The sequence below is a fragment of the Diplotaxodon limnothrissa genome, linkage group LG6 (genome assembly GCF_057381915.1).
Source record: "Diplotaxodon limnothrissa isolate DT_005_m linkage group LG6, D_limnothrissa_male_GT1.1, whole genome shotgun sequence".
Lineage (NCBI taxonomy): Eukaryota > Metazoa > Chordata > Actinopteri > Cichliformes > Cichlidae > Diplotaxodon > Diplotaxodon limnothrissa.
Window position 1 is genome coordinate 38,547,190 of NC_140601.1, and position 71,600 is coordinate 38,618,789.

Below are 71,600 nucleotides of genomic sequence, written 5' to 3' on the forward strand. Positions count from 1 at the left end.
GCTGCTAGTTAACTTTATTGCTCTGCGCACAAGGTAATAACTGAACGTGATTCAGATGGATGAATTCATCAGCTCATCTCTTCTTTCTTCTGCCATGTCAGAATATATTTAAAAGGGTTTCTGTAAGAAAAATGACCTGAAACTTACCTGGCTGAAATTATACCTTTGCACAGAGCTCTAACATCTCGTTGAGCAGTATGTTATATATTCAAACTGACTGAACCTTCAGAAAGTCTTGTACAAGAAGTATGTTTTTATGGAATTATTTCAAAGGTGAGTATTACGGTATACATTTTTACTTATTCCTTGACATATCTCAGTATCTACTGGACAGAATGGTAAAAAGCCATTCTTGGTTATAAGATGCTGTATTTTTTTTTTTCTTTTGAGGTTTTGAGAGAAATGTTTCAATAATTGGAGTCTAGCTTGGCATTCAATCTGTCAAACACATTGAAGCCCCTCTAAGAATACATCACTTTTAATGTCCTCTGAATAGTTCCATTCATTATCAAATACCAGCAAAACTAATACAATTCCAGTGAATTTTGGCCAGGTTTTGTGTTTAGAGTTGAATAGAAAGCATAAGCATTGCAACATGCCTACTACGATGCTGAACCATATATTTTCATTGAAGACAGGTTTTAAACTATACATCTTTCATTTTTAGCATTAGTAATTGATCATTTTTACCATCAGTGGAAGTATTTTAAATCTTGTAATGTTGCATGTTTAGCATTGGAAGAAACAAAAGGAAAAAAGGGATTCCTGCCCTTTTAACTGTAAATATGCTGAAATTCCCTATGTCACAAAAGTACCAGTTTCATCTTCTTGACAAGGACACAGAAAAAGTAGTTAAACATAGTTTAAAAAACTGCTGCAATGATGACAGTTGCAAACGAAGCCACTTTGCTTTGAGTGTGTGGGAGGATATGTGCCTACAGCTAAACAAGGGGAAATGACAAGTCAAAATGGCACTTTTTAAAGTCCTGGATCCTGCTATAGGCAGATTTTCAGATGCTACCAGAGTTATATTATGATTGGCTGTGAGTGGAGAAACGTGTGCAGGGGGAGCCGAGAAGGAAGGATGAGGGTCAAAGAGGTGAGAACGAGAAAACATAGGAGGTGGGGAAGAGGGAGCTGTGCAAATGAGGACAAAGAGAAAACAAGAAAGATCAAGACATAGAATATAGCATGCGGATAACATGATGAGAAAAACAAATGAAAATGGACTTTAAAGGAATAGACACGGCCAATCTGTACCACGCTGGACGCCGATGAGTATTGACAAACATCGACAAACACTGTTTGAACAGAGAATGCTTTCAAAATCAACATTAGACAATTAACAGCGCTCCAGAGAAGACAAAGAAATCTTCAATGTCCAAATTACCAGGTATGGATTAATGAAACTGCAGAACAATCCAGTGTGATGGAGGAACTCTCTGGACTTCTCAAATGTGCAAATACTGTGAACATGACAACATGACAAAATGCATTAGCAAAAAGGAACAAAGGTCAGGAAAAAACTACATAATGGTGCCAAAATTGATCCACATCATCTCTCGCAGCATTTGCACAAACTGTACTGTGCTTAATGATCATCTGATTGACAACAGAGTGGGAACATATTTTGTATCCGAACTCAGATTCAAAACTAAAATGTTCCAATGGAGGTCTGGTGCTGTATGTCTAAATATGTGACAATCAACAATCAACAGGCGATTACAGCTGCTCTATTATTATTTAGTAGTAGTAAAATGGTTGAAGTGCTTCCTCCTAAATTATCACACTGGTCACAAATATCACCTCTTCAACACCACCGAATCAAACCTCGCAAAGTGGCAGGCCTCAGCTGGTTGAACATGATTTGATTAGCTTTGCTAATATGAGCAGATTCTGGATTTTTATAACAAATGCTGTCATGATCTTTGTTACCATACAATCTTTTAAGAAGCTGAAGCAGTTAAAACATCTTTTTGCAGAGTCACAATGGTGACCTAATACACCCTTACAGACTTGATAGCTTTGATTTGGAGTCATATTTCTGTCTTTGTTACAAATAAATGCCCATTTTATCCTGTTTTAACTTCTACTAATTCCTGCAAACAAATGTTAGCCAACATTTATTAGGACAGTTTGCAAAATTCCTAGTTTGTAATAATTATTTGGAGGCTAACCACTAAAAAAAATCCCAACACTGTTAACAAAACGTTTTCCAGTTTGTTTCAGGAATTTTCGATTTCCCAGGTCTGTTTGTTGATCTTTTGCCATTTCAGTATACAGTGGAGGAAACAATCGTTTCATATCCTGTTGAATTTGTAAGTTTGGTTTGCAGATATCTCAGGAAGTATTTTGGTGCACAGAAATGCTCTAAATCCTACGTTTCTTGGCTGCTGTTCACATAATAATAATAATAATAATAATAATAATAATAATAATAATAATAATAATAATAATGGATACTTTATTGATCCCCATGGGGAAATTACTTGTTTTTCTCTGCATTTGACCCATTCACTCAGTGAAGCAGTGGGCAGCCCACTAAGCAGGCGCCCGGGGAGCAGTGTGTAGGGACGGTACCTTGCTCAGGGGTACCTCAGGGTAGCCGTTAAGTGGATTCGAACCGCCGACATTGAAGCTTCACTTTAGTTTTGGGCTGATCCGCTACCTTTCTCATAACCATCTTCACGCTATGAAGCAATTTCTTGCGTGGAGCTCTTGATCGCAGGTGATTCACAATCATTTCTTCCATTTCTGAATAATCATACCAACAGCTGTCACCTCATCACGAAGCTTCTTGCTGATGTCTTGTAGCCCATTCTACGGATTGATTGTGATCTGTGTGTCACTTGGGCACACAGCAAATCTGTAGGAGCCAGAATTTTGCCTGGGTGGTCGGGGGATCAAATACTTCTTACACTCAATGAGATGAACAAATCAATTTGTAACTTTTAAATAATGTAATTTTTTCTGGATTTTTGGTTGTTATTCTGTCTCTCTACATTAAAATGAAACTGCTGTAAAAATGTATTTATAAGTGAACAAAGTCACAAATTCAGCAGGGTGTCACATAATTATTTCCCACAATGTATAGCGGCACAATAGTGTATATGGAACTGACAATAATGGTGGCCAAACACAGAGAGTTATGCAACAGCCAACTCTGGGACCTACCCATATCTACAACAGTTTATTAGATTGCTTCTAATATATTCAGGGACAAAATTGAAATTATTACTAAGAGAAAACACTCCAGGCTCTCTGATTCATTTCAGAGACCTTGTTAACAAGGATCTTGTTGACCCTGTGCTACTCTTGTCCATGCCAAAGGTTCTCTCCTGACAAATACATAATGAATGGACATGTAAGGTGCTTAATATTACAAATGTAGTACATTGTTAGTCTTTATATAAAAGGACTATTTAGGCTTTTGGATTTATTCTTGCATAGAAACAGATTTTTCTATTATTGTGACTGTCCACTGCAGGTGCACTTACACACACAGCAAGACAGGTTATGTGATTTCAGAAGCTTTTGCCAAACTTGAAGGACAAACAAGCATCACACTGTGAGGATGGCAGGGGAAAGAGTCAAGCACAGTTATTATTACACACACAAAGAGCGATGAAAGATGTGCATGCCTGTCCATTGGCAATGACAGTGTGAACCCCACCAGTATGCACGATTCTCCATCCCTTTCTCTCTCTCTGCACACAGGTGTAGAGAAAAACAGACAAATAGAAATAAATTCCTTTTTCATAAATAACTCCCAATGTCAAGTGGCTGCTCTCATTGCTATTCACTGAGTATCAAAGAGAAATGCTTATTTGTGTCCGGTAACAGTAATCACAGTGTGTTTTATCTTACCACCAGGAGTTCTCCTGAATGTCGAAGCTCCTCAGAGCAACAGTTATTTGTCAATGAAGAGAATACTTCATCTAAAATGCAGTGAATGCTTCTTATTCGGGAACATGAAAACAAGTTCTTGAAAAAGGATCTTCTTTCAAGGATGCTTTTATGTATGCCAATCAACCACAACATAGAAACCACTGAAAGCAGAAGTGAATAATAACATTGATCAATTTCTTACAATAAAATGCTCGTCATTCATTTGGATGTTATTCTGTCCAGTACCGCCCACGCTGTTGCAGATCAGCAGTGTAGCAATGGCACTTCCCAAAGGCAGTGGCCTCCCCAGCAGGGCGAGGCGCTTCATGAAACTACTACAACTGATCCAAACTGCCAAGATCTCAATCTGACTGCACATGCATTGGATGCTTGGTGAAAAACACGATCCGCAAAGGACCTACCCCGTAACCCACTGTGCCCATAGGATTTGTTGCCAATGTTCCAGTGCCAGACTCCACAGTACATCAGTCAGTCAGAGCTATGTCGATGGCATAAGGAAGACTTACACAATATTAGGCAGGTAGTTACATAAAAATAAATGTAAAAAGTGAGAGGGCTTTTTTAATCACCGATTAAAGCTAAACACTCATGTTAGCATTCTAAAATACTTGCAGTAACAATATCATTATGCTGATGCTTTTTACACCGGTCTTTGTCACTGTGCAGCAGGCTAGCATGTAAACATTAACAGCCCCTAAACACAAAGCACAGACTAGGCTGATTGGAAAGATTCTTCTAAAAACAAAACAAAAAAAACAAAACTGAAGAGAATGAAATTTTGACCTGACAATTCACATGTTATTGCATCGTTATAGAAAAGCCCACCTGCAGAGCAAAACAAGGCTTTCCTCTGCAGCCTGACAGTTATTTCAGATTTGTTTAGCCAAAATGCTGGATAGCTGTTAAATTGGATGCACTAACAAGCCACTTGGTTTGCTCACAAGCACAGAGTACGGAAAATAGTGCACACAGCTCCCCTAGTCCTGTTATAAAATGCCATCTCACATCAATCCTCCCCTTCCGCAGCAAGACAGGTTGTCAGTGTGTTGATCTTTTAAACTGACTTCGATTAGATTTATGCCATTTAATCTTATTGAAAATATTACCGCCTTTTCACTACAGCTCCAGAACTAGCTAATATTTGCTAATTAGCACTCACCATTGATTGGACAGTGAAGAGTTTTGCGTCATTCACCTCTCACGGCAGGTAAAAAAAAAAAAAAAAAGTAGTCCCAACACCATAGCTGTACTTATTCATTCATATGAAATAAAATTAAAGAAAGGAAGCTCAAGGTCTTCAACTCCCATCTTAATAGCTTCAGTGGTCTTACAACAATGAATGTTAAGACATTAAGACAGGGTGTGTGAAGTAGGTTGAGACATTTTAGAGAAGCAGGTGGAAAAAAAGAAAAGAGAGTAAAGAGAGAAGAAATTAATAATGGATGTTACTCGTTTTAGTGTGACAGATTTAATAAAGATTAAGCTCCTTTCTGAATATTTTCATAATGAAGACGGGCTGAGCATGCTGAAAGTATTCTCTAAATGTTTCTGAATACAGAGCCTGCTCACACGACCTTAGTAGAAATAAGCTAAAGTAGTGCCGTGTTCATAGTTGCACTTACTCTTTAATACACAAAGAATAAGATCTCATGGTGTTAAACTTACTTCTAAATAGTTTTAGTGAGCATACAGGGAAGAATAAACAGAGAATAAAGGTTGGAATGAAAAACACATCATACTGCTTTTATGAAATATGAAGGTGTGATGAATAAGGCACACTAGCCTTGCAACATGACAAATCTTCCACAGTGTGCTCCTTGGCCTGGAAAGTACTGAATATAATATTGAAATGGTTTGACACAGCAGAGAAAAGTGCTTTTTTCCTTTTATTGTATAGCCATCGCTTCAGCTATGAAGACAAATTATTAGGTCCAGTCAAGCACTTCTACTGTTATTGTAACTGGGTACGAGGGGGTGACGGTTCTTTGAATATTAGGAATTTTACATGCATTCTTTCAGCATCCTTTCTTGTCAGATTCTTTCAGATTCCTTTGTCTCTCTCCCAGCGTTGGGAAGTGTTAACAGGCTCAAGGTAATGAAAGGCAGTAGCTAAAAAACACTTGACAATGCTGAATTGCATGTTACAATTAGAAACATATTAAAAACAGTGGGAGATGGAAAGGCAAGGCCAATATGAGTCTTGAATGTGAAGGAATATACTACAGGCTTCTGTGTATTTAAGCTTAAATAAAGGGCTGTCACAATAAAGTGTCATTTACTGTGGAGGAAGAATAGCTTTTCTGGAAGAGTATGAAAGGCTTCTTGCCCTATTGATTTTGTGTGATGTAGTATTTTGCTATAACCTACATCTGGTTCACTTATTTGACTAGTATGCCCTTTTCTTGAACAACTCAACAATAGCAGGTGACTACATTTTTTGACAAGTCCTCCAACTTAAATATGGCAATATACAGTTTGTTTATGCTCTCCAGTTATCATTTGTCCAAACATGTCTTAAAAGATTCACTGGGCGATCATTTCTTTGGTTCTTGAAAGCCACGAAAGGATCAGATCAGCCAAAGAGTCACAGACGAAAGGAGACATGGTGATGTGGTAATAACAAATGCAAGGACTTACAGCTTACACCAAAAAAAATAATAATAATTTTTAGGTGTTTTATACTACGGGTGAACTCACACAGCAAGAAAAACTAGGAAAAAAACATTTGCAGGCCAGGGCAAGAGAAAATATTACACAAAGGTTTAAGGTAGCTTATTATTTAGACCAAGATACCAGACACCAAGGCCATTAAAACAAAAATGGAAAATACCAAAATATTGTGCATACAGATGTGCTTGATTTTTCTATTATGCTACAGTCACACTAGGAATAACAGTGACTGGAGACAGCAGCCCAATGAAAATATTTGCCACGGGCCCTGGTCTGTGACCACTCACAGTCTGCTGTCTATCACCAGGTGACCTGCGCAGTCACATTGAGATTGAAAGTGGTTGTTCACAGGTGGAGAGTGTTGCACACTTTAAGAACCAGCTGGTTGTCACACAACTTGCAATTGTTTGCAAAGTGCAAAGAATTTCAATAAAATCCACAGTCCATCCCTGATTTTTTCTAGTTGCCATCAGTCTCGGTCCTATTTTTGCTCTAGTTTGACTGAGCTATTGATTAGTAAAAATATAAAGAAATTATTATTATTAATCTGCTTTTAGGAAGAGGAAGGTGACAAAATTAAAAGAAACAGCAGCACAGTAGCAGTGATGACTTTATTTCATCAACTTACTGCAGGCCTCGTTGTATGATTTCTTTATTTTGTTTTAAGCATTTAAAGTCAGAGGCAGAGAGCCCACATTTTTCCTTTTATAACCACCATTACAGGCCTTTGTGGGGGCGATTACAAATGTTCTATTTCTAACTACTGGACAAACAAAAATGTATTTCATGCTTGAATAAATGAAACTCTACTTAACAAAATTGGTTTAAAAATGCCTGTATTATAATTCTTGTCTTGGCTCAGAACAAAATCTCTGTGGAGGGTTGCCAAAAATTTCCTCCTCTCTTAGAGTATGTTTTCTTTTTTAAGCCAAATCAAGCTTAACAGCATCCCAGCTTGAAGTGGCTTTCTGATGTCACCAAAGAAAAAGTCAGAAAGACCAACCTGCACACAAAAAAAGCAGCTTCCTATTCTTCATAAGGCTACCAACTTAGTGAGGCTTATGATTCCCTGACAGGCCAGAAAGAGTCTCAGAAGAAAGGGAAACGTGTTCAAATCAAAGTGCAAAAGAGAGCAGGAAAGGGAAAATGAAAGTATAATTGTGGTTTGGTCTTTTTTGTATTTGCTTTTTTTTTAACCAAATAAACATCTTCAGAAAAACCGCTCCAGCGATGGAATTAAAACAAAACGATGACTCATACAAGAGTGTTTGAAATGCACAGGCAGAAGGTAAATGTTTGCGCGATGCATACAGCAATGTTTAGGTATACTGAGCACCGCACACATTAAACAGACTAGTTTCACAATCCCCCACAAACAACAAGCACTATCTATTATGCTCACTGCAGATTCAGCTAAGTAGGTATTTCTTAATTACACCTCACAGATAACTTCTCTTGTTATTGGGTTCAAACATCAAAAAGGAAAGATACCATCTGTAGACAGAAGCACTGCTTTAATCCACATTTTCTCTCTCCACACATACATGTACACAGGGAGAAAGAGATCAGCCTCTGCTAGCTTTTTCCTCACCTTGAAAATAAGATTAAAATGTTATCGGTTGTACCACCTGCACAGTGCTGCTCTGACTTCACAGATACAACACATCAAGCCTAATCCTGAGTGTAAGATATGTAACACACACAGGTCTGGGCACACAGATCAGCTAAAACGGTGCTTACAGACACTTGTTACCACGGATTGTTACTCTAATGGAGGGGTTTTCTTTGAGAGCACCTCTATATTACATTATTACATTAGAAGCAAGACAAGAGGATACGAAATCCTCAAAAAAAAAAAAAATCTCTGCCAAGGTCCTCGTTGCCACAATAAGTTTGGTGAAAGGATGACACCAAGTGTTCAATTAAGATACTGCAATATTGTTTAAAACCTTAATATCAGGGTTATTTTAAGGCGTTTTTTTTAACTTAAACAGATACGATTAATGAATATTTAAATATGAATGTAGTCATCACTTATGATAAATCGTTTTTCAAAAGAAGCACTTTTCAAGACATTGGTAAAGAAGTCTTTGCATCTTGAAATATCAGATCATCGATCATTGTACAATTTTAAAACTAAGAAAGGATGCATCTACATTAAAACTGTTTCGTTACCGGAGGGAGGGTTCTTAGATCAAATGATTTGGGCCTATATTTATTAACAAGTTTTAAAGAACAACTTGGAACCATTTATTAACTTACTCTGCAGGCAGTAAACTCTTGTATTAAAAATTATCTGCTAAAAATTAATTAAATGGATGTTCTTCTTGATTATGGCAATCGCGACTTTTCTTACTTTATGATGTAATCAAGAGGGCAGCGCTGTTAACACATTCCCTCAACATGAAAGATCCCCGGTACAAGACTGGGAGGAGGCACAAATCCCCGAGAGCAGGCACAAATCCCTGGGAGGGTTGCATCAGGAAGAGCATCCAGCTTAAAACTCAGTGCCAAATCAAATATGTGGCTCCATCTGCTGCAGCAGCTCCTTACAAATAAGAGAGCAGTCATAAGCTTTTTCTTTATGATGTAATTTTCCTCATTAAAAACAAAATCTAAGCACTGATCAATAAACTTACATTTTTTTAATGCAAAGTTGGCATAACGAGAGGTATAGCAAGAAAAGTTGCTGTTGCAGACATTAACTACTGCACCTTAACCAATTTTAGTGTCCTGTGGATATCTGTTTAAATTTGTAGTATTTTGCAAAGTATTTTTAGAGCTAGGCTTACCAGTTTGAATAAATGTTACAGCTGATAAATGTAGGCTCTGATCCATGGCTGACAAGTGCTTGTGTGCTCACAGGCACATTGCAGTTGACACAACACAATAATATGCATATTCACAGTCTTTTACTGACCAAATGTATCAACTGCCCTATCTTTGCACACGGTAAACGACACAACACATTCTTGTTTTTCATCCTTTAGTAACATTAAAACATTTTTATATGTTATTAGATTAACCTTTCTGGAATGCACAGTATTATTCAGGACAATCACTTTAAAAGATAAATATACAAAAAGAAGGCCTGCAAAGCCTCACACAGACTGTATTGCAACACAACATAGCTCTGTAGCATCTTAAAGAAATACACATATTTAAGTTGTCCTTTCATGATGTATGTTGGATCTCTATCAACATGCATCAAGGTGGATCCTCTGGTGGCGTTTGAGATTACATTTCTGGGTAAAGCGTTTGCCACAGGCCAAGCAGCAGTATGGTCTCTCTCCAGTGTGGACGCGACGGTGTGCTTTAAGGTTGCTCAGCTTGGTGAAACTCCGGCCACAGAGCGAACAGCAGAAAGGCCGCTCACCTGTGTGAGTCTGCAGGTGGGCCTTCAAGTTACTGGGGTGGGGGAAGCACTTCCCACACTGCCCACAGCGTAGGAGATGCCTTGGAGCGGCGTGAGACTGAGAGTCTGGATGGGTACCAGGACTGACGTGGTGAGAGTTTGCAGGATGGTGCTGGGACCTGTTGCTGACCCAGGAGTCTCCAGTTCGGTTAAGGGTTGATGTCTGTTTGTCACCCAGGTGAACTCGCTGGATTGAGGATACAGCAGGAGATGCTTTGGATGTGGAGGGAATTCTTTGAAGGTTATTTAAGTTTACAACTTGAGAGGGAGCTATAGACAGTGCCGCAGCGGTACTGTTCGAGAGAGTGTGAGACGGCTTTTTCATCGGTCGGTGGAGATGCTGTAAAGCGGCTTGCAATCTGAAACCTGAACCGGCTTTGGAATGTAGCTTCATAACCTCTTGCACAGCAGCTTTTTGAGAAATGTGGTTTAGTCTGTGTGCTTCTGAACTCACCTTGTGCTGCTTTACTGAACATGAAAAAGAGGACATACCTGAGTTTGTTATTTTCTTTTCTATATGCTCACCTTCCTCACATCCATCAGAATCAAGAATGACTTCCTTCTTGATAGTCAGGCCTAAAACATCACTGTTTTTTAGTCTTGCCTTAGGGGACCCTGAGGATGAAATTTTATCTCTGCCTGGGGTAACCTGAATGTCCGCTCTGACAGAATCAGACAGCTCATATTCTCCTTTAGTTTTGACTGGATCACGTTCCGTTTCAGCTCCAAGTCTGGGATTCTGCAACAACTCAGCGCCTGTGACAGTCAAGCCAGCCCAACTGGTATCTATTTCCAAAGATGAAACACGCGGTCGATCTGTAGACGGGTGTTTTTCCTGCCTGTCTTCAGGAAAGCCATAACCCGAAGCTATCTGTGGGTCTTTCTTCATGACATTTCTCAATAATTCCTCACTGTTTTCTTCAGTCTGTTTGGGTTGTACCTGAACTGTTCCACTCTCGTTGTCTGATCCAGGTCCCTCTTCATCTAGAAAATAAGGATTTTTCTTTTAAATTAAGGAAATAAAAATTAATTAATTAAAAAATGCAACAATGTTATTGTTTCTTTCGGGCCTGAATCCCTTTTAGGTGCACTGAGGTAAAGTGGACAACAAAAATTCTATCTTCATTTTGGAGATAGGGACCAGTCACTTTAATGTCATCTGCTAAATTTGAAAAGCCATTTTATTCTAATTTACTTTACTGAATTTATTATACTAACGTGTTGTATTATATCCTACTATTTGCATTATATTCTATTGTACTTTATTAAGATTTTTACCTTATATTGGCTACTTTGTTTTATCATATTAGGCTTATTGAAGAAAAAAACCTAATCTTTTGTGTTCTAGATTGTGTTTAATGTTTTGCATGGTGAAATAAAGGAATTTCCCAACTTTTCAGATGTTTAAAGTCTATTTGAGCGTATATTAGCATGCACATCATTGTAGGTACCATTAATGCTGGAAAAACACCAACTGCAATCCAGGCGACACCTTTCTGAGAAAATGTCTTGCTTAATTCAACATTCTTCATGTAAAAGAGTCTGAATGTTAAAGTGGCCTACCTGCAACACAAACCTGTCATGTACTGGGGTGGGGAGTTTGAACAACAACAAAGGATGTGGAAATTGCCTAGTGGTCACTGTTTGTCTGGCAATTAATTTTCCCCAGGAGCCACAGAGATAACAAAAAAAAATTATATAAATTTATTAATGTTGAGCAGAACTGAGTTGAGGTTAACAAGTCAAGCTCTCCTAAAGCAAAGAATAAATTATAAAACAATGTGTCAACCATAACACCTGCTTGAGGGGATAGGGAGCTATATCACGGCACACGGTAGGGTCGAGAGGGTATGTGTTTGTGCAATAAATAATGCTTAATGTTCCTTTACTATGGACAGACTGAAAGAAAGATAAGATCCTAACAATACGTACCACTACAGTTCCACCCTCCCATATGCACAGAGGAGCAAGATGGCTGACTAACTTCTTCCTCCTTCGTAGCAACAGCTGATCTCACATCCTTTTCTTCTGCTGCCTGAAGACATACAGTGCATGAAATACTGTGAATATCTACTGGTTCCATTTCACCAATTTTTAGAGCCATTATCGATACTGTTGTTTTTTTATACAACATTACAGCTCTTATAGCACTTGAAATGTGTCCAGAAGCACCCAATAAAATGCAGATACATAAAGAAGATGATGATTATTTAATGTCAGTACAACATAACTTTGCTCTGGTAGTCATTTAATCTGGCTCACCTCTGGCTCCCTTTCAGGGCTCTGTGCAGCTGTAGCACTGTCTGCCTCTGGTAGCGACTCTGATGTGTCTTCTAGTCTGCAGCTTGCTGTCCATCTTTCAAAAGAGTCACTCTCTGTCTTCACACTAACTTGTTCTTTAAAAAAAAAAAAAAAAACAGAAACACAACAGTGTTTACAATATTTAGGGCATCCCATGACCTATATAAAATTCATTTTACATCTGTTTCTTCTTACCTTCCTGATGGTTTTTAGGCCTTTTTTCTGCAGTGTCAGTGGACAGTTCCACACCATGCCTTGCACAGTGCACGCCCCTTCCAGTCTTTCCTCCTTCTTTCCCTGCTTGATCCTTGAATTTGCTCTCAATCCACTGCAGCTGCATCCTCAGGGACTCTATCTCCTGGCTCCTGCGCTTCACCTCCACCAAAAACACATCTTCCACCAACCTGGTCACCTCAAACATGGCTGTCTTCACTACAGCCTCCATCACATCTGAAAGCTGGGTCTGAAAGGTGACTATGAGGGTGTCCAGGTCCGACATGGTGCACTCTATCAGCCTCCCTTGTCTTAGCTGTTACTCACGGGGCTTATGTGCTTTAGTGAATGAATGCAAAGGAGAATGACGTTTGATGTTTTATTAAATGGTGTATTGTGAAAATCCTGCTACATGTTGTAAGCTGAAGGCCATAACCGCAGAGTAATTTCTATTCAACAATACACCAATTTTCCGCTGTCGGTATTCCTCGTGAGGAGGGATAAGCTTTTATTAATAACATTATTAATGGTAAAAAGCAGCCTAACGCGATGTTTACTGATATGAGACGTCGATTTGAACTGTCAGCTAGCCAGCTAATATTTAGCTGTAGCATTCGTGTGATATCGTGTCCGGTACGAGTGCTACAGACACTTGTAAACGGGAGTGAAATCTTAATTGTCGAGATGTTTCACGCGTGGGTTTTTGCTTTCGATTGTAACAGCTGTTAAAGGAATTAAATTGCGTTGAACGGAGCTAGCTACTCATCACTCGCCTGTGGTCCTTGTTTTTGCTCGTGGCGTCACGCACAACGCAGTACGGTGGCCTCGACTGGAGACGAGTAAAAAACGAAACGCGTTTTACTAAAGTGAAACCATCAGGCTGCACCTGGCAGTCAGTTTTAACTTGCGATTTGCGGACATTTTTTTTTTCATATTTTCTTTCCGGCCGACTGGACAGCGTTGTGAAGAAGATTGTAAATTTTGGACTTTTCATACTACATGAAAGTAATTAAGTATTAGATAATTAAATGACAGAAAATCTCCTATTTTTTTACTGTCTACTACAGAATTTATGGGCAGTTAGAACTAACAGAACTTATTCTTTTGCACATTATTTCTTTCTTTTACTAAAAAACTATTAGTTTTGTCGTAGTTTTTCTATCATGTAGAAAAACTAAGTTTTCTTCCACTTTTTTTTTTATCTTGAGAATTAAATATGTAGCTAAACTTCTTTACACAAACAGAAGAGGCAGTGGTTTTTCCCACTTGCCTGCTTTAGGCCTTTCCCTGAGTCCAGACCTTAAATTAAATCTACTTCACTGAGTTTACAGTTCTGTCTCATATCCCCACAACAAACCTTTGAGCCTCAGAAAATTAACTTCCAGCATTCTTGTGAGGATAGTATGCACCAATTTTTACCACCACAAGGTGGTGGAAATGTCTTTAAGGAAAATGCTAGTGTACATAATACTAATAATAATATTACTTCTTTTAACAGCAAAATAAAAACATTAGGTAAACAAATGAAATCGTAACTATAAAATGAATCAAAGTAATTTGATTGTACTCTTTCTATTCCTTTAAAAAAATATTTAAATGTATCAGGCCCTAGATTTCATTAGGCAATAAACAGACAACATGACTTTTAAACTATAAAAACAGTGCCTCTGAATTTGTTTTGAGAACACAGGCTCCTAATAGACATGGGACCAAGACTATTCAGCTGCTGTCTAGATCACAGTGCTGTTTGGTGTGTGTGGTAGGGATGGTTACATTTACCATAAAAGATTCATCAGTTGTATGAATTCATATTTCATGAGCAAACAAAACTGACTGTTGAAGAAAAAAGCCCCTGTTAAAAAAGTATTATTCTGACATCTCTGCTTCTTTTTTGCGCTTCATGAAGGCAACAAATGTGTGTATTTTAAATATTGGGCAGAACATCTTCTTTGAGTCTGTATCTATCAGCTGTCAATTGTTTTATTTGTATGGCTCTTTATTATATACAAACATTTACAAAAAAATCTTATTTTGTCATAAAGGATTCTCTTTAGTAGCTAACTGGAATATGTTCACCCACACAGACCTGGACCAGTACGCCTCATCTGTACTGGATTACATCTCCAAAACCACAGACAGTGTCACCACCCAGAAACGGATCACCATGTACCCCAACCAGAAGCCTTGGATGAACCGGGATGTTCGTCTCCTCCTGAAGGCCCACAACACCGCCTTAAGGTCAGGAGATGCACACGCCTACAGTACAGCCAGGGCTAATCTAAAGAAGGGCATCAAAAAAGCCAAACACCATTACAAAAAGAAGGTAGAAGAACACTTCTCCAACTCCAACCCCCGACGCATGTGGCAAGGACTCCAGACCATCACAGACTACAGGACCACCAAACCCTCCCCCGCATCCTCTGATGTCTCCTTCCTCAACGAGCTCAACAACTTTTATGCTCGTTTTGAGCGAGGGAACCCCACAACCACAACCAAAGCAGACGTGACGCCAGACCACCAACCTCTGACTCTCTCCCCCACCGATGTAGGAGCGGTGCTGAGCAGGATCAATGTCCACAAGGCTGCAGGTCCTGATGGCATCCCCGGGCGTGTTCTCAGAGCGTGTTCTGGGGAGCTTGCAGGAGTGCTGACAGACATATTCAACCTGTCCTTGGCCCACGCTGTGGTACCGGCCTGCTTCAAATCCACCTCCATCGTCCCGATACCCAAAAACTCCAACCCATCTTGCCTCAATGACTACTGCCCAGTAGCACTCACTCCCATCATCACTAAGTGCTTAGAGCAGCTGGTCCTAGCACACTTCAAATCCTGTCTCCCCCCCACCCTGGACCCCCACCAATTCGCATACCGCCAGAACAGGAGCACAGAGGATGCAGTCTCCATCGCATTGCACTCTGTCCTCGCACACCTGGACAACAACAACACCTACGCCAGAGTGCTGTTTATAGACTTCAGTTCAGCGTTCAATACAGTCCACCCCTCGCAACTCATCAGGAAACTGACAGACCTGGGCATCAGTTCCCTCATCTGCAAATGGTTACTGGACTTCCTGACCAACCGCCCCCAACATGTCCGGCTGGATAACCGCTGCTCATCTACCATCACAATGAACACCGGTGTACCACAAGGCTGTGTGATGAGCCCTTTCCTCTACTCCCTCTTCACCCACGACTGCAGACCTACTGATGGTTCCAACACCATCATTAAGTTTGCAGATGACACCACGGTGATTGGCCTTATCAGTGACAACGATGAGGCCGCCTACAGGGAGGAGGTGGATCGTCTGGCTGAGTGGTGCGACACAAACAACCTGCTGCTTAACACCGAGAAGACCAAGGAGCTCATCGTGGACTACAGGAGGAATGCTGACCCACATCCACCCATCCACATTAAGGGGACGGCTGTGGAGCGTGTGAGCAGCTTCAAGTTCCTGGGAGTCCACATCTCCGAGGATCTCACCTGGACGACCAACTGCTCCAAGGTTGTCAAGAAGGCTCACCAGCGCCTCTTCTTCTTGAGGACTCTGAGGAAGAACCACCTGTCCTCAGACATCCTGGTGAACTTCTATCGTTGCACCATCGAGAGCATCCTGACCAACTGTATAACAGTCTGGTACAGGAACTGCTCTGCCTCGGACCGGAAGGCGTTACAGAGGGTCGTGAAAACTGCCCAGCGCATCGCCGGAGCACCACTTCCTGCCATAAAAGACATCTACAGGAAGCGGTGTCTGAAAAGGGCTGGGAAAATCATCAGAGACCCCAGTCACCCATCACATGGACTCGTCACCCTCCTGCCCTCTGGGAGGCGCCACAGGAGCCTCCGGACTAAGACCACCAGGTACCGGAACAGCTTCTTCCCCACAGCTGTCAGACTCCTGAACTCTGCCTCCTGACATCTGACCCACGTTAACACATGGACTGAACATACACACACCCACAATGGACAACTGTACCCTCAAACACACAATAATAACATGGACTGAACCACCACTCACAACCACTAGCACTTTATATAGCCTCTGTAGAAACTATCTACATCCTCACTTATCTTAACTGCACTACTGTATAGCTCTGTGTAAATAATCATTCTGTACATTCGATCATTTTTAATCCTACAACTGTTTACAACTTGCATAGTTCCCATTTCTGTATAACTGTATATCTCAGATTTCTGTAAAGTTATTTATTTCATATTCTGTATAGTTTTTCATATTTATATCCTGTTCATAGCCTGTACATAGCTTGTACTCACTACAGCCTGTACATACTTATAATTATAGAATATTCACAACATACTTCATACCGTGTACATTATAACATACCATAATAGACCCATTTCTGTAATATACTCACATATCTATATTATTGCTAATATATATTGTAATATATCTATATCACTAAAGCACTTCTGGATGGATGCAAACTGCATTTCGTTGCCCTGTACCTGTGCATGTGCAATGACAATAAAGTTGAATTCTAATTCTAATTCTAATTCTAATTTAGACAAAAGTTAAAAAACACACACACACACAGTTGTTGCATCTTGTGTTTTTCCTGAGTCAACCTTTTCTCTTTACTCTTGTAAATCTAGAAGCTCTTATTGACTTTTCCAATCAATACCAGATCTTACAACATCAAATAAAGCATTTGAAGAAGCTGAGGTCAGACTTATGCTAGGCTCAGTCTACAAACTACAGATGTTTATATAATTTCTTGCTCCACACAGATGGTGAATTGACCAAGAAACACAACAAAGTACACAGATATCCATCCATCTCTTCGACTTAGCCTTTCCTGGGTCGAGCGGGGGGGCCCTATCCCAGCTGTCTAAAGGCAAGAGGCAGGGTACACCCTGGACAGGTCGCAGGGCTAGCACATAGACCAGTGGTTCTCAAAGTGTGTGGCAGGTGGGGCACAAGTTACCTGGCAGAAAAGTTATGTGGAACTAATGATTAACATCGGGATCACTTTCATGGCGGTACAAAGAAATTCGCAGCAGTTACATAAATAATATGCGCATCCGCTGAAAAGCTGCAGCCGTTTGTGTAAGTTGATAGTCGCAATAAAGAAGTGTACTGAAAACTGCGAATATGTGGTCAGGTCAAACCCAGAATTGGGGCAAAAAAAGACCTGACCGCGTTTGCACTTTTCAGTACACTTCTTTATTGTGGCTGTCAACTTACACATGCAGCTGCAGCTTTTCAGCTACAGCCTACACACATCAACAACAACAGGACCTAGTTCAAGCCGGCGAGACGTGATTGGGGATGCCGCTCAGGTGCGTCCGCCTCCCCCACAGACCATGCCCCACCACAGCTCTGCAGTCAAAAACAGGCTCACTGCAGCCACTAAGTGAATAGTACTAAACTCACACTAAATTATATATACCCTTCATTTCTGTTCACAAGTTTCTGGATTTGTTTGTTTTTTTAATAAAAAGTGTTTTAAGACTAAGACTGAACTGTATTTTTCCATGTTTGGCAATGTTCAAATTCTGTTTAACTGGTTGCTTTTTTGAAGAAGTGTTGCAGAGTAATGAAGTAGTGTAGTGACAAAAGTTACAAATAGTTGTTTGAAATGAAAGTTGTTTGTTTAAAGCAAAAATAACTGAAGGATTCATTGTGCAGCTAGGCTTTTCTTTCTTTCTTGTGTTTAGAGGGGGCGTGTCATGTGGGGAATGATGTAAAATGTTTGAGAACCACTGACATAGACAGCCATTCTGACTCACATTCACGCCATGGGCAATTTAAAGTTTCCAATTAACCTATCTCCACTATCTGCATGCCTTTGGACTATGGAAGGAAGCTAGAGTAGAACCCACGCAAACACATGCAAACTCCACACAGAAAGACCCCTGCTGATGGTGGAATTGAACTAAGTACCTTCTTGGTGGGAGGCAACAGTGAAAATCAAAACATTACTCCATTACTACCTGGGTGACGTCATTAGGAAGTATGTGCCAAGAACTAACTTCAGGAAACAAGAATATAAACAGACGATGGCATCTAAAGCCAGTTTTATTTTCAATCAGCTGAGTAATCACAAAGATATTGTTGGTCAAGTTCTTCAGTTATACTCCAAGGCAGTATATTTTTAATGAGTATAAAATATGCAGCAGTAACTGATTACAAATGAGACTTGTTTAACTGAATGTGATAGACCTTATCTATCCATCACAGGCTCATTAATATAAATATTCACTTAAACCTTCAGATAGCACAAATAATATTAAATAATTTGATACTTCTTCTCCCAAGGAATTATAGATCTGTCATGTGCTTGCGTTGATGGGATTTCAGATGATCCAGGCGTTTGAAGCTGAGACCGCAAACAGTGCAGCAGTATGGTCTTTCCCCTGTGTGGGTACGCTGGTGAACCTTCAATATGTCTGCTCTTGTGAAGCTCTTGTCACACATGGTGCACCGATGAGGTTTTTCCTGTGTGTGAATTCTCTGGTGCAACTTAAGATTCCATAGACGGCTGAACTTATTCCCACATACTGTGCAGCAATATGGCTTGTCCCCTACTTGACCACATTTGTGTGCCTTTAGGTCAGAAAATGAAGGAAAACCTTTACCACAATGGCTGCAGAGGTGAACCCCTTGCCCTAAATGAGTCCTTTGGTGGACTTTAAGGTTACAAGCTTGAGTAAAGGTCTTTCCACACTGGTTGCAGGAGTATGGGGGCACTTGTCCAGTGCCTTTGTGTGTGTGTTTGTGAGCCTTGAGGGAAGCAGAATCCGGAAAGGACATGGAGCACTGGTTACAAGTGTATCTCCTTGCTCCTCTCACTGTTGCCTGAGGTTGCATCTGTTGTCCCACGTTTAAGGTATCGCTGTACGTATCTGAAGGCTCATACATATCCTCAGTGCTGTCTAGAGAAGGGCCAATACGAATACCCTGGCCGCGGAAGCTGAATCTACTACCTGAATCACTGGACACTTGTTCAGGGTACAAGACATTTGTGTCCTGCAGATACCCCTCCTCATTAATTAGTAAACAGCTGAACTCTCCACTTACATCAATGTTAGTCCTAGAGGGGGAACCTGAGGGTGAACCTTCCTGATCCTTTCTATTCCGCTGAGTGCCTGTTTGGTAAGTTTGATGATCAGCTCCTTCTGGTGTTACCACATCCTCATCATAATGGCCCACATAACTCAGATCTTTGCCCAGGTGCGATGGTGAATGTATCCCATCAAAATTACCCATGTCTATCATTCCAGTGTCTCCATATCCAGACTTGTCAATGCCATCTAAGTCTTCCATGCCGTACCTGTTTGGGAACAGAGGTTCAGTCGGTTCACCCGAGTGTCCATCATTGTTTGATTCTGCTCTCTGCTCAAATCCAGTTTCCCAATTTACTTGGCACTTTGGGATCTTTTGGTCATTAAAACATTTACTGGGTCCTGGAAGAGCTGACACATCTGCTTCTGAAACACGAGTAGTGAGAAAAAGTTAAAATAGCCTCACTGCATTCAATATACACCATACATTGTGTTGTCTCTATTTGTACAGCACTTGAAAAATTAACGAGAAATTAATTTGTTAAATTTTCTGCATGTACTTGCACAGAGACTTACCATCTAAGCTGATGTGCCACCCTTGCGACTCATCATTTTCTGGTTGGATCTGAAGAGCTTCTTCCTTGAACAGTCCAGTGCCTTGAATACCTGATGACTGGGGAAAAAAAAGTGGAAAGGCAACATTAATCCATCAGGTTTTACCTTAGTTGCCTTAAGTAGAACCCTAACTTTGGCAAGCAGATCTAACGTAATGCTTAAGGGTTTTTCAAACAAAAAATAATTAAAATACTTAAAAATATTACATGGATGCTGTGTAATGTGCACAGTCAGTTCCCATACCCCCACAATTTTTAACAATATAAATGATTCAATTTTCATGGTGCATGGCTCACCAAGAGAACATTAGTGAACATGTCTCCCCCTCACCCCCCCCAAAAAAATAAATAAATAAATAAATAAATAAAAATCACATTTCGTCAGTTTACCCATACCACAAATGTTTCCTTGGTTTATCACACTCCCTGCAGTGGCTCTATACCCCATAATATGAGACTAAGTGGCTTAAACACACATTTTATACACTTTTGTTTTGTAAATTTATAAAGCTGTATAATGTAATAAAACTATCATACCTGCGTTGCTTTTGTGGCACTTTGGCGCTCTATTTTTTCCTCTCCTTCCTTCTCATGGCTCAGTGTACATCCATCAGCTCCCTGGGAACTATTTATTTCTTCATGAAGCACAATCTCCTGTTTCAGGCTTTTCTCTGAAAATAATAGAATTTCAAAGATTTAGAAAACAAAATAAGGCAAAGGTCAGTTGACTTATATAATGTCAAGAAGATTGCCTCTGAGCTCTAGCAATCTTCTTTAAGCAGCAAAAAAGGAAACAATTTTTGGTGATTAGTAAAAATCATAATTAACAGTGGGTGATCAGAATCTCTTTATTTTCCCCAGTATGTTTAACTTAGGGTTACAAATCCAAAAGCCAAAAGGAGAAATATGTGAATATGTGGCTATGAACATAGTCAAAAGAAACATGATTATGTTTCTCTTAAAACCCACAAGAAATAGAATTATAGATTTCTTCTTTGGGGGAAGAGATGTAGCAGTATATTACAAAGTTGTACAGACAAAGTTCAAAGTATTTTAAATTAACTTTTTTCCGCATTCTGGTGCTTGATTTGAACTTAAGCACGTTGTCTTGACCATGTCTGCATGCCTAAATGCATGGAGTTGCTGCTATGTGATTGGCTCTATATTATTTGTGTTAATGAACAGCTGAACTGGAGTAACTAATGAAGCAGCCAGAAAGTGTTTATTCATTTGTGATCAAATTCTCCAACCTGGCTTCATAAGTACTAGTTACACAAGTAAGATATGCAGAAGTCAGGCACCACAGTGTGAGTAATGCAGATTAAAGAATATGTAATGCAAGTTTATGCACTGGAAGTACCTTTATTTCCAGGCAAAATTTTAAAACAACCACAAAGTGTTTAAAATGTATTCTGTGTATGCTGCATTTATACAGCTGTGGCCTGAGGTAGTGTAGTCCAACCCCAAATACTTAAATAATCACATTTCTTAAAATATTTGCAATATTTATACACCTAGTTTTGTTTGTAATGGAATTGTTAATGTAATGTTAATTCTAATGAAAGGTTAACTCTTCATTAGCCTTAAGAAAATAAATACAGGTAAAACATGGACGACTAACCCTAGAAAGACCCACCTGAGGTTCTGGGTTGGTTCTCACTGGATATCCCGACTTTTCCACAGTCAATGCATCTCCCTCTCCAGTCTCCCTCTCGTTCTTTGCGACGAGTCTCCGACCACTTCAGTCGTCTCTTTAAGGACTCAACCTGCTCCCGGCACCGCGTTACCTCTTCCAAAAAACTGTCCTCCACCAACCGGGTGATCTCATACATAGCAGCCTTGAACACCGTCTCCATGACGCCAGAAAGCTGTGACTGAAACGTTAGTATAGTCTCCGCCATTATAACTGCGCTGTGGCTTAAAGTCTTTTTAATAAACGGAAAAGGAGGAGAAAAAATGACTGGCAATTCAAAGCCTGTTGTTGTTGACTGGCTACAGCTAAAGTCGGTGTCTCTAAGGTAGATGTGTCCGTTTCTTACACGTGCTTTTTGTGTAGTTAATGATTTATGGATTGTATCGGTTGTCCGAGTTTACAGCTTGGTTGCTTTCATGAACCCTGCTGTTTAAACAAAGTGTCATGCTAACGTTAGCTGCAACTAGCTCGCTCCATTAGTTCTGATTTATGTTTAACGGATTCTGGACACTATTTAATTTGAAAAAAACATAAGCTCGCTTGAGATTTTTGACATAAATGATCGCATTCTTTACATATCGTGTATTTAGAACTCAGGCTTAGTAGAAAAAGTAATTCCGTAGCTTAGCTTTACTCTTGCGTTATGACATTTCTCCCGATTCCGTAAACAACGACACTTCCGGTATCTAAATACGGGTCGTCGATTGGAACAATTTTCATGCTACGGAAGAAAGAAAAGAGAACTGGTTCCAGTGGGAAACGTGCTTAAAGAGCACTAAATTACAAGGGTGGAGAAGTATTGTCATATTAGGATACTGTTCCATAAATAAACAGTTTCACATCCAAATTAAACCTTTTTGTTGCTTCAGTTAAATCCCATTTTGCATCTTAAAGTTCACCTCTTTCACTTATGAGACAGGAAGTGAAACGTGTTTTCTCCGTGTAACGTGTGTGCTTTTTGTGTCATTTTTTAGACAACAAGTAGATTAAAAAGATAACTGTTTTAGCATATGAGCACGTGTTATGTGGGGCACAACCAGCCCATGAAAGGGTTCAGTTTGGCTTGATGAAAGGCAAAATTTGAAAATTGCAGTGCAGTCATTAATAAATAATTTTATTAATGTCAAAACGAGCGATAGTAACTACAGAGATGGTTCCTTAAACTAGTCAAAGAGGACATGCAGAGGCTGTGTGTGACAGAAGAGGATGCTACAGATACGATGAGATGGAGTCTAAGTAATGACTTATTTGGAAAATATTCTTTACGATTTTAAAGATCAGTTCATTCACTTTTGGAGGAAGAGGAGTAAGTAAAAGTCGGTAAATCAATAAATAAAAGTAAATAAAAAAGCACATGGAATAAATTAAAGTTATGCATGAACTAAAACAAGTTCGACACCCCGGATATCTTAAAGTTCCGATTAATCCTCCAATCCAGACGGTGGCGGTAATGCTCTTAGAAGCTGTTTACCAACTGCGGTTAAAGCAAAATCGACGAACAAGAAAGCATAATCTCAGCTGCAACGAAAAGATTGAGGTCTCTTGGTGTTGTGTGGGATTATACGACGGTAGTAATAATAATTCGGCGCCGACAGATTTCCTAGTTTATTTTTTGTTCACTGACTGAACTTCTTCAAAAAGCAAAGTTTGGCTTGAAGTGAAACACCGGATGCTTGCGTAAGTCAGTCATCCAATGTGCGTCACACAAAGCAGAGATCGCGTCCGTCCGTCCGTCCATGTGAAGAAGCCATGTTGGCGGAGCTTCTGACGGCGTGCCTTTAAAAAAAACGCCAGAGTAAAGACACTCTTTCAGGTGGGCTCGTATCTGTATCCAGGAAGTACAGTACGACAAACAAGATGTCTTCGGACGATTTTCAGACGAAGTATGCCTCTTTCATGGAGAGCATGCTGAAGAGCGCTGTTGCAGAAACCACGAAACTTTACGAAACTATGGTTGACGAGCTGAAGGCAGAAATATGCAAAATCAAGAAGGAGAATGAGGACCTCAGAACAAAATGCAGCCAGTTTGAGAACGCGAAAAGCCAATCGGGCAGTTATCAAAGAGAAAAACAGCCTCTTCCTGGGCAAAGCAACGACTTCGAGAAATGCGACACAGCCGTGCAGTGTGGTGAGTTGCACAGCATGTTAGCCACCCCGAGCTAACTAATATTAAGTTATAACTGGCTTATGATGGTATGTGTTGTGTTTAGCTAACATTTTACGTGTATTCATGTTATCTGGAACACACTGAACATCATAGTTGTTAATGCTTGCTTCTCAGCATAGTCATCTTGAGCGTGGGATCCAAAATGGGAGGGAAACCATACTAGTTTCTCCATTTTTAGAGGACAGTGAACGTTGGTCCAAACTTCAAAAAATCGTCTCTTTATGGCTACATAAAGCTCAAAAACGTTTTACATATATATATATATATTTATAAGGAACTGAACAGATGCTCCATAATTATTCAAATGAAATCGAGCATTGGTATAACTGATTTGAGCTAAATTGACTGCTCCTTTACAGCTCAGACTCACCACTTCTATCTTTATATTGGTTTTTATCTATAAAATACAATTAGGATTAGCTAAAGGAAGCCAGAACCTCTTCTAAATTGGCCAATCAGTTCTTTATGCCCCCCCGAGTATATTTCTTTTTGTTCGTTCTGCTGTAGTTTACAGACCGTTACACATTACAAATTTTTTACGTCAGCATCCTGGTCGTGGACACCCATGTCACATGCAAACCTGTTTCTTATTCTGTTTGTAACTACGTTCACACTCAATGGTACTAAGGTTTTCCCACACAGGAAGCTGGTGAGGTGCGAATGAGGGGGCTGATAACGAACTGCAGTCTTCTAATGGCACTGGCATAGTGCCAGGCAAAACCACTAAGACGTGTATTTAAAAAAAAAATTTAACTGAACTGAAATCTTATCAATGTATAGCTTTATTCCACACTTGTATTTAGATATTGATAAGTTGTGTAATAATTCTGAAACAGAAACTAGAATACAAAGGTCCATAAACTTGTATCACAGATGTTTTTGTGTACTCTAATGTAGTGTTTAAAGAGCATTCAAAACATCAGAATGTTTTTTTCCTTTAGAGGAGATGATTAAGACGAAGTATTAACCAAACAATTGTTTAAGAGAATTGCTGCCTCTCTGTTGTTGTTAGAATGTTTTGCAGAAATTAGAACCCTTTCTCACTAGTAGCTACTCAATGTGACTCGACTCTACTCGGTTACTGACATTTTCTGTTATAATTGAGTTCCACCTAGTGTGCGTGGGGTCATTATAGCAGTGCGTCTGGAAGTCCCAGATTTGAATCTGCAACAACAGTATTAAGGTCTATACATAATGACTGTGTTGCGAAAAAAATAAATGAAACTATGAATGCAAACTTGTTTAGACACTTGTGTAGAAGGGCAATACAGATTAATGAACATTTTAATAAATGTAAATATGCCAGATTATACCATTGGGCTGATTTTCATCTGCAGACCCTCTGGCAGGTTGGAGTTAAACAAAAGTTAGTAAAAACATACAGAAACACTATTTACAGATCATGTGGCAAGGACAAAAACAGTGATCACATTATATTAGAACAAACAATGACAAGAAGAGGGGACACAGAGGACAGTATAGATGACAATAACGGAAACACATCAGTTATTAGGGCTGTGCGATATGACCAAAATCTCATATTCCGATATAAGAATTCTATCGTCCCGATAACGATATAAATCACAAAAATGTAACGTTTTCTGTCAATTCTATGGATCTCGGGCAGCTCGACTTGCGGGAAGTGTTTCCAGTTGCGCGTCATGTAGCTGGAGTCGAGTGTGTTTTAACCGATGCATGAAACGATACATTTTTAGTAGAGCTGGGCGATAGAACGATAACGATATGTATCGCGATATAACTTTTACTCGATAGAGAAATTAAGCTATCGCTATAGACCTCGCCGCTCTTGTCCTCTTAAAAAAAAAAAAGGTCAGCCAATCCAAATTAAGTAGCGCAGAGCCGAACCAATCGCAGCCGCAGCGTCACGTCGCGTGACTTGTTACGTACAGCACAAGTGCCAAGCCGCACGTGTGTTTGTTTGGGAAGCAGCCAGCGGGTAATGGAGCCAGCGCATAATGGAGGAAATGAGTGTGCCGACTAGAAAAATCAACCGAGTGTGACCCGAAGAGAAAACAGATGATGGTTCCAACGCCGGAGAGATTGTCGAACGGAAGAGCCATAGAAGTTCCGTAGTGTGAAGGTATTTCGGCTATTTCAAGTCTGACAAAAAAACAGAGTAGCGTGCACTGTAAATTGTGCCGAAAGCAAGTCTGGAAATACAATAAACTGGTGCATGCATCACACTGTGCGCCACGTTATTGTTTCGGTGAAATGAATTTCTACAATACTGTTAATTCTACTTTCTGCGGTGTTTAAATGCTTACATATACACACAGTTACTGTCCGTCCACACATACGACTCTGTTCTGCTTCTATGCCCCAGCTTTGTTTACTTTTTCCCACCGAGGCTTCTAGACTTCTGATTGGCCAACATTTCTGCACGGTTAGGAATCTAGCGCCACCTGCTGCTTTGGCATGTTCATAGCAGCGTTTTCCTTCATTTCTGCCTTTATGTGTGGACGGGATTATTTTTTAAAACGAAAACGGAAAATCTCTGTTTTCAAAAATACCCGTGTACGTGTGGACGTAGCCTCAGTCTCTGACTGGAAGCGCTAATTCGTCATTGGGCTTTTGTCAGACTAAAGTAACTGTTAAAACTGTTTGAAAAGCTAAGCTATACAACAAGGAGAGATTGAGAATTTCCTTTTAGTTCTCTGTTTATTTGATATTGACAAAAGTTAGTCAGTTTTGTCTGTTCTTCTGTAAAACAAACTAAGATTTATTTTTAGAATTCATATTTTGTTTCTAAGTGGAATTGACAATTTAGTCTGTTTCGTTTGTTCTATTTTGAATCTTAAACGCTTTAGCGGCTGCCTTTTGTGTAGTTTGCAATATTTGCCTTTATTTATCTGAAAAAGTCTCATGTTCCTTAAGTACATCTACCCTGTTGAACTTATTATGGGAAATAAATATTTAAATAAAAACAAGCTGCTGATTATTTCACATTTTACTTGTGAGCAACGGCACATTTAAATCTTACAAATATAGTTATTTGGCTTATATCGTGATAGATATCGTTATCGCCTGAAATGAAAAAAACATATCGTGATATGAAAAAATCTCATATCGCCCAGCTCTAATTTTTAGACATAAGTTGTAACGGCCGCTGTTTTCTTTGTGAGCATTTATTACACGGCGTGCTGCGGGGAAAAGCCTGTTCTAACGTTTGAGTCTAAGGTTTATTTTTTAGCACCTGGCGGCTCTTTTTTTACTTTTCATCCGTAAATAATCTGCTCGTTCACGTGATTCAGTTTATTTTGAAAAGTCTCAACAGGATCTTGAGCTTTATTGTGAAAGGTTTATGTGGAGCATAAACAAGCGGACACGCGATGGTGTTACCGTCGTTGTCGCTAACCACAACGCATAAAAACAGGCGCTTGTCCGCCCGTAGTGTGGTTATATAAAATATAAGAGAAAGATAGAACTTTAAGAAATTAATATAGCCACTACAGTGACCATCAAAACAATGAAAAATATTGCCGTAAACAGCTTATTTTGCGACACCACAAAACAAACGATAGCGTAAAATAAAACGATAGACGTTTTTATACTGTCATCCGATATATATCAGTTATATTGCACAAACTCCAGTATTGCACATGGCCTGACTGTCCTGATATTGCGCTGACCCATTACACTAATAGTTGGTTCCCTTTTTTTTTTTTTTTTTTTAAATGCACTCTTTTTCGCGTCCAATATAAAGCATGATTATTAAACATGATCACATGTTTGTGTGTCCCTCATCCACCCTTTTAAGTGACTCTTAAAGATGGGGATACTTTTACTTTCCCTCACTGACAGTGGAAGGCTATTCCAGAAGCGCACTCCCTGATATGTGAAAAGGTGGTCTGTCTAAATGCCAATTCACAATCACCTCTAACAGTGGCTCGAGTCAGTCGAGACCCAGCAATACTGCTAGACTTTTGTTTAATACACTCACTCACTGGTGGAAGCGCCAGACGATGTATAACTTTGTATATTAGACAGGCAGATTTAAATAAATATAACGCGTTGCATTTTTGCAAAAGAATCATGCTCAAATAATGCACTGGTAAAAAAAAAAAAAAAAAAAGGAAAGAAAATGAAGTCGACATCAAGTTATGATGAGCTGGTCCTGATGCTTCTAAACAAGAGAAGAAAGAAATGGAGATTCTGGTTTCATCCAAATCTCAAGTAAAGGCCACATCAGGGATAATTTCATGGTTTCATTCCGGCGCTGAAGCCGTATCACGATAGCTTTCATACTGGCTCAGGAGGTCAGTGGGGCAGTTTGAGCTTGTTGGCAAACTTAGGACCACATTGACGAGGTAGGGAAATAATTTTACAGATTAACATTGACCCAATTGGCATCCCAGCATCTAGTTGTGTGTCTGAATTTTAAATGGTATTGTTCTACTATTATCATATTATTGTATATGCAGTACCAGTGCCTGTTTTTACCATCGAGTACAACATTAATGCAGTGGTTTGATTGGTCAGATCTGTTTATATGCTTCCAAAACACTGAAAGAGGTGTCACTGCCATCCTTTAGAACAAGCACAATGTAAGACTTCATATGTATTGGTGGTTGTTCATACTATTTGTCTTATAGTCCAATCGTGACTATATCTTAACTTTTTCCCATACTGTACCTTTGTCTACCTACAGAAGAGAAAGACTGTAATGTTACTTCTTTATTGTAACAAAAAAAACATGACGCAATTTAAAATAAAATAAAAAATACTGATTTAAACAGCAGATTAAAGTTATTGACTCTTGTTACCAACTCACTGGCAGTAATCATTTTTCTCAGACGGCACTTTCCCAGCTATGCACAGAACGTAGAGCGACTGTTGAGCAGCTGTGTCATACTTGGCTACCACATTGGGTTTGCGGTAAAGCCGCATAGCAGATCCATATATGAGCCTTAATTGAGATAGTACTGCACTTATTGTGCAATTTAACCTCCCCCCAAATTAATATTTTCTTGCCTTGCCATTGAGTTAATATGTCTGTTTATTAATGTTCTCCTTTGTTTACATTTGAACATTTCTTCAACTTGTACTGGGGAGATATATATATATATATATATATATATATATATATATATATATATATATATATATATATATATATATATATATATATATATATATATATATAAAAGAAGTTGTTTTTTTTTTTTGGTTTTTTTGTTGTATTTTTTTAAATCTCTGTATTTGTGGAATTGTTCCATACAGTATAGTTGTAGTATTTTCCTAAAGACTTACTAAGAAATAAATCATCTCTGATTTTTATAATGGTTTTATGTTAAACCTTTAAAGCCGGTAACTATTTTTAAATCACTAGAACCGGAACCACGTAAGCTAGCGCAATAATTACTTTTTGCATATGAAACCAGAGGAGTTGTACTTACATCTTATGCCATCAGCTTGTCCTAGGTCACGGTTTCCTTCCACATATAGCTTGAGTACAATCCTAATTGTACTCAATGATATGCAAGTCAATTTATAACTTTAATATGCTTTTCTTAGTAAAAAATAATACTTAAGCCAAAATTAAAATTTTATCCTTACTTAGGAGTAAAAACAAAGCTTGATAGGGTAAGACATAGGTGAGTTATGCAGACACCCACCAGTAGCCAGAACTTCAAAACACAGAGTAAAGCGGTCTTTTCAGTGGACCTGGCCTCTTGACAGTGGTCCGAGGTGTGCATTAGGGCTGCCACGATTTGTCGACTAGTCACGATTACGTCGACTATCAAAATCGTCGACGACTGATTTAATAGTCGACGCGTCGTTTGAAGCTTTGTAAGATCACAAAAGACGCAGGAATAAGTGGCAGGATTTAAGAGTGTAATAACGGACTGAAACAGAAGATGGCAGCATTCCATGTACAAGGATGTCAGCTACCGTTTAACCCCGAAGAAGAAGAAGAAGCAGCTGTGTCCCAGAATTCATAGCGCGGCCCAGCGCAGTTTCCAACAATGGTGGCAGCTAGTTAGTTTTAATGTTACTCTTATTATTCTTTCTGGGTCACAAAATAAACGTTTAACATATTTTCAGGCGAGAATGTAGTCAAAGTCAAGTCAAAGTCACCTTTATTGTCAATTCTGCCACATGTACAGGACATACAGAGAATAGAAACTACGTTACTCTCAATCCCTAGATAAAATAGCAAATGAACATTTAAATATAAGAGTGATTAAAAAATGCAGGTAAAATAATTAAAAAGTAAAAATTTAAATAAATACAATACAATTTTACATATAACAAGAAAGCTATACAATATACAATGTAGCTGTGTAAACCTCAAATATCTGCTCAGTTTATCAGGACACCACATATTTTCAAAAGTGCTCCGACGTTTTCGGAGACATCTGTTACCCACTAGCTCGTTAGCGAGCCGGGGGCTAGGCTCACTAGCGCCGTGAGAACACCGGACTCCCCGCAAATCGTTTTCAAACCCACCGCCGTCTTTCGCTACTCAGGTTAGATATATATGAGTCACTTAGATAACTTAAAATGTTATTGTTTGGCTTTTTTTTTTTAGTATTTTATTTGTTCCTGAGTAAATCAGTTTGTCTGAGATTAAAGTTATAGTTTTTACACAGCTGAATAAACGTCAAGCAGACAGCTGATTATCAGAAGTGTGAGATGCTCCAGAATATACTCCAGTGTCCTGTTATATTTTAGATAGCAAGGAGTTTATTAAACTTCACCGAAACAATCTCCAAATTTCATTAAAATTTAATAAACTATCATCTTGTCTTTATTTTTAGTTAGCACAGACCTTAAACACTTAAAGCTGTAAGCTAATGATAGTTATATAAGAGCAGATGCTGGTGCAATAAGCTGTAGTTTTACGTCCAATGGATGATGATCTGATTAGTCGACTAATCGCAAAAATAATCAGTGACTAGTCGACTATCAAAATAATCGTTTGTGGCAGCCCTAGTGTGCATATATGTGCAATAGGGCTGCCACAAACGATTATTTTAATAGCCAACTAGTCACCGATTATTTTTGCAATTAGTCGACTAATCAGATCATGCGTCCATTGGACGTAACACGTACAGCGTATTGCACCAGCATGCATCTGCTTTTATATAACTATCATTAGCTTACAGCTTTAAGTGTTTAAGGTATGTGCTAACTAAAAATAAAGACAAGATGATAGTATATTCTCGAGCATCTGACACTTGATAATAACTGATAATCAGTTGTCTGCTTGACGTTTATTCAGCTGTGTAAAAACTATAGCTTTAATCTCAGCCAAACAGATTTGCTCAGGAACAAATAAAATACTGAAAAAAGCCAAGCAATAAAATATTTAAGGTATCTAAGTGACTTATATATCATGTTTAACCAGAGTAGCAAAAGTTCATGAATTTGGACACAACTATGATACTGGACACAGCTTCTTCTTCTTTGGGGTTTAACGGCAGCTGGCATCCTTGTACATGCAGTGCTGCCATCTTCTGTTTCAGTCTGTTATTACACTCTTAAATCCTACTACTTATTTCTGCGTCTTTTGGGATCTTACAAAGCTTCAAACGACGAGTCAACTATTAAATTAGTCGTCAACGATTTTGATAGTTGACGTAATTGTGACTAGTCGACTAATCATGGCAGCCCTAATGTGCACACAATTTTCTCCATAGTGAGCTCAAGACTTCAACTCCAGTGGAGTTGAAGAATACAGTAGCCACCTGGACTCCAGGTGGCTACTGTATTCTCTGTTCTCCAACCTTTGTGAGCATAGTATAGCAGCACTACCTCTATACCTGTTTCCACTTCTGGTTAGAGTAGCCTTGCAGCTGATCTCTAGAGAATTGCAAGGTCTGCCACTGCCAGCTCCAGTTCAAAGCGGTGACATTGCGGTCTTCACTTTTTTCTGCTGGTGCAATAAAACTAGTTCATTACTCCCCTGGAAATTGTCGCTGTACTCAACTCTCTTCTGAACTCTATTCTTGAACAATTAGTTATTCTGTTTTTTCTTTGTGTGTTTGCATGTTTCTCTTTACAGATATTGTCTCCTTCCGCACAGTGTTGGTCGAGCAATGTCAGCCACTGGGGCAGTCATCATTAAAAAACCAACAAATGTTACACGCTGGTGAGAGGTTTGGATATGGTTTGCAGGAGCAGGGAGGAAATTCTCAGATGACATTTATACTTGTCAAACAGGAGGTTTGTGTGTACCATAGCAGCATTAAAAAAAATAAAATGTTCTGATTTTTTTGCACCTTCTCAAAACCTAAATTTTTGTCCTCCTCCTACAGGAATCATACAGTGATACTTCTCTACAGTCTGAGTTAAAAGAAGAGGAAGTTGAGTCAGCAGTGGCCTCTGAACAAGCCCTTAGTAATGTTTCAGGTGAGGAAATTAAACTGATGGTTTTGGAATAAAGAAAGAATTGTAAGAATTAAATAATGGCATTTTGAATTTGCTCATCAGCAAATGTATTATTTCCCAATTATCTTGTGATGGTCAAATGTGTTTAGTTAACTGAATGTTATAATCAACTGCTACTTCACTGAGATTCTGCCTCTGTTGTGTGAGAGAGCTGTTTGAAACCGTAGTGCAGGTCTTCCCCACCTGCTGCAGATTGTGTTAGAGCACAACAGCAACTGCCATCCTTAGCTACAGTTTAATTTTTGTGTATGTCTAGCCTGGAGATGAAACCTCATTTGGGAAGCAGCTTGACGACAACACTATAGCAGTCAGTAGGGAAAGTGCAAGGTAGAAAGGGTTGAGGCTAAATGGTTGGCAGAGTTTAAACATCCAAAATAATAGTGGAAGATTATTCACCAGTAAACAGGTTGTGTGTGCAGCATTTCCCAGTGGTAGTATATGAGTGCCAAATCAAAACAGGACTTAGCACATCTTTAAAAAAATAAAATAAACAGTTCCCTTTAAAATAATTGTATGGACCATGTAATGTTAAGGGGAAAAGGAAAAAATGTCTAACTAAAGTTTCATTGTTCCAGAGTTTTCTCTGCCTTAGTAACTTTTTCCTCTTATGTTTCTTCTGACATCTTTATCACTGTGGTGCCTAGGTTCTTTACATGTCTCTTTAAATGGAACTGAAAATGAAGGGATGCTTATTAACCAGGAAGATTCAACAGAAGAAACTACATCAGCTCGAAAAGATGAAGAGACCAAAATGGTCCGGGAGGTATCCTGTATGGGAGAGAGTAGCCGTTCAGAGGGAACGCAGAGCCAGACCACTGATTCAGAACATTCAATAGTTATTTCACTTGCTGCAATGACGGACAATATCAAAGAAGAGTCTGAACTTGATCAGGAGACATCAGAAGTAGAGACACAGGTTCTTCAGCAATGTCAAAGAGATGGTGAAACAGTAGAAAATGAACAAACTGCTATTACTGTTAAGCCATCTGCACATGTGCACTGTGCAGATGAACAGTTAGGGGGGTCCATATTGGTCAACAAAGAAGTTATTTGTGAAGAATTAAAAAACAGCTTGGCAGAAGATGAAGCTACTTCCAAAACTAATGTGTCAGTACGGCGTAGAAGAGGACGGCCACCAAAGAAAATTAAACCAAAAGAAGCACTTGTGTCATCATCTTTTGATGCCTTAAAAGGCCAGGAACAGTTGAACACACCTTCAGAAATAGTTGACAAATCCACTGCAGTAGATGCAGTGAAGATTTCTGCTTTTGCCTCTCCAAGATCATCTGGGATTCAGTCGAAAGAGACTTCCTCTACTGCCAATCCATCTGTACAGGAGATGGCAAGCACTGATTTGAAAAACATGGACAATAGAAAGGCTGGTTCTCTGCCTGCTTCAGTTTTGTCTTTGAGTAGCAGTTCTTCTGAAAAGCCAGTAGACCCTGAAACTCAGCAGCTTCCCACGGGTGTAGAGAAAGAGGCAGTTGAGGCTCCATCCATTGAAGCTTTATCTGCAAAGAAAACATTGAACTCTCCTCCATTGGACTCACCACAACTGACACCCGGTCAGCACAAGGAACGTCGCACTTCTGCAACACTTCAGGATGCAATGCTGCTAGTTGAAGCAATGAATCAGTCAACAATGGGAAATATTATTCCGTCTTCCGAAAAAATTTCATCACCTATGACTCATTGTGCTCCCTGTGTGGATACCCTACAAACAGTGGACAAAATCCTAGCTAAACCACAGACACAGAATCTTACTGTAAAATCTCAGTCAAGTGTAGAGGCCAATGAAACCCTCAAAGCATTTGTTACACCACAACAACAGCAAGTTTTATCAAATGCTGCTACTCAAACTTTTGTCCTGCCATCTTCCCACCCCGTAGCACCCAGAAAACTGACTAAAATTAGGCCTAAAATAATAACTGTTGTGCCAAGAGTAGGACCATCTCACAATATAGCATCGTCTACAACAAAGCTTTCTTCTATAGAGTCGAGGACTACACACAATAATTTACTTGCAACTTCTGGAGTTGCAGGGTTGCCTCTGGAAACGCCTTCACTTTTCTGTCTTCCTCAACAAACAAATACTACCTCCATGACATTAGTCCCAGTTTCACAGTTGACTAAACCATCAGAAAATCAGCAAACAGGTGGTCCACCACACAAAAAAATAACAATCATAGTTCCAATACGGTTGGCAGCAGTGGCACCAAGTAAACATCCGCCACAGACAATAGTTGTGAAAGCAACGCAAGAGGCAGCAATGCCTCGTGATGTTCCTGTCACATTGACATCTACACAGTCGACTGCAGCTTCACAGGAGTTAAGTGTTTCAGCTTCCGATGACACAGCATTCTCTCAAAGTGAAAACACAACCGACAGCCCTGAATCTCCTGAACAAACTGCCTCTGTTTCTGAAGTGATAAGCACTCCTACAGAAACCAGTTTAGAACAGTCAGTTAAGATAATACCAGCATCACAGCCGACTGTTGATAGGAAGCTCACTCCTGTGGTCAGATTAACCAAACTTCCATTTTCAGTATCCCCCAACGAATCTGTTTTGGTATCGAAACTGCTTTTAAAGGGATTTTCTGAAGGTACTATGCAAGAGATGTCTTCAAAACCAGCAATCTCAGAGAAGCTAGATTCATCTTCAAGCAGTAGTTTAGATGTAACCGAAATGCTTAGTCCTGTGACTCTAAATACACCTCAGAAGTCAGAAGAGTCAAATAATCATGAGCGGGCTCAACTGTCATCTGAAACATTCACTGTCATGAGAGAGGCAACTGTCGGTGAAGATTTGCAGCCATCTACATCAGCCACATCTGTTGAACCCATTCCTAATATGGACAGCAGTGACGTACAGGAGAATGAATCTGCCATCATACAGCTTACCTCCATGTCCAGAGAGGCATCTGACCCTCACTTCCAGATGACTAAAGCACAGTTCTTGGCACAACTGGCAGTTTCACCGATCGTTCAAGATCCAGAAAAACAGGTAAATGCTATTCAGTACATGGGGCTCATAATTTCTGTGGTTACACATTGAAATTGATAGTCATCATGTTATGTTGTTGTTGTTGTGGGATTTTGTTATTGTTTTTTTTTAATTAGAACCCCTACAGAATGTGGTACCTATTTATTTATTTTTTGTTTCTTCTTTCCATTTTGATACAGGCCAACTCTGACTTTGCAAATGGTAAAGCTTCTTTGACGGAGAGAAGCTTACAGAAGAAAAGCTTACAGAAAAACTCCTTGGTCGTTCGGCTGCGAAGTCATCTGAAAACTCACTTGCAAGTTAAAAGAACTGAAAAAAGTCTGGAACAGAATTCAGAAAGTGAGACTACCACTCTCATCTCTAAGAAACTTGGAATAGAGAATGGCAGTCTTAACGATGAAAAGTCAACTAAGGAAACCAGTCCTGTTTGCCTTGGAAGGAGAGATGTGGTTAAAGATAATACAGCTCTAATTAATAATGCCCCATCTTCCATCAGTCCTGTAAGATCTGTACTGTGTAATGGTGGTGATTTACCCAAGATGATTGATAATGAGCCAACTTCTAAGAAGAGCAGGGCTAACAGTGATTCCACCACCATGACTCCTAAGGCGGACAGTACACATAGAGATTGTTTAGGCACAGATAATAAAAAATCCACATCTGTGAGTCCTAGAGAGGGTAATTTAAATGAAGAAATTGCTAGTCCTGAAATGACTTCAGTGACTCCTAGGAGGTCTTTGGGTAGGGATAGTCCTAGATATAAAAAATCCAGTTCTTTAAGTCCGAGGAGGTCGCCTTCAGGTAGAAAAGGTTCTTTGAGTTCTAGAAGTCCTAGCTCAACTAAAGAAAGTGGTAGCCCCAAAATGACTAACAATGATACAACCCCTATAAATGAAAAATCAAGTTCTGTAAGCCTTGTAATGTCAACCAGAGGAAGCACTAGTCCTAAAAAGACTGACTTGCCTTCTGTTAGTCCAAGAACACCTAGTTTGAGGCAGTCTGGCATCCGTAGGAGTTCACTTTTCAGCAAGGATGACTCAAGGACAAAAAGGATTAAAAGGGAATTAAGATCTTTTGGTATAACCACAGGTGGCGCTATTACTAGAAGAAATAAAGGTGAAACTTGTTCCCCAAGTGTCAAGTCCCCTACAATAGCTAAAAATTGCATCAGTCCTACAAGGACTGAGGAATCTACACCTGCTAAGAAGCCCAGACTAATCCAAGATGTTACTGGTCCTAAAAGGGGTTTTAAAGTTGTTAATGCTATGAAGTTAGCTAAAGCAGCAAAAGCTAAAAAAATTGCTTCAATGAAAAAGTCTAACAAATCTAAATTGGCAAAAAGTCTGTTATCAGAGAGTCGGACCAACTGTGGGGTTGGGAAAAAATGTCGAGCTAAAGTGTGGATACCTCCTGTCATGACAGAAAGTGAAATGGCTCCACCTGGGGAAAAGGAGTCGTCTTTGTTAAACGTAAAGACGGAGACGGGATCTGATAATCAAAACCCCAGAGGCTCCCCTGATTCACCCCAACCCAAATTTGTTACGTCACCAATTGTATCACCTCTACAGCCTTTGTCAGTCATAGGTAGGCATCTGCTAAGGAACCAGTGTGGGGAATGTGGTCGAATTCTTAGCAGCAGTGCTGCACTGGAAAGCCACGTTAGTCTTCATACGGGACACAGGCCCTTCTCATGCACATTCTGTGGGAAGAATTTCCCAGACTCCAAGAGCTTTAAACGCCACGGCCGGGTGCACCGTAATGGTCGGATACATATCTGCCAGCATTGCGGGAAGGGATTTGTCTACCGCTTTGGCCTTACAAAACACATACAAATGGTGCATGGCAGGATAAGACCTTTCATTTGCCAGATCTGCAAAAAAGGATTCTTCACAAAACGAGACGTAGAAGTACATATTAGGATCCACACTGGAGAGAAACCATTTCAGTGTACCCTCTGTGAAAGGAAATTCATAAGAAGAGTAGAACTGAATGTGCATTTGCGATGGCATAATGGAGAGAAAAGACACTGGTGTCCATTCTGTGGAAAAGGATTTTTAGACTACAATAACCTTAAAAGGCACAAATACACCCATACAGGGGAGAAACCACATGCCTGTCCACACTGTTCAAAGAAATTCACGCAGACGGGTCACCTAAAAAAACATGTTAAAAATGTACATGGTGGTCCGTGAGAGATGGACATGTAAGAAACCATGTTCACCTTGGAACAATGGTATGCTTTGAAATAGGAAATATACATTCTTGTAATTCAGAAAATGCATGCTGTGGAGCGGGTTTTTGTTTGTTTGGTTTTTATAATGGAATTTATATGCAAATGGAGAATTTACTTATTTTGCCTTTTTGAGATAATTATTTTGTATCTTTGTAGAATGGTTCGAGAGTTTGGGAATTTGTACTCATTTGCTGCTTTGTTGGAAATCCATCCATCTGTCTTAAAGAACGGAAGCAACTTAACTAAAGCCAACAGACGAACATGCGTGCCACTTGGTACTGTTGAAAATAAAAACGATGCAATATAGACAGGCTAGACAAGTAAATCTCCCCAAAATCACAAATTGTACTTTAAAGTGATGCAACATAATGATTAGTGACAGTTGTTCTTTATACTAGCTACACTTTTGTTCCTCCTCACTTGCAAGCAGATGAGGAAACTTTCCAGAGTGTTGAACTTTATTTTTTTTTCTTTTTAAAATGTTCTGTATGGCACTGTGTGCTCTCTGCAAAGTAAAGTGTAATATAGATGGAGATTGAGGTTTTTCAGAAATATACATCTTTAAATTTAAGTTGGTTTGTCAGAATATGCAGGTATCCTTTTCTCATACTTTTTGATTCAGTAGGTGATGTCACAAGATGTGTGAGAGCATAACCCCAGTTTGGCATGGTATTTCTTCCCGAATGTTGTACCTGAGTTAGTTTAGGGAAAATTGTTAAGGTAAATTTGGCTTCAACTCAAGTAAGCCTTTGTGGCATACATAATGCTTTTGTTTTGGACATGGACTTTAGTGTCCTAGTGGCATTTTAAAGCTGTCATCTTTTTCTTTTCTCATTTTGTAATGAGTTCGCCATAATACACTTGCATTCGTTTTTAAATATTGTCAACTGAACACATTAAAAACAGATGTTTTGTTAGTTTTTTTAATTGGTAATTTATTGATGTTGTTTTCATATATACAGTTACAAAAATTGAAGCACTTGCCTATCATTAAAAAAGAAGTATTTGATAATCTTTCCACAATAACTCTGGAAAGCACATCTTGTGACCAGTGTTGGAATTTGGATGTTGGATTTTGAAATATGCACTAAGGTTAAAACATGTCTTAATTAAATTGAGACTGAAAATACGATCTAATTTCCATTACCCATCTTTCAATTTCTGTCAGTATGCCACGTCATTACTGATGTCTAAATGGCAATGAAGTCTAATTGTATTACTTGCACAGTAATTAACCACCTCATTCAGGGAGGACTAAAAGTGAATCTTTTTTTATTTTTAAACATATTTTCATTCTGTTCAACATTGTGCTGTATTTAAAAAAAAAAAAAAAAAAAAAAAAAAGTCTTTACTTTGGTGTAAATGTCTAATTTTTCTCAGATATGTTTGAAAAGCTAACTTTCCCAAAAAATATCAAACACAATATTAACACATTCTTTTACAGCCCTAAACCTCATTGTACATACTGTGAATTTACATTGATTTGATTTTTGTCAAGTCAAGTTGCATAGTTTGTTTGTACTGGCTGTTAAAATGAAAGAAATGTAAATAAACATTTTGTTTATAAAATTATTTTGTGATCATTTAAAAATGTGTAGCACAAGTAATAGCTTTGCAGTCCTGGAGTTTAATGATGACTTTGACTTTATGCTGTATGGTTTCAAATCAACTAATGCAAACCAATATTCTCCAGTGGGGGTAATACGCAAAAGATCTTGCACTGTTTGTTCTTCACCTTATAAGTCCACACTGCACTCAGGGCCGTTTCTAGACAGGCATATATGAGGGGTAACTGTTTTTGTCAGGTAATTGGATTGCACTTTGTCAGGCCTCTACCCAAAGACCTGACCAACTTGGGTGTCCCAACTGAAGGCTGAGCTGCTGCTGGTCAAGCTTTTATGGTCACTAACGCGTGCGAAACCCCTGACCACGTTAAGGTGGCAATCCCTCAGGGGGAAAACAGAAAAGCAAAAAATAAAATAAAATATTCTAAAAACATGACATTTAACTTAATTGGATAGCCTATGTCGAATATATTTGAAACCAACAATAACACTTCACACTATTGCCAATATTAACAAAACTAAAAAGGGTGTGCCCAGTTATAAAAAAGAGAATTCACAAAGTCTTGAAAAATAAAACTTAAAAATAGAAATAAAAAATAAAATATCCATTCAGATCTTTAAAATCAACAACATAAAATCCGTCTTAATTGGAGGGCCTTATTCAAATACATTTCATGGAAACTCAAATTAACACAGAGACATTAAACGCACCTCATTGCCTGCTCTGCCAAACGGGAGAAAGTACGTTCTTTGCAGATGCACTTCGTCTCAGAGGTAGGTTAATAAATTGGATTTAACTTAACCATAATAATAACCACAATTTGAAGGCAATGGCAAGATGTGCGGCATGGATGTTTAGCTGGGGGAGGGGGAGTTCTCTGCCGAGTGCTGTGAGCCTGCGCACAAAGAGTGCACGGAGGCAAAGAGCGGATGAGACGTGAAACCTATCATTTAATTTGTGCCTTTTCTAGCGGATTATTCAGCTACTGTAGTAAATCTTGTCCATATTTAGTTTGTGGGTAATTTATTATTTTCTTTCTAAACTTCTAAAAGTTTGACTTAATGGGACATGACGTTTGTTTAAGGGGGGCATTGCCCCCTCTTGCGTATAGCCAGTAGGCCACCACTAATATTTCAGAAACCAAGAAAGTAGCATTATTTAGATGAAAAAGAAACACCACCAATCAGTAAATTTTGGAAGCCCATGTTTATTGTATTTATTTGGACAATGTACAGTCTTCAGCTTTTAGCCCAAGGAATTATACCCCGATACATGACTTCTATAAGGCATTATGAAGCATATTTCACTGATGTTTTTAAATCTGACTAAAAATTATACCTATAATTAACCTATACCCACCTATCCCCCCCCCTGCGACAAACTGGCGACCTGTCCAGGGTGTCCCCCGCCTCTCGCCCTATGATAGTTGGGATAGGCGCAGATTAAAGACACAAGATTAGCATAATGTAACCTGAGTCTTTCAAGGCCTTACTAAGAAGGCAGATACCAACAGGCATATCCACAGTGGCAGCGACAGAGTAAGAGCAGGAGGGACACCTGACCGAGCAATTGATTGGTAGCATTTTCCCACATTGCCAACTTTATCTACAGCTATTATTTCAACAGTCTGTGAGCAGCAGGAGGCATTGTAGTTTGCCACGATGATAGGAGCGCTCAATGAGGTGTATGTGAGGGTTCCATTACCCTGATGGAGGGAAATGCTCTCTATCCCAGTTCCGTTTCCATCTGTAATGTTAGCTGAGAGCCCCCACTGGAAATGTCCACACTGGGACAGATCATGAGGGCATTTGTTATCCTGCACGCTAACCACTTTACATAATGGCTGAATAAAATCTGTAATCTGGAAAAGAAGAAAGATGTGTTTGACATGTGTGAAAGGACTGTCAACATTCAGCTTTTGATCAGTAGGACATGTCTTTACCAGCAATTTGTGTGGATATGTTCAGAAGCGCTTTTGCTTATTTCACTGACTTACCTTGGTAACAACAGACAATCTCAAAACAGCATAATTTGAGTCAACGCCATTGGATGACTGTGCGTCAATAGTCAGTGTGACATCAGTGCCTGACTGCGTGCTGGCAGGTGGTGTTATGGTCAATGTAGCATTGGCATATTGCCCAGTTACCAGGGTGAGTCTGTCAAGACAAGAGTAAAATATAATAATACCACAGGGGCTACATTTGTTATATGCATTAAAGATGTGACAGAAACCTAATGTTGTATAGCACATTTGGGCGGAGCAATAACAACTATTGCTTACCCTTACCTTCTATACCAACTGATTATTGGGGTGACACAGGTCACTCAACCCTTTTATAATTTTAAAGGCCCAACAAATTAGACTCAAACAGGACATAAGGTAGCTGTGAACCCAATTTATGTGTTTTGGTCTAAGTTACGCTAACTAAGCTTCAAAGATATAAAAATGCTGTAAATATTAGCAGACTATCAGTGCCAGTCTTTACAACATTTAACATTTAAAGTATTATTTTAGCAGTGAACCTCTTACTCATTTGGGAAAATCATGGGGAATTTTCTGTCATTTCTGGCACTGATGGAATACTTTCCACCAACATTTAACATTTAAAGTATTATTTTAGCAGTGAACCTCTTACTCATTTGGGAAAATCATGGGGAATTTTCTGTCATTTCTGGCACTGATGGAATACTTTCCACCAGAGCTCTGAGTCATCACACTGAATGGAAGCTTAAAGGTCTGTCCTGGCTCCACACTGCTGTCCACCACAGCCTAGAGTGGACAAGGAAAAGCAACAACTTAAAAGGACTGGTATCGTTCTTGTACCTTGTGAATGCTTAATTATTCTGTATCTATTTATGGAATGAATTTGATTCGAATTAGACTCATTGTATCTGATATTATAGTCAAACAAAACACATTTACATTAAAGGGGAAATTGAAAAGACAAACCTGGATCTTCACTTTGGAGAGAGACATTTGGGTGTTTGACTGCCTCTGAAATTGACTGTTGGACACTTTGTCAGTTCCTTTTACAACGACCACAAACTCGCCTTTAGGGACAGCCTCAACAGTCACCAGAATTTCTCCATTGTCCATCTGAGTTAGTACACCATTGCTAAAACTCTCAGGACCTGAGACTTTTGCCAGGCTAACTTGTTCAGCAGTCATCGAAGACGGACCTCTTCTACCCATAACTGACAGTATTAGTGTGGCTGACTGGCCTGGATTTTCAGAATTAAGAAGAAAAGAATCAAAGTGTGAGGAAAAGCAAACGGAAAACAAAATTATATTAAAGATAAAAATAAAATATTATTACAAGATCTTTAAAAATCCTCTTTTGAGCTAAACAAGGTGCCAGTGGTGACGTAGTCATACATTTCACCACTAGATGATGCTCTTGTAATACAGAAACTTCACATCAATTAACTACACTTGTTACTTGTGTTGTAATATAAATACGTTATGTGCAATGCTGTTAAAATGTCAAAAGTTACTCTATTGGTGGGGTGTGGAGCACATTTTTTTTACTGAAAATAAATCTCTTAAAGCAAAATAAGGTCAGGTTAATGAAGTTACCTTCAACCGTAAAAGAATAAAACTGCTTTATTGTGGTGCTGTACCTTCTTGTGGACGCCCACTGAGCACTGCGTAACCTGGGTGAGGTCCAGCAAAGCTTTCCACAAAGTCATAGATAAAGGTAATTGTACTCTGACCTGGAAAAGCAAGCGTTTACAGTAAATACAGACTTACAGGAAATGCACATACACGGCAAAAACTCATTGAACCTGAATCACTTCTGACACTTGTATAATAAAGACTTGTAGTAAATAAACATATACCCGATTCTACCTGTGATTTTGAGTGTGTAGGGTTGGTTGGAGTTGATGTTGATCTGCCAGTTTCCTGCCTGCTTCTCAGAGTTGAAGCGAATCCTGTGCAAGTTGCCCACAGTCTGAATGGTGCCCAGTTTACCACTGGCCTCACTTTGACTCTGGGTTACACCTGAAAATGTTTAACATCCATTATCACTAATGGGTATTTTGCAATTACATTTGTTGAAATTGGTTGTGTGAAGCATGGAAATGTTTGGAAATGAGAGGTACCAGCAGGGTTTGTCAGCGTGAAAGTAATGGATCTTCCTGTGATGTAGATAGTGATGTTTTTCAATGACTCATCCAGTGTGAAGGGGAAGGTCTCTTGCGTTCCAGGATTTCTTGCTCGCTGAAGAACTGTCACCTGACAGAATTGAGGGAAAGGGGGGGAAAATGAGCGACTTACTCTGCGATCTCTATTCTTCAAACAATAGTCCAGTCATATAAGTCTCATTATATTCACTGAACTGTAGAATCATACCAGAGCTGAAGTTGAGGTGTCAAGGATAATATCTGTGGCTTGAGGAAGCTCTGATTTGGAAACATGAATGGCCTGGCCTCCAGAGGTCAGAGCTATGTCTTTGTAGTCGTCAAAGGAAGCAGCTCTGAGGGAACGACGGCGTCTGCTAAATGGTGTAGTAATGAAGAACGACACCTGTGGAGATCAGTTAATGTCACAGTTATACCCACAGCTGCCATGCCTAAGTAGGCTTAATGAATACTGATTATCATGAAGTGTCATTCTGCATTTACCTTTGACTTAGTGCTACTAATGAGAGCATTGATAGTGTCTTTGAGCTCAATGTCTTTTGCTAAAGCATCAGTGAAAACATAGATGTCAGAAGAGGAAGGAGCACCTGTCAGAGCAAGCTGGAGAAATAAAGTATACATAAAATCTTCGATGCATCCACATTTTCATCTTTCTGAAATGTTTTTGTCTGATTAACCAAAATCCCAGTTACAAGTGAAAATGTCACAACTGATTGTAGTACCTGAAGCCCTGACAGGCACATCTCAGGTTCATCACCTCCACCACTTGCTGTAAGCTTCGAGATTTCTTCTTTCATCTTATCCACGTGTGTTGTCCTGATCATAGGTCCAAACTCTACATACAAGAACAAAAAAGAGCTAACCATGTAGACTGACCTGAGGACTAAATATAGCCGGTTGTCTACAAGCACATTGGGACAATATGCAGATTTGCATCACAAATGCACTTTATGTTTCATAAAACAGAAATTAAATACAACTAGTACAGGTCGTTTAAATACCAGTAAATGCTAATATCATTAACGGGATAGAGGAGTTCATACCAGGGTCATTGAAAGGCACCAGGATGTACTCGGAGGGCTCGTCTTGTGTTCCTTTGTATGCGTCAATGATTTGATAAACAACTGATCTTGCTTCTTCAATTTCATCTGACATACTCCCAGTTGTGTCAATTACGAAGCACAAGACAGATGAGCGAGCAATCCCCATCATTCTGTGAGAAAAGAAAATTGAGTTTTCATTTCAATCCCAGAGTACTGAAATACTGAAGTAAAATACTTCATACTTCATAGTATACTCTGAAATACTTTGTTCATGTGTCATTATAGTACCTCAAAAAGTTACTGTCTCCTACAGCTAAGCGAAGATCCTGCAATAACTCGAGACTGGCGTCTGTTGCTGCTTGCACAGCAGCGTTGTGAAAAGCCAAGTTGTCTTGATGACGCTCATCTTTGCTGATGCCTCCTTGAGGATTGATTTTGCTAGTACGATCAGCTGCACCTCCATGGCTGCATTTACCTTACATAAAGAAGAGATCGTTGTACCCATATCTTGATTAGATATACTGATCTTGCATGTGTGTTTAAGTACTCCTAAAAAACCCTAAAAGCATGTAATAATAGTAAAAAATTATATGAAAAAAAATTGTGAAATCAAACTGATGTGTGTGTTAGTTTGGTTCAGTTCAGGTTTTATCAGTGGTACAGAAAACTGTCATACATGTCTGATGAATACAAAGTCACAGACAGAAACAAGTTAGGTTAGCTCAGCATAAACATGGCACTACTGAGGTAAAAAAAAGAAAAGAAAAAGAGTCTATCCTGTTAGTACATCTAAAGCTCACTGACATACAGTGGTCCCTCGCTATAACACGGTTCACTGCACTTTGCACCGTCAAAGGCTCCTGTGGTAGCACCTAAAAGGCAGAGGAAGATGCTAACCATCGCACAAAAAGTTGGACTTCTGGACATCCTAAAGGAAGGTAGAAGTTACCGTATTTTTTGGACCATAAGGTGCACCTGGTTATCAGGCGCATTAAGCAAAACAAAACAGTCAGATGAGTCAAACTTTACTCAACTCATTGTTCTTGCTTCCTCTATTTCCGTACCATTGATTCATTAATGTTGAATTCTCTGGCAGCTGCTCTATTCCCATGTTCTGGACCTGAAAACAGGGTTTGATCTTTGGCTTCATTCTGTAATACTGGACTTATTTTTCCACAAAGTTTCGAACTTTGAGAGTCTTTAAACAGGAGAAAAGTGTGACAATGTTCATGCCTGTCAGAGTAAAGTGTATAAAGTATGTAGTGAGGGGTTTTACAGCCTTAAAACATGGAGAATAAAAAAATAAAGCTGGCTACTTCGTGAATTTCAATTTTCGTGAGTTATTTTTAGAACGTAACTTCCACGATAAACGAGGGAACACTGTATTCTGTTTATTATTTTCATTGAGAAGTAGAGCATTATGTAAAAGCACAGGTTAAACGGAAAATATAAATAATATTAGCATAACTCGATTTAAATGTTCATGGGAGTGTGCGTGTGTGTGAATATTAGATAAAAAGCACTTAAGCATTGCAAAAATAGTGTTTGTATGAATGGATATGAATTGGTGAATGAGACATGTTGTATAAAGCGTGAGTGCTTAGGTAGAATAAGAACTATATAAGAAGTTCATTTAACATTTTAAGCTACAGTAAGTGAAATCTGAAAACTTGAAAACTGAAGCCCTTGGGTGAGAGGTGAAACTTGTTCAGGAAATTTAAAGAAGTCCATTCATGTTCTTTCCAAGCTTCTTAGATGTTCTCAATCATCATGGCCTTGATGACTGAGAACCTACACAGGCATTGTAGACATTGTTTGGGCATCTGCAAAATGCTCAGATTGTAGTGTTAACTGCTTCGAGTACGCACTGCCTTCTCAACTTGAATGTAATTTATCTATGTGTGTGAAATGATACCTTTAGGTTTGACAGAAGAAAAGACTCCCATATAGCCAGATGTGAGTTTCTTGTCTTTTAGGATGTTGGGGAGCAGCTGATTGGGGCATGTTCCACTGGCACTGTCACAGTTACTGCAGGTGGGGGTGTTCACATCTACACACACACACACACACACACACACACACACACACACACACACACACACACACACACACACACACACAAAACAGGATTACTGTAGGAGACGAAATATCCAGATATCTTTTAACAACTAGTGAGACTCTAAGCAACTCATCTCTTTAATTCATTATTTATGTACACTGTTTGGAGTTGTTTTATGAATGCAGTGGTCTGAAAATGAAACGTAATGACCAGCCAATGATAATCAGCCACTGTCATGTCCTTAGCAAGACTTCAGTCTCTGATATTTGGTCTATACATATTCTCTCGAGAAAAGAAAAAAGCATGGATGTTATCTTTTTATGGCACTTTACCCATCCCAAGGGAATGGGTTGGGTTCATAATAGTGGTGATAATCCACACTTACCTGCCAGGTTATCCAGAGGGAGGCCTGGGTTTATGAGGTTGCTGTATGGCTTTGTGTACCCCAGCTCAACCCAGTTACTGTGACTGTAAAAGTCCTGAGAGTGCAGAGAAACACATGTTACACAAACCTCATATAACCTCCATGCTTAAATTTCTGATTGTATGGCTGTTCCAATACCTTTTTAAGTTAATTCATTTATGCCCTGGTGTTTTGTTGCACCCCTCTCACCTGTAGTGTGTGAAGGGCTCTACCCAGTGTTGTCCTTGCAGCCTGAAAATTCTCATTGTGAACGTTAGCTTTAATGGCCACCATGCCCTGTGTGATTAGGCTCCGCCCCTCCAAGAAAGCCTCAGAGTTGAAGTGATGTGGAGCACTAAAAGATTTTTTTAACATATAAGTGAGATCCTTGCCTTACCATTTGTAAAAATGTAATTTAATTATTCCATAGGTTGTTATTCCACGATTTTGCTTTACCTGTTGACAAAGTCGCGATCTACCAACACATTCTGGGCGTAGATCTCTTGAAGAGCAGAATGAAATTTGGCACCAGACACCTCTCCTGTTGCTGTGGGACCTAGACAGGCTTGCACCAGCTCTTCAGGAGAGGAACCCTAAAGGGTAAAGTTATGAAGTTCAAAAAAATATTCCTGTTAAAAATGAAAAGGTGAGTACAAAATACATTTTACTTTATGAGGGGAACTGCATTTGTCAGAAAAAGAAAGCTCAAATTGTTAAAAAGCCTATAAGTTCTATTAAACACACACACACACACACAAGCCTTGGTATTAAGTTTAATACAATCATAAAAAGGACAATAAATGGGTACATTTATTCTGTGGGTTTCTTTTTTGCTTTTAAAGCTTATCCAGACAAACATCCACATTAAAATGGATCTGACTTTGTGTTTAAGTGTTAATGTTTTTATCTGTGGCAGGCGACTAAGTTTATGCTATTTTGTACATATTGTATACCTACCGTGGGGTTGAACTCATAACCATTTTTCTCAGCCACCGCCTGACACGTCTCTCGCACTTTCTGCAATATAGCCGTTCCTGTAATGCTGACATGAGTGGATGCTCCACCCCCAGTAGAGACAAAGGCCATACCTGGCCCTAAAAGAGCCAAAGGCAGCAGCGCTATGACCAGCAATGAATTCATGACAGATCTATTTAAAAAAAAAAGAAAAAAAGGAACAGCATTTGTTAATTTAGCTGATTCAGTTAATTTTGATTAGAGTACTGCAAACATACTAAAACTGTGTGGTTTGAGATAATTACAAAGTAAGTAATTAAGTAGTTTTTTTCAGAACAGGTTCAATCATTTATAAGGATTTTAAAAGGTTTTTATTTTAATAAAATATGTTAATAATATAAATAATCATTGGAATCTTTAACAAAAACTCTACTTTACAAACAATATGCAGCTGTTTCCAGTGCGTTACATTCAAGTACAATACTGTTCTTATTTTATCTTATTTCTTTATAGTTGTATATATGTATATTTTAATTTTAATTTTTACAGTTTGCACCTTTGATCCAGAGGACGATATTTCATCCCACTGTATACTTGAGTGTATATTGTTGGGTTGACAATAAAACTCTATTTTACTTGTGCTTTTTCATCCTGTGATTTATATTTACACAGATTTCAGAGTAAAAGTTATTATGTAGTAATGAATAAAAAGCCAATGAAAAATAATGAACATTTTCAAATTAAGTTAAAGAAAAAATAATTTAAAAGCTACCGTACATGCAATACGGGGAGAAAATGTCATTTCAGTTACATAAATAAACTATAAAATACAATCATACCTTGATGTTTCCAACCTATGACGACTCCAGTGGGCTTTAAAGTGTGCTGCCCTGTCACTGAATATATACTGAACTAAGGGAGGGGACCTGAACATGACATAAAGAGCTGTAATGTCATGTCATGGGGGTTGTTACATAAAATGTCTTGGTCCTTTTTCTGATAGGAAACATCTGGCAGGAAACATCTACCAGGATGTCTCTTGGGGCAGAGGGCAACCTGCCAATGACGCCAAGGCTTGTTATGCTTGGTAAAAAGTCATTTATGAAAATGTTCTGTATATTTTAGATAATAATTTGGGGGGATTTAAGAGTAAGAAAATGTGCCGCACTTAGTGGTGTTTGTAATTCAACTTGACTGAGGTTAAATTTCTTTTTTACTATGGATTTAATTTGTTGATATTCTAAAAACCTTGTCTTGTTGATCCCATATTGTTCAACTAGTCTGTCAAATGGAATAAATTCTGTTCCCTCTAATATATGTTCTAAGTATTTAATTCCTTTACAACTCCATTCTGGGAAATTAATCATATTATTGTTTTGTAATATGTCAGGGTTATTCCAGATAGGTGTACGTTTGCATGGGATTAATGAAGACTCCGTTATTTTTAGAAACTCCCACCATGCTGTTAGAGAAAAGCTGATGTTGATACTTTTAAAGCATTCATGTCTTTTGATGTTTGAGCTAATAAATGGTAGGTCTGAAATCTCTAGATCCTTGCATAGTGCCTGTTCAACATCTAGCCAGGGCTCAACTAAGAAGGTATGTTTTAACCATTCTGAGATGAACTGAAGCCTGTTGGCTAAGAAGTATTGGTGAAAATTAGGCAGATCTAATCCTCCTCTATCCTTGGTTCTTTGTAGCGTTTTTAAGCTAATACGCGGGGGTTTATCTTTCCAAAGGAATTTGGAAATATATGAATCCAGAGATCTGAACCAATCTTGTGATGGTTTGTTAGGGATCATCAAAAATAAGTAATTTATTTTTGGCAAGATCATCATTTTTATAGTGGCGACCCTTCCCATGAGTGATATGGGTAAAGATTTCCATCTAGTCAGATCGCCTTCTACTTTCTTTAGAAGTGGGATGTGGTTTAGTTTAGTTAAGTCTGAAAGCTTAGGAGAGATATTAATACCTAAATATTTAATATTTCCGGATTGCAGTGGGGCAGAGGAAGAATTATGGAAGGAGCAGTTAATGGGGAGAACTGTAGATTTTGGCCAGTTAATTGAATAATCTGAAACTCTTGAAAACCAGTTTATTAAAGTAATTACCTCAGAGAGGTTGGTTTGTGTGTTTTGCAGAAAAAGCAACACATCATCCGCATAGAGACTGATTTTATGTTCTATGTTCTTACATTTTATGCCCTTGATTGTTGTAGCCTGTCTAAATGCTGCTGCTAGAGGTTCGATAAAAATTGCAAAAAGTGAGGGGGAGAGTGGGCATCCCTGTCTGGTGCCCCTCAGGAGACAGAAGCTGGAGGATGTCTGGTCATTTGTTCTGATACGAGCCGTTGGGGAATTGTATAATATTCTTATCCAGTTTATGAAAGAGTTTCCAAAACCAAATTTGTGTAAAGTTGCGAATAAAAATTTCCAATTAACTCTGTCAAATGCTTTTTCTGCATCTAGAGATAATATTATGGTTTCGATGTTTTTATCGTATGAGTAGTCTATTAAATTAAGTAATCTACGAGTGTTTGTTGAGGAGTGCCGACCTTTTATGAAACCAGTTTGGTCAGGATGAATTAAGAGGGGGGTCATTTTCTCTAATCTCTTTGAGAGAGCTTTGCAGATTATTTTAAGGTCTACATTTAAAAGAGAAATTGGACGATAGCTTGAGGGAAATAAAGGGTCTTTGCCTGGTTTTAGCAGGAGACTAATGTTGGCAGAATTCATATTTGGTGGTAGTCTGCCCTTTTCCTCGATTTCCTGCAACATGCTGTGGAATACTGGTGCCAAAATTGTCCAGAATTCTTTGTAGAATTCTGCAGGGAAGCCGTCTGGACCTGGAGCCTTATTATTGGGCATACTTATCAGGGCTTCCTGGAGTTCACTTGGCGTCAGTGGCGAATCCAATTCCATTGCTTGACTGTCTAGTAATTTTGGAAGAGTTACGTTGTCAAGAAACAGATCAATTTCATTTTTAGATGGGTTTATTTGTGGTGAGTATAAAGTTTCATAGAAATCCCTAAAAATGTTGTTTATTCTTCCAGGATCATATATTGTGTTCCCCGATAAATCTTTAGCAGCACATATAGTTGTTTTTTCTTTATTTATTTTTAGCTGGTTAGCTAGAAATCGACCTGATTTGTTACTGTGTTCAAAATTCTGCAAGCGAAGTCTTTGTATAAGGAATTGTGTTTTTTTATTAATAGTTTCATTTAATTCTAGTTTTGTTTTGCATATTTTGTTCAATGTTTCCTGATCTTGGTGGGACGCGTAGGCTTCTTCTAGTGATTTGATGTTTTTTTCTAATTCCTGAATATTTTTGTTTTCTTCTTTCTTTTTGTGTGATGAGAAAGAAATTATTTTACCTCTCATCACAGCTTTCCCTGCTTCCCATAGAACAGAAGCAGATATTCCGGGAGTGTCATTAAAGTCTAAATATGAAGTCCATTCCTTTTTAAAGTATTTAATAAAGTCTTCATCTTTAAGTAGTGATATATTAAATCTCCAGTTTTTACTAAAATATACAGAACATTTTCTAAATTAGATGAATCAATATCCCTTCCTACTGCAAAGTGGGAAGCAGATTTATCAGTCAACCTAGACCAAAACTTCTGGTCTCAGATTTGCTTAAAAACTTTTAAATTAATTAAAAATCCCAGTCTGCAATTAATACAATACAAAATACTTCATAGAGTGCACTATACAGGTCATCGGATGTTCAAGATGGGCTTTACATCTTCCAACAACTGCTCACACTGTCAAGGCAATACACCAGACAATTACATCCACGCTCTTTGGTTCTGTCCACCAGTGCAAAAGTTTTGGCGCGAGATATGTGAAGACTTATCAAAATGTCTGAAATGTAACATTCCAACTTCCCCCTTAGTGTGTTTGTTGGGCAGCTTAGATAATGTCACTTCAGAAAAGAATATAGCCCATATGATCTTCACTGCCCTATGCATAGCCAAGAAAACAGTCCTCATGAACTGGAAAAATAAAAATAATCTTAATTCTAACCAATATAGAAATTATCTATTAGATTACATTAGTCTTGACACAGCCTCTGCCACCACATTAGATCAATTGCTCTGGGCCCCTTTTATCAGCTCCATCACCTAGTGGGGGTGGGGGGTCATAGTTTGGTCCCGCCTTCACTGTTGTGATTGGTGAGGGGGTAGGGACAGGCTTAGGGCGTCGGGGGGTTCCCCGGAGGCATCTTCCTTGGGGGGCTCAACCCGGGGTAGCGGTCACGTCCGGTTGAGGGCTCTGTTGGCTCTCAGGTGACTGTTTCCTCGCGGCTGCGTGCAGCGGGGCTAGGGGAGGGTCTGTGCTGACGGACGTGGGTTACTGACCTGGCAACCTGGCTGCCCCTGGGTGGGTCCGGGATGGGCGTGAGGTTCTGGGGGCGCTCCGTCTCTGGGCTGGGGCCCGGGCCGGGCCTCGGGGGCTCGGGTCCTGGTTGGTGTGTTGCCGGGGTTGTGGGCGGGTGGGTGCATGGGGGCCCGGCCCTGGAGCAGGGTGCCGCCGGTGCATCGAGCCGCCTGGGGGGCTCTTCAACTGGTGGGGGGGATGGTCACATCTTGCAGGAGCTTTCTTCTCTCAGGAACTCTCTGCAGGAGGGGGAGATACAGGAGAGGTGGAGGAAGATCTCAGCCTGGGCGTTTACCGTCTTATGTAGTCTGGAAGATGTGTGGTTGGTGGGGTGGGTGCAGTTTTCTCTGTGGTGGGGTTGGGTGGACTGTCCAGGGCTCTGTGGAGCCGGGGGGCGCTACTGCACTGGGCCCCGGTCTGATGGGCCTGGGCCCCCCTTCCCTGGCGGGTCGCGGAGGGTGGGAGTGCCTACTGGGGTCAGCGGGGGAGCTGGCCCCAGGGAGGGGTTACCTGCCCCCCCCTTCCTTCCCTCCCCATCTCCAGCTGCCTCCCTCTTCCCGCTCCTCCACAACCACCCACACATGCAGGGCCTTGGAGTGGGGGTATGTCACCAGGGTGCAGAGGAGGCTACCCCCCCCCCCCCCCCCCCCCCCCCGTCCCCTTCTGGCTGCCTCTGCCTCAATTTTATCCCACAACTTAGACATTCACATTATTCACACTCTCATTACACATACATATAGGATCTTGGGGGTGGGCACAATCACGGAGTCCAAATCACCATCAGGGTGTATACCTCACCCCTGACGTCGTTGCCCACCTCTCAATTTTAAATACACTTAGTCATTGAGGGTTAGCAGGAGGGACTATGCGCTTACCTGCTGCTCCTTGGCAGGTAGCTCCATGCCCTCCTGGGTTTTAATTGCACCTTAGAACACATATGCATCAACACTACAATGAGCGGGTGGAGGGAGGTTTGGAGTCTTCTCCCACCCCCATTCTCTGCGGCCTGCTGGAGCGGGAGGGCTAGTAGGAGGAGTTGGCCGTCCGACTGCGGTCTGGGGTGTGGGGCCTCCCTGCTGCTGCGGAGTCGGGGTGGTCTGCCTCTCCCCACCGCAGGGAAAAGGGTAACACCACCTGGGTCTGGGTGCAATTCCCCCCTCCAGGGGCAAGGGTACCTAGACCCGGTTTGTAGAGTACGCTTGGGGAGTGTGATTGTGTGTACAGCGTCTCTTTATGTCTGTCTCCACGTTGGTTGAGTGTGGAGTGAGTGCATATGAGAGCATGAGGGTGGGAATGGATGTTTGTGTCTGTGTGTGCCTGTATGTCTGTGTCTATATGTCAGGTTGGGTATCAGACGCCACCTCTCTGGGGACACCTCAGGCCCTCCAAGGTTTGGAGGCCTATCTCCACCCACCACCACTTCCCCTGCCGGTGGCGGACTCCCTCAGGTGTCGGTGTGTTGGTGGTTCTTTGTGTCTGGGGGTGGGCGTCCGGGTACACACCGGCTCACTCCTTGGCGGCCGCTTGTCGGGGCCTGGGGCCTGGGGCTCGCTCGGGCCCCTTTGGAGGTGGGGTGCCCCCAGCCTCTCGGCCTAGGGGTCGGTCACTCAGGCGCAGCTGGGGGCCGGCGGAGCTCACGGGCGCGTCACTGCAACTCCCCCTGACTTCTGCTCCGCGGCTGCTGGGCGAGCTCTCATCTGGGACTCTCCTCAGCTCTTACTGGGACAGTGGCGCGGCTGCCCCTCTGTTGGTCTTCCATGGTCTCTTGTGTTCTGGGGGCCTCTGGATGTCTGGAGTTTTGATCTCCTCCATACCCGCTTCACACCCTGGAGGACGGGGCTGTGGCCCCCCCACACTCCCTAGCAGATCATTACATGGAGAAACCTTTGGAATGCAAGCATGCTGATCCACACAGGTATGCACACATGGGTATTCACAGACGCGGACTAAAGCTTTCTTGGCTGCTGCCTCAAAGCACACTGTGCGCTGTCTATCTTGCGTGCTGCACAATATCGTTTATTACTTAGTAAATACTGATATCTATGACTAGCTAGTTTATTGTGATGGTGCTTTGTTTTCTCTATTATTATGTTGCTCTTTGTTGTTTGCTGTCTCCTCTGTTTGTTTTTGTTTGTTTGTTTGTTTTTTTTTTCTCCATACAGGTGACCCAGGAGTTTTTTTTTTATTTTTTCTCTCTCTTCCCCCCCCTTCTCACCGTCTCTTCTCCCCTTTGGTTTTCTTTCTTTCTCTCCCCCTCTCTCTCTCATTCATTCCCCCTGTCCTATTTATTAAAAAAAAAAAAAAAAAAATGACAAAGGATGAACTGAAGCTCTGCCATCACGTAATGTCGCATACTGCTGTTTCTGATGTCATTTAGAAAAAAAAAAAAAAAAAAAAAAAAAAAAAAAAAAAGTCATTTATGAAATATAGCTGATTAGACAATATTACAATTTCTGTTTGGCACAGGAGCTTTTCGTGGAGACAGGTATCCAGACTCTGTTTTGTTAGCTCTCATCTCTCTAATTTCCTTTATAAACAAAGGTTGTTGGACATGTGTCTCAGTGAATCCAGCAAAGTAACCATCAAATTTCACATTACATATTACTGATCAACATGGTAGTCTAGCTACACCAACAGCAGAAATACTGAATTCAATACTGTAAAGTTTAACAGCAGCACCAACTATAAATTCCAAAATAACCATACAGCTGATGCAACTCCGGTAATTTAATTGGGCTGACTCTTTGTTAGGTGTGTTTAATATGCAGAATAATTCCCAATTATGTACAATCATAATATGTTAACTTATGTACATAAGGCCATTAATAATTAACTGTACATAGCTATTTGCTTTACGATTATCTATACAGTGTGAAGAAGTGAAGTATTGGAGTTATTTTATGTTGCATAATGACAATGTTGCCCCTATAAATTTAAGGACAAAGTTCAATGACTGCCACCTGCTGGATGGTGAGTGCAGAGGGGCTTGTAATTGTTGAGCTGGACAAAGAGAACACCTTTGCTGATGCGATGTCAGTCTTCTTTGGTTCCCTCTATGTATTGAACCTGGAATACCAGTAGTCAGCGTGTGCAATATTGGAACTAATTCAGAGGTATGTTTGAACAGTTAGCTAATAGTGATAGATGATGAATAAATAATCTCTGAGTAACTCATTATTTCACATCACAACTCAATGCTACTGTGTGTTACTATTTATTATGGCATGCTTTAAGGTTTTTAAGGATAAACCCTGAAGATAGAACAAAATGTACCTCCAACAATGAAGACAAGCTCTCTCACCATCTTACAAGAAGCTGTCTCTGTCCAATAGGTTTTTTAATTGCAACAGTTTTTTTTCCTTCTTTTACCCGTTTGTTAAAAATGATTTCAGCTACTTACACTTTGTCACATGTATTGGCTCACCCTACAAATCAATGAACTCAGCCCACAAAGCAAGGTCAGGGTTCAGTGCAGGACAGTAAAGTTCCTTCACACCACACATGCTCATCCATGTCCTTGTGGACCCTGCTTTGTGCGTTGATTTGGTGGTGTGAGCCAGTATTTTTGGACAAAGTGTATATAAAGGCAGAAGTGTGGGGCTTGATATTCTATTCATAACAATTCAGTTTATTTGAATGGTGCCAACAAAATAAATGCTAAGGCACTTCAGAGTGTAGTTTTAAGACCCTAAAAAATATAACTAAGAAAACCCAGCACTTGTGCACATGTTGTCTGTCATGATATATACAAACCAGATTCCAAAAAAGTTGGGACACCAAACAAATTGTGAATAAAAACTGAATGCAATGATGTGGAGATGGCAAATGTCAATATTTTGTTCAGAATAGAACGTAGATGACAGATCAAAAGTTCAATCCGAGAAAATGTATCATTTGAAAGGAAAAATATGTTGATTCAAAATTTCACAGTGTCAACAAATCCCAAAAAAGTTGGGACAAGTAGCAATAAGAGGGTGGAAAAAGTAAATTTGAGCATAACGAAGAGCTGGAAGACCAATTAACACGAATTAGGTTAATTGGCAACATGATTGGGTATAAAAAGAGCTTCTCAGAGTGGCAGTGTCTCTCAGAAGCCAAGATGGGTAGAGGATCACCAATTCCCACAATGTTGCGCAGAAAGATAGTGGAGCAATATCAGAAAGGTGTTACCCAGCGAAAAATTGCAAAGACTTTCCAGTTATCATCATCAACTGTGCATAACATCATCCGAAGATTCAGAGAATCTGGAACAATCTCTGTGCGTAAGGGTCAAGGGCGTAAACCCATACTGGATGCCCGTGATCTCCGGGGCCTTAAACGACACTGCACCACAAACAGGAATGCTACTGTAAAGGAAATCACAGAATGGGCTCAGGAATACTTCCAGAAACCATTGTCAGTGAACACAATCCACCGTGCCATCCGCCGTTGCCAGCTGAAACTCTACAGTGCAAAGAAGAAGCCATTTCTAAGCAAAATCCACAAGCTCAGGCGTTTTCACTGGGCCAGGGATCATTTAAAATGGAGTGTGGCAAAATGGAAGACTGTTCTGTGGTCAGACGAGTCACGATTTGAAGTTCTTTTTGGAAATGTGGGACGCCACGTCATCCGGACCAAAGAGGACAAGGACAACCCAAGTTGTTATCAATGCTCAGTTCAGAAGCCTGCATCTCTGATGGTATGAGGTTGCTTGCATGTCTGGAAAGGCACCATCAATACAGAAAAATACATTCAGGTTCTAGAACAACATATGCTCCCATCCAGACGTCATCTCTTCCAGGGAAGACCCTGCATTTTTCAACAAGATAATGCCAGACCACATTCTGCAGCAATCACAACATCATGGCTGCGTAGGAGAAGGATCTGGGTACTGAAATGGCCAGTCTGCAGTCCAGATCTTTCACCTATAGAGAACATTTGGCGCATCATAAAGAGGAAGGTGCGATAAAGAAGGCCCAAGACGATTGAACAGTTAGAGGCCTGTATTAGACAAGAATGGGAGAGCATTCCTATTTCTAAACTTGAGAAACTGGTCTCCTCGGTCCCCAGACATCTGTTGAGTATTGTAAGAAGAAGGGGAGATGCCACACAGTGGTGAAAATGGCTTTGTCCCAACTTTTTTGGGATTTGTTGACACCATGACATTTTGAATCACCATATTTTTCCCGTAAAATGATAACTTTTCTCAGTTTACACTTTTGTTCCGTGATTTATGTTCTATTCTGAATAAAATATTGACATTTGCCATCTCCACATCATTGCATTCAGTTTTTATTCACAATCTGTTTAATGTCCTTTTTTGGAATCCGGTTTGTATGACATAATATCATTATTGTTTGTACAACCATATCAGAAAATACATGGGTTAAATGGTTTAGTAAAAACAAGTGCTTCCTCAATGAAAATATGTTTTCAGTTTATTTCAGCTTTTGATTTGCGAAATGCATATTTCTGCAGAGAAAAATCAGAACTGAAATAAATAAATGGTGTAATTAAATGGTGTAATTATACATACATACATATATATATATATATATACACATATACATACATATATACATATACATATATATATATATATATATATATATATACACACATATACATATATACATATACATACATATATACATATACATATATATATATATATATATATATATATATACACACATATACATATATACATATACACATACATATATATATACACATACACACATATATATATACACATACACACATATATATATACACATACACACATATATATATATATATATATATATATATATATATATATAGATATATATATATATATATAGATATATATATATATAAAACCCAGCACGCCCCTGCGGGCGGTTTATCCTTCAAGCTCGGGTCCTCTACCAGAGGCCGTGTTACTTACCGTAACACGGCGGAATGACTCTGGCAACAGTGACACCAGTATATTACTGCAAAGTGGAGACAAAAAATCTAACAGTGTGTTACACCCACTGTGTCATTAGACATTTTTTCAGTGTATGGGGTGGAGCAAAGGGAGGTATGTCAGCATTCATCTCTGTGTGTCTGGGATTCAGTAGGTGTCTCTAGGACTGGAAAGTACTATAAACTGAGAGAACTGAAGTGCTGAGTAAGAAAAGTAGGCTCACAAGAAGTGCACAACAGAAATTTTTGAAAAGTTTCAACTTTCTATTTCTTCTGTGAATCTGACCGACTATACAGGTGAGTGTTTTCTACAATACTAAAGTTTAGTTATGAGTACAAGCTATGTATGCAGTCATCATGGTTTTGCTCTACTTCTTGCTGTTGTTGAGCAATAGTTATGTTTGGTTTTGAGCTTGTCACCTGTCCCTTTATACATTTAATTTTAGCAATGGACAGTAAATCTGATATATTGATTATTGCACATTTAGTTAGCAGGTTTTTGGGGGTTTTTGTTTGTTTGTTTGTTTTTTAAAAGGCTACACTTCAATGTAATTTAATTCACTGAGACAAAGGTGTAACTCGGTTTTATGGCCAATGTAGAGGCTGTATATTATGTTGCTGTTGAATTGAATTGCTGTTACTTAATAAAATATGACCTGACTATATAGAGCACACATAAAGCATAAGAATCAATAGAATTCACATAAAAGTGTAATGTGTAGCAGCTGTCAAGTAGTAAAAATAGAAATAATTTCACACTGATAATATGCTTTGACATAATAGACTCAATGTTCATAAAAGCACAAATCTCTATTTTCATAATCACTACAGCTGGTGCGAAAGCAGGCAGAGTTGCCTGGTGAAATTGTTCTGTCTTGTATTAGATGGGCCTCTCATAATGTAGGTATTCAAAGACTGAGTTCACCCAAGTTCTCCAGAAAGATAAAAAAAAGAAAATTAGTAGTCCAAGAAAGAAACATGCATTCACGTCAGCATTGTGTCTCGTTTTTATCAACTCATCCGTCTGTATTCATGTGCAGACTTGGTGTTGTGTTTACCTCATCTACATCATGAGTGCAGGGATGTGACTAAGAATGTAACCATAGCTAAGGGAGAACAATGTTGCTTTGAATTTTATACGTGAATAGTCAAATGTTTTTATTATAAAAATCTCAACCCATAATTCAGTGCCTGTAAAATGTCTGGAATCTTTTAGAAAATAAGGGAGAAATAGCAACAGTAGAGAACAATTAGAACAGGCAGAAACTTAAAGTTCATATTAATAGTGTATTTCTTTATTTTACCTCCCTTAATGTTCAATACTAGAACTACTAAGAAGCTACTGTAGTAATCAGATAATTTTTTATTAGCTACACTGTCTCTGTTGTAAGGGTGTCACTGCTTTGTGTTACTCCCCTTAATCTAATCTAACAATAAATACTTGTGTTAAAGCTGAGCCACAAATTATTCAAATGTATCGGCCCTAGGATTTTTTTTTCCTTTGAAGCCAGGTGTATTGGAATTGGAAATCCATAGTTCTTGAAACAATGTGGCATGTGGTAATCAGGGGGGAAAATGACTCTTCGTTTAAGACGCAGTTATCTTGATTCCATTTACTACTTCATCTACTTCCTACTTGCGTAAGTACAGTGATCCTGGTGTTAACGTGCCAGGTAACTGTCAGTGGGTTTTGTGCCTGAGGTGCAGATCATGTCTTCAGTTATGACTTTAAATAGTTCCTAACCGTTCACACTTACAGGAGAGGCTTACAACCTTAAAGTCAAATCTCTGATGAGACAAGCATATAAGCCACAACCAATCTTTGTGAGGAGTGAAGTGATAACGAGTGTCTATTTCTCTAATTTGAACATCATATCTCATTCACGCACTGTGAATTATGCAGTCATGATCTAGCAACTTCATAATCATGTCCATTTTAAGAAATGACCCTTAAGTATGTTGATAGTAGTAATATCAGGAAAAAAGAAAAAGTGATTATTTGATGTCTTCCCTTGTCTTTTACAATTTTAAAATGACTTTTATAATGATTTATCATAACATTAACAACAATCACTTGAAACCTTAAAAATAGGTGTTTTGAATTGTGTACACAGTATGGTAATGTTTTAAAACTGAAAAGTGCCCGTACATTTAAGTTTTGGCTACCCTTATGTCTTTAGAGTGTATATTTCACTGGAGATATTATGGGCTGATAATGACAGGCATCCTCACAGATTGTTGGTATCTCTGTTGTCTCCTATGGATTGTCTTTAACTAAGCATGTGTAGTTGCCCAATAGATGGTATGTGGCTAGTCCACAAAAACAAGCTTTGACATGTTTCAAAGAGACTGTGTCGCTGTTTTTCTTGTTTTTTTCTCACAGTGAACTTCCATGACAGTTATGGTGAAAGGTAACTCTAGCCAGAAAACGATGCTTTAATTTGCAAAAATATTACTACCCAGTGATTTACTATTCATCAATAATCATATTAGTCATAATGCTGAAAGCAAAGTATGTAATTGCTCAATAAAAACAAAAAGACAAATAGGCAAGAAAAGTTGAATCAATGCACCTTAGGGTGTGGAAGGAGTGTCCGTGGTAACCACAATCACATAAAAGTTTCATAACATTATGTCAAGAGGATGCACCTCCCCAGCACATTTATCTGTTGTGCTAAATCAAAATCATGAGTATCAAAAGGGGAAAAGGAATCACTAATGCCAAACCACAGGGACAGTTGACAAATCTCAGCTTATTTTTTGCCTTTCCAGCAAATATGCTAATTTTTTTGCCTTCAACAGAGCTTGTATATATATATATTTATTCAAGCTCTTGTGAATATATGTTGTTTTTAATTTACCTCAACTCGTTCAAAACAAACATTTAAAAGTGAAACCACAATTCAGTTCAGCAGGTGTCACTATAGCAAGTGCTGAGATCCAATACTTCTCTCTCAGAGACAGCAACTTGGATAGATACTCCATGTATGTCTGGCTATAACATACGTGGAGTATGCGGCAGCCGGGTGTTTAGCTATGAAAAACTCCATGTTCCCAGTGCAAATTGCTGTTTTGTGCTTTGAAATGTGTTGTTAGAGTATCTCTTTGCTTGTTCAGCGTAAGCTTGCTCACAGGGGCATTTAAACACATAGATTACTTATTACATTCTCACAAAGATGGATATGAGATCAGGAAAGTAAAATACCTCCTGACCTTTTGTAAAACAAATGGAACCTGCGTTAAATCTGACTTTAACTGGTTATTCATAAGCTTCGTGTCTGTGTCTTGTTTCACTTTTCAGAAAAAGTAATCTCAAACATGTCCAACAAGACAAATGTCTCAGAGGACCAGGTTTTCTGTCCCCAGCTTGAGATGATGAGGAGGCATGAACTTAATAACAACACACAGGTCAATCTGACTGTGGTTTGCATCCATGGACTGGTCTCTGGCCTGGGGATTTTGGAGAATGCCTTGATCATCTGGGTGGTGGGCTTCCGCCTAAGACAACGCACCGTGGCCTCCATCTGGGTGCTCAACCTGGCCCTGTCTGACTTCCTGGCTACCCTGACGCTTCCCCTGTTCACTTTATACCTAAACTCTGGTCACAGCTGGGAGCTCGGCAACCCACTTTGCAAAGTGCAGACATTCATCTTTTTCTTCAACATGTTCGTATCAGCCTTCCTTTTGGCAGCCATTTCGCTGGACCGCTTACTTCTGGTCACCAAGCCAGTGTGGAGCCAAAATCATCGATCAGTAGCAGGCGCGTGGAAAGTGTGCATATTGGGTTGGCTATGGGCAGCAGCTAATGCATTGCCATATTATGTTTTCCGCTCAGTAACTGAAACGAAGCATAAAAGAAAGTTGTGCTATCACAATTTTGCCATGTATTCCTCATATGCCACACCTGAGAGAGACTGTAACATGAGGCAGTGGACCACAGCTATCTCCAAGCTGCTGCTGGCATTCATATTGCCACTGGCAGTGATTGCAGGAAGCTACATCAAAATTGGTCTCAGTCTGAGGAGCAGGAACAGGAGGAGGAAGCAGAGTGCCCCTAGACTAACTGATGATCTGATTACGTTAAACAGAAATCAACAATCAAGAACTACACATGGAAGAACTGCAGCCACAAATAAATTATCTCTCAAATTTCTAATCCCTGGTCCATCATTAACCACTAAAGAAGGCCCCTTGACTCCTACCACCCCTAATCTGACGAGTCAGAGCCAGCTATCCCAGAGTTTCACTAAAATGGTGACATCTGTGATTACAGCGTTTGCACTGTGCTGGGCTCCTTATCACATCTTCTGTATGATTGAAGTGGCAGCCCAATATAATATGGAATATCTCAAACTAGTGGAAGTAGGTCTACCTCTAGCTACAACACTGGCATTCTTAAATCCACTACTGAATCCTATTCTCTATGTCTTCAGTTGCCCACGTTTCTGTGTAAGAATACGGCAGAGTCTGGGAGCAGTGTTTGACGGACTGGTAGAAGAAAGAGGGGTGTTACTGATGACCCCAGGAAAGAGTTTAATAAGTCACATTAGGAGGAAGAGCAGTCGAGATGTTGGCCTAGGAATCCCAGCATCACCCTGTCAGTCATACAGTAGCCAGCCCATCGTCTCACCAGCTTTGCAGGACAATATAGTGGAGCATAGCTGAGACATCAATTGATTTTTGGCTTTGTGCCTCGGGAAGTGCATGAATTACATTTAATCAAGCACACGTGCCCTACAGGTACTGTAAGACATACACTATATTACCAAAATTCTACTATCCAAATTATTGACACACTCCTAAAATATGTGGAAGAGTTGAAGCTGTTATAGTTGCAAAGGGTGGTCCAACATCATCAACTTAAGTTTATGTGTTTGTGAAGGCAGACAATCAATACTTTTGGCCATATAGTTCAATTCAATTTAATCTATATAGCACCAAATCCCAATAACAGTTGTGTCAAGGCCCTCCCCATAATACAAAGAAAAGCCCAACAATCATATGACCTCCATGAGTAAGTGCTTTGGCGACTGTGAGAAGGAAAAACGTCCTTTTCATACAATTAAATAACAATGTGTAAATGTATGGTTTGTGTTGTGTTTGTGCAGCAAACTATAGTTATCCATATGGTACGGTGCTTTGTTCCTGACTGAAATCACTGCTCACACTGTTGCTGAAGTTTCAACACCTGAAACTAAACATTTCCATGTTAACATCATTGATTGTCCCACCAATCAGTGTTTTGATTTAGGGCTTTAAGAAGAGTAGTTCAAATGTGGGAAATGATACATCATCAACAACTATATAGTTTTGTTAGTAATCAGTGAAGTTACATTTCAAATGTTTTTATATGGCCTTTTAAAATTGTACTACATTGTCACTACTACCCCTGAATGGCGACCCTATAAAGATCAATACATCAGCTTGTGCATGTGACTGAAAACTGGAAAATGTATATCCTTCTGATTTAGTGCAAGACCATGGCGATTTGTAGTTAGCTTTCCCGAGCTCTATCATGAGGTCGAAATTCAGTTTGTACCGTACAAAATATATTGTTCCATATCCTGTCTCATGTAAAAGTTACAAAATCTTAGCATTTATGCACAGCGTTTAACATTGTAAATGTGTCAGTGTTCGAATTTCAAGTATTTTTATACTTATCTTTTTATAGTGATGTATAGCTGTTTTAAATGTTTTAAATAAAAAGCTGTAATTGTTTGTATCACTTTGGTGGAACTTTGGTATTAAACTCATAAACATTTTTAAATGACTGGATGAATTTAGAGTGGAATTTAGCTTGTTTGTCTTTTCAGTCACTTTATTAACCTTTTTGTAAGAAGAAAAGATGCCATAGATAGATGGCCCCGTACTGCCAATTCATACTGTACAGCCGCAGTCCCCAACCTTTTTTGCGCCACGGACCGGTTTATGCCCGACAATATTTTCATGAACCGGCCTTTAAGGTGTCGCGGATAAATACAACAAAATAAAACTAGTACCGGTACCGAAAAAAAGAAAATTTATTCATAACACACATGAAAAGACCAAGGAAAACCGAGTAAACGATAAAAACAATAACAAAATAACGCTGAAAACCGATAAAAACCCTGAAAACTATTGTACTAATTTCACACCTGAGCCTCAACTCTCGCGGCCCGGTACCAAACGACTCACGGACCGGTACCGGTCCGAGGCCCGGGGGTTGGGGACCGCTGCTGTACAGTTTTTAGACACCAGAGGGCAGGGTAGCACTGATTTTGAACAGGAGCCATGAAACCACAATGCAGGATTATGCTTTTCAGGTCCTGTCCTCCAGTAACACTTTAAATCTAAACTGCTGATTGCCCAACCACCTATCTGAGTGATTGGATTTGATCATATCTGATATCCATTTTGATTGACTATCTCATCACTGCAATAGCAATTGTTTGCTTTCATCACACTGAGCAGAACACAGACTAACGTATAATGTAGGCCACAGAAGGGTGGGATTACCATAGAGGTAGTTGTAATTTGAAAAGAATATTAGACAGTGGAGAGCCAGAATATAAAGACAGAGCAGGATTAAACAGGTCAGGCAAGCATAAAAAATTCCTCTTTCCCCTCAGATTTTCACTTTGAACAGATTATCATTCTTTCTCCACCTCTGCTTATGACTCACTTCTTTTTTCCCCTTCAGTAATCATCTGTTTCTGACTGCATGTTTGCGTTGATTTCCAGCAATGATTTATTTTGCTTTGTAAACGATAGAGTAAAAGAAAAAGATCACAGTAAATCAAAGACACAGAAAAAAGAAAAGAAATGCAAAAAAAGGAAGACTCAGACAGGGATGGAAAGTGTTGCCTAAGCCTGGCATTTCGTTTATTAGTTTTACAATACACAGGGTTGCAGAACAGTCAAAGTAATTACTAGCATGAGGGGAAGTAGAGTTTCTTCTGTATTCTGTCTATTAAGTAATTTTTTATTATCATTTTTTTGTTGCCCAATATTTACATTCTGCTTATTTGATAATACTTTGTATATTTGATTACTTTACATATTTTTTATTGTTAGCCAAATAGTGTGTTTTGGGTTTGTTTGGGGTTTTTTTCTTGGTAATTGTAAAAATCTGAGGAAAGCATGAATAACCCTGAGTTATTGATATTTTACAAAAACTGTATATCCTAGTATTTAATCCACTACTGTGCTAACAAATGAAATTTCATATTCTATCTAAGTGATCGAGTGTTGAGTGGAGAGAGGGGCTAATCTTTATAGTCTGAATATCTCTTTAAATTCTCAATAATTCTCAGTAATTGTCAAAACCGAGAGATGTGAATCTAAAGATGAAAGATATAGAAGTAATAAAGATTAAAGGGTACTGACAGTCAACAAGAGACAATGAAACAGCAGGCCAACAGTGAGAACACTCGCAGCATAATATGCAGCAAATTATATCATCGGAGAGATTATATAAAATCTAAAAAAAGAGAAAAGGATGAAAAAGAGTATGGTGAGGTTAAGTATTGCTTTAAAGTATGTAATGCACTGCTAGAGCTGACAGATGCTGCCTAGAGAATTAAGCAAAGCTGAGGTTTATCACAGTGAATTTCCCATGACCATCATGTACTTAAGTGTATGCCTATGTGCACATTGGGTGATAAAGGTACAAACTGTCATATTCATATGTCTATACTACAGTGCCTCAGCCTTGGGGATAAGGGGAAGAGCTCAGAGTGGAGCTAGTGGTCCTCTGCAGCCCAGACAGATTGGTGAGATAAAGCATTGCCCCTCAATAATTCAAAACAGATGATTGGATGTATAACAAAGTGTTCTTCAAAGTATTTCTAAGCATTAGTGTAGAAATTTCCAATTTATATGGCTTTTTTGGTCGTTACAATGTGAGGAGTGTCTAGCTGCTACCAAAAACCTCAAATCAAACTGTTAAGAGCATTTTTCCTTTAAATGTTACACAGTTGTTGACAGAAAAAGTGTAAATTTGGTATAAGATACAAACCAACTAAATACTCTCAAATCCCAAGAACATTAATATTTACAAACAAGATAACACAATACAAAAGAACAGGTGACATTATGATTTATACATGCTTACTGACAGTGGCGGTCCTAGCCTGTTTCGCGCCCCGGGCGAACACTCCCTCTGGAGTGTTCACACAAACACACACATATGAAGAGAGAGAGAGAGTATGTATGCAAACGGCTACCAAACAGCCATCATAATTCCTCATACAATGAGAACAGGACAAATCAACAATTGACAATGACTAAATATTAAAATCTGTAACATAATGTATTGTTTGGAGTTTAGTCTGTCACTGTTACTATTTTTACCATTTCTTCTTGGACCAACCCACATAACCCACATAATTTCCTTAGGGATTAATAAAGTATTCTGATTCTGATTGTTTCAGGATGACCTGCCATTATCCAATGACACATCTACTTACCTGTATCTTTTGCTCGTTTCTCCTCCTCTTCTTTTCTCTTTTTTCTAAACTGAGGACCTGATGGCTCTGAACTTTTCTTGTCCATCTTCCATTGGATTTAATTTTGCACTCCAGTATGAACACCCATCCCTCAACCCCAGGATCACCACAACATAACCTAATAGACCTACACCTTAGTTCACAGATTCACTTTGTCTAGGGTGCATTTCTGAGATTTCACACAACCCAGGATTTAAATCATGAATACATAATGGGCTTGGATTTACAACATTATGAATGTTGTGTGTGAGCCTTTAAATCATCAAACTGTAAATTTTAAATTTCAAATTGTTATTGATCCCTTTACCCCGAGTCCTAAAGTGTATATTTATTTTCTTACTCTTCTTATATTTATTGTTTGTTTACTTGCACTGCTGTAACTGGAGCCTTGTCGTCTCTTCTCTCTATATACTGGACTGTATGTAGCGGAGATGACAATAACGTTTACTTTGACTTCAGCAGCGAGCAGGCGCACGGAGGGCTCTTCCGCTCACTTTTCGAGTATAGAATTTCGAAAAAACATCAGTGCAAATTATAAGTCTGTATCATAATGTCCGCTGTTTTCGTGTTTGTTGGTTTGTTTGTTTTTTTGTTTTATTTTGCGAGTTGGTTATTAGATGCTGCTCAAGCCGGTCAGAGAATTCCCCACCTCCGCCCCCCTCCCCCCCTCCTCCCTGCGCCGCCAGCAGCAGGCTCACCTCGCAAACGAAGGGCGCCCTTACCCCCAGCAAATGGGCGATAGAAAACCGATCGGTGCATATGTCATTCCCAGTATGCGCTGACTGACGCCGATGCCCGTGATGTCGCCCCCCACCACGATGCCGCCCCGGGCAACCGCCCGTGTCGCCCGTATCTAAAACTGCTACTGCTTACACATTCCAAAAATACTCTTAAGTTATTTTATTAGGTATGTTGTATTCTTGTACAGCACTTTGGTCAACGCTCCTGTTGTAATTAAATGTGCTATATAAATAAATAAACTATAAACTAAAACTATAATAAAAGATCACATAAACTGGAGAAGTGGAAGTATTTTACTTACCCCTGCATAGAAGAATGAGTCATCTAGGGTTTTTGTATGGTTACGAAGAAACTCCTGACACAAAGGCTGTTTGTTTGTGTCAGACTTCGACTGTGGTCGAGGACACTTCTAAAAGTTTGCACTCCTCCTCTTTTTTACTTGCCACTGCACAATATGTCTCAGTGCAAGATCAGGCGTGTGTGTGTTTGTCAATGCTTGAAAGACAAAATTTCCTGTATTACATTAGCCTACATATAGTTGTAACTGAATTTCATTTACTTCTTTGAATTTTATTTTAAAGGAAGTACATTTTGTAATCTTCTTTCTTCATTTCTTCTTTGTCTTTAAGCCTCTGTAACGCGTGGTTGAGCAGTGAAGGCAGAAATGAAGGACCTTTAAAAGAGTTCAGCAGTTCAAGCGTCTTTTTAACTGTCCCTTTCCCATTACAACAGTGGATTAGTGCAGCAGATTAACAGTGCAGGTCAATTTGGCCAAAACTAAGAAAATGACTTAAAGTAGATTGGAAAAAAAATGTAATTGGGAATCTCTAGCAATGAAGATGAAAGTCTCACAAATATATTAACTAAGAAAACAGATTTGTATCATGCATCAATTCAGTTGTGCCTTTGGCAGTACAGTCGCTGTGGCTTGCTTAAAACAGTTTCCTGAAATAAATGGATTCTTAAGAAAAGATGTCGATAGGAAGGAGATCCTCCCATAGGAAGAAATAACATTTTTTTTCCACTATCCCAAGTGAATTATGTAACTAATCGAAAACCTGATTTCAAATATTTTGAAAACTCCCCGTCCTTCATGTCAATTTTGGCTGATTACACAGGAATCCATGGGTGACCAGAAAAGGAATTCAAAATGTTGCACAATGGTTTAGTTGTTCATGAGTCAAACCAAAGGAAGTCAGCAAAAGTAGTTATTTAGAGTGGCGTGGAGCCTGAGCTTATGGCTTACAGGGATAACACATATTTATGACAACTTCATTATTGCAAACTCTCATGTTTAGCATGAGAATTCAGCAGTGAAACAGTAAATGCCACTAAACAAAAACACAAGGAAGGAATTACATGAAGACATAATTTGCGGTGCATTCAGAAATATACTCTGTTGTGGCTTCTGCTATCTTTTATCTTTTATGGTGTGGTCTGCTGGGGCGGCAGCATCTCTGCTGGGGACAGGAAGAGACTGAACAGGGTGATCCGAAGGGCCAGCTCTGTTCTAGGATGCCCTCTGGACCCAGTGGAGGTGGTGAGTGACAGGAGAACGGCGGCTAAGCTGTCATCCCTGTTGGACAACATCTCCCACCCCATGCAGCAGACTGTGACAGCACTGAGCAGCTCCTTCAGTGGGAGACTGCGGCACCCACGGTGTGGGACGGAGAGATTTCGCAGTCTTTCCTCCCCACTGCTGTCAGACTCCATAATAAAGACTTTAACTGATCAAGCACACACATCCATACATATGCAATAATACTAAGTGCAATAATCCTTTCTGTCATCGTTGTATTTTTACTCAGTTGTATATAGTATTTGTATTTGTATTCTATTTTTATCTTATTGTATATTTATTTTATTTTATTCTACTGTATATAGTATTTTATTCTATTCTGTACAGTTGTGTACTGTATTTATTCTTATTGTATTCTAATTTTTGCCTCATAACTTTTGCACTGTCCACTTCCTGCTGTGACAAAACAAATTTCCCACGTGTGGGACTAATAAAGGTTATCTTATCTTATCTTATTCAGAAAGCACACATCAAAGTCACAAATATCTTATTTCTTTGTTCCCCAGTGCTCAGTACTTTCTATTTTATAGATATTTTAACAATACCACTGCTTAAAATTTAAAAGACCCAGGTACATCAAAGTGCTTCACAGATGAGCTACATTTGCAGGGTTACAATAATAAAGGAGCAAAGAAAATACAGTTATCATTACAGATGGTGGCGTGGCACAAGCGCAAACCGGGGAAAAGTTAAAATCTAATTTGTTTAGAAGGCTGGAAATGGATTCTGGGATATTGCATTTCATCATTTCGAGCTGATTGAAGACCAAAACAGCCAATCAGATTTTTTTGCATCCAAGTCTGGGATTGGTTGGTTTTGTTTCACAATTATAACGGTGTACAGAAAGAGTTGAATGCGCACGGGCAGAAATGTTGAGAGCGCAAGCAACACGTTGCAAGCAAGCGCAAATGTAAAAACTGAGCGAGAGGGGCTGCTATTGTGTGTGTGTATGGATAATAGCAAACACTGAAATACATCTTTTGCACGCAGCAATGGATTTTGTTCACTCAAATTTAGCTTTTCTTCGCTCAAAATAAATTTCTCCTCAAAATACAACACTTGCACCTGCAGATTTTTTTTTACGTGCACTCAGAATAGTGGCACAAAAATAACGCCATAGAATTTAAGCGTGCACATGACTCATAATAATAATAATGGGTTGCATTTATATAGTGCGTTTTTGGGACTGCTTTACAATACCACTATTCATTCACTCTCACATTCATACACTGGTGAAGGCAAGCTACAGTTGTAGCCACAGCTGCCCTGGGGCAGACTGACTCAACAGTTAAGTTATCAGTTTGCAATTCTCCCAGGCACAGAGACAAGAGGAGTTAGGCTACACGGTAAATCACAAACTTAACTAAAAATGCCCCACAAGTAGCAACATGAAACTAATTTTTGTTTCACTTTTTCTACATATGTGAAGCCCAATTCCAATTTGATTAATGTGAGCAAAAGGGCCACATGCTTTGGTATATGTCTAACAGCATTATGGTCACAGATATTTTTATAAAATATTACATTTAGTCTGTTTAATCCATGTGCAGTTATTTTGATAGTACCAAAAACGTTCAGCCAAATGGAGCATATGCCACACAACTAACATAACTTTATTTTACCAATTTCAGTGTAAGTTCTCTCCCATTGTGTCCATCATTGTTAATATGTGTTTTGCAAATGTTTCGTCCTTGCTCCATTTCAAAAACAACACCAAATATTGAAACAGATGAATGGAATTCAGCCTCAATGAACATTTTCCAACTGTTTCTAAAAATGTCTTCTCGAAAACAACTTTATATTTTAAACCACATAATGGTTTAAATGATAAATTACTGTAATTATGCAGAATGAAACATGTTGATAGTAGTTTGGCTTGGACGGAGACGGAAGTAGAGTGTTCTTCATAGATCCTTACAGTAACTGTGCTTCATCTTAATTTCTTCTAACCGCACCAGTTGGATTTTTCTCCTTTCCCACCCCGCTTTGTCATCTTTTTGGCTTCTCTTATGGGAAAACTGTAATTGCAGTTTCTAAATCATTTACTATTACCATTCCTGCCCCAACAAAGCTAGTAATTTGCTTTTTTATACACCCAGTAAGTGAAACATGGAAACATTATTTACAGAGATGTATTGCAGCATTAATCTGATAAACGTCTTAACCTTTTTAAAATAAGACAGACAGACAGACAGACAGACAGATAGATAGATAGATCCCCCTACTGTAAATCTATACTGTACAGAGATATAGATGGGTTGCAGGATATGAAAGAAAACAACCTTCTTCTTCTTTTTTAATCAGCATTTTTCGTGTCTTCATGTTGGGTCTTTTTCTGTTGATCCCTCCTCTGTTTTTCTTTGAAATCCTTTTGGATTCTCTTGTGGAATCATGTCGTTTTCTTTCCCTGAAACTATTCCTGCCCCACCTATTTTAGGAATGGTTCAGTTCTAAGGGAGTCCTTCCCTCTAGATCTATGTCTGCATCTTCACATTTTGGTCTCAGAGCCAAAATTTTAAGAGACTTCTTACTATCATTCTGTACACTGTTTTGCGAGATACATTTCTATATTGGGAATATAGTAAACAATGGGAAGCAGTATTAGGTCCAGAGGATTGAGGACAAGCCTACATCAACATCGGAAGAGACGAGATCAGAG

The 71,600-nt window shown here is 39.3% G+C and overlaps 5 protein-coding genes across 5 annotated transcripts; 2 read left to right on the forward strand and 3 right to left on the reverse strand.

Annotated features, from left to right (window-relative positions):
• Positions 1–9,293: 9,293 nt before the first annotated feature.
• LOC146631158 (uncharacterized) lies at positions 9,294–13,295 on the reverse strand. Its single transcript, XM_085356384.1, has 4 exons — positions 12,491–13,295; positions 12,257–12,390; positions 11,927–12,029; positions 9,294–10,978 (listed from the first exon to the last, which is right to left on the reverse strand). Exons 1-4 carry the CDS (start codon positions 12,792–12,794, stop codon positions 9,777–9,779), a joined length of 1,743 nt encoding a protein of 580 aa, XP_085212510.1. The 5' UTR covers positions 12,795–13,295; the 3' UTR covers positions 9,294–9,776.
• Positions 13,296–18,758: 5,463 nt separating this feature from the next.
• LOC146631159 (uncharacterized) lies at positions 18,759–22,492 on the reverse strand. Its single transcript, XM_085356386.1, has 4 exons — positions 21,782–22,492; positions 20,683–20,816; positions 20,108–20,204; positions 18,759–19,957 (listed from the first exon to the last, which is right to left on the reverse strand). The coding sequence occupies exons 1-4, from the start codon at positions 22,044–22,046 to the stop codon at positions 18,789–18,791; spliced, it is 1,665 nt and encodes a 554-aa protein (XP_085212512.1). The 5' UTR covers positions 22,047–22,492; the 3' UTR covers positions 18,759–18,788.
• Positions 22,493–23,357: 865 nt separating this feature from the next.
• Positions 23,358–38,544, forward strand: LOC146631160 (uncharacterized). Its single transcript, XM_085355165.1, has 5 exons — positions 23,358–23,966; positions 32,035–32,195; positions 32,288–32,381; positions 33,065–35,424; positions 35,604–38,544. Exons 1-5 carry the CDS (start codon positions 23,696–23,698, stop codon positions 37,614–37,616), a joined length of 4,899 nt encoding a protein of 1,632 aa, XP_085211291.1. The 5' UTR covers positions 23,358–23,695; the 3' UTR covers positions 37,617–38,544.
• A 2,159-nt stretch (positions 38,545–40,703) lies between these two features.
• On the reverse strand, positions 40,704–48,759 carry vwa11 (von Willebrand factor A domain containing 11). Its single transcript, XM_085355166.1, has 18 exons — positions 48,665–48,759; positions 47,829–48,018; positions 47,328–47,464; positions 47,082–47,226; positions 46,854–46,947; positions 46,325–46,459; positions 44,698–44,884; positions 44,410–44,579; positions 44,089–44,201; positions 43,850–43,966; positions 43,578–43,751; positions 43,328–43,460; positions 43,074–43,226; positions 42,845–42,937; positions 42,174–42,445; positions 41,860–41,993; positions 41,220–41,379; positions 40,704–41,084 (listed from the first exon to the last, which is right to left on the reverse strand). The coding sequence occupies exons 1-18, from the start codon at positions 48,757–48,759 to the stop codon at positions 40,704–40,706; spliced, it is 2,883 nt and encodes a 960-aa protein (XP_085211292.1).
• A 12,694-nt stretch (positions 48,760–61,453) lies between these two features.
• On the forward strand, positions 61,454–62,800 carry LOC146631162 (prostaglandin D2 receptor 2-like). The gene has a single exon (XM_085356387.1). The coding sequence runs from the start codon at positions 61,454–61,456 to the stop codon at positions 62,798–62,800; it is 1,347 nt and encodes a 448-aa protein (XP_085212513.1).
• The last annotated feature ends 8,800 nt before the right edge of the window (positions 62,801–71,600 follow it).

What these genes read in the sequence shown, in the direction of transcription:
- LOC146631160 (XM_085355165.1), top strand. Translation starts at nt 23,696, where the DNA reads ATGTCTTCGGACGATTTTCAGACGAAGTATGCCTCTTTCATGGAGAGC. An exon ending in CGACACAGCCGTGCAGTGTG is followed by an intron (nt 23,967 to 32,034) that starts GTGAGTTGCACA and finishes TTCTCTTTACAG; the next exon opens with ATATTGTCTCCTTCCGCACA. An exon ending in AGCCCTTAGTAATGTTTCAG is followed by an intron (nt 32,382 to 33,064) that starts GTGAGGAAATTA and finishes TGTGGTGCCTAG; the next exon opens with GTTCTTTACATGTCTCTTTA.
- LOC146631162 (XM_085356387.1), top strand. Translation starts at nt 61,454, where the DNA reads ATGTCCAACAAGACAAATGTCTCAGAGGACCAGGTTTTCTGTCCCCAG.
- LOC146631159 (XM_085356386.1), bottom strand. Translation starts at nt 22,046, where the DNA reads ATGGCGGAGACTATACTAACGTTTCAGTCACAGCTTTCTGGCGTCATG. An exon ending in GTGCCACAAAAGCAACGCAG is followed by an intron (nt 20,205 to 20,682) that starts GTATGATAGTTT and finishes TTTTTTCCCCAG; the next exon opens with TCATCAGGTATTCAAGGCAC. An exon ending in GTGGCACATCAGCTTAGATG is followed by an intron (nt 19,958 to 20,107) that starts GTAAGTCTCTGT and finishes CTCGTGTTTCAG; the next exon opens with AAGCAGATGTGTCAGCTCTT.
- vwa11 (XM_085355166.1), bottom strand. Translation starts at nt 48,759, where the DNA reads ATGTTCAGGTCCCCTCCCTTAGTTCAGTATATATTCAGTGACAGGGCA. An exon ending in GAGCCCTTCACACACTACAG is followed by an intron (nt 46,948 to 47,081) that starts GTGAGAGGGGTG and finishes CTGCACTCTCAG; the next exon opens with GACTTTTACAGTCACAGTAA. An exon ending in TTCTTCTGTCAAACCTAAAG is followed by an intron (nt 44,885 to 46,324) that starts GTATCATTTCAC and finishes TCTTTATGTAAG; the next exon opens with GTAAATGCAGCCATGGAGGT.
- LOC146631158 (XM_085356384.1), bottom strand. Translation starts at nt 12,794, where the DNA reads ATGTCGGACCTGGACACCCTCATAGTCACCTTTCAGACCCAGCTTTCA. An exon ending in GCCTAAAAACCATCAGGAAG is followed by an intron (nt 12,391 to 12,490) that starts GTAAGAAGAAAC and finishes TTTTTTTTAAAG; the next exon opens with AACAAGTTAGTGTGAAGACA. An exon ending in GGGAGGGTGGAACTGTAGTG is followed by an intron (nt 10,979 to 11,926) that starts GTACGTATTGTT and finishes CTTATTTTCTAG; the next exon opens with ATGAAGAGGGACCTGGATCA.